The 71,333-nt window shown below is 48.1% G+C and overlaps 2 protein-coding genes, 2 long non-coding RNA genes and 1 other non-coding gene across 5 annotated transcripts; all 5 read left to right on the top strand.

The window, feature by feature from the left end:
* The first annotated feature begins 15,645 nt into the window (after positions 1-15,645).
* LOC138811448 (uncharacterized) lies at positions 15,646-18,413 on the top strand. Its single transcript, XR_011367400.1, has 4 exons — positions 15,646-15,769; positions 16,006-16,065; positions 16,778-16,942; positions 18,357-18,413. It is a non-coding gene; the product is annotated as an uncharacterized lncRNA (long non-coding RNA).
* A 20-nt stretch (positions 18,414-18,433) lies between these two features.
* LOC138811449 (uncharacterized) lies at positions 18,434-19,801 on the top strand. Its single transcript, XR_011367401.1, has 3 exons — positions 18,434-18,478; positions 19,101-19,235; positions 19,469-19,801. It is a non-coding gene; the product is annotated as an uncharacterized lncRNA (long non-coding RNA).
* A 160-nt stretch (positions 19,802-19,961) lies between these two features.
* Positions 19,962-24,044, top strand: LOC138811461 (arylsulfatase L-like). The gene is made up of 4 exons (XM_069999181.1): positions 19,962-20,383; positions 21,566-21,702; positions 23,676-23,888; positions 24,025-24,044. The coding sequence occupies exons 1-4, from the start codon at positions 20,058-20,060 to the stop codon at positions 24,042-24,044; spliced, it is 696 nt and encodes a 231-aa protein (XP_069855282.1). The 5' UTR covers positions 19,962-20,057.
* Position 24,045: 1 nt separating this feature from the next.
* LOC138811460 (arylsulfatase D-like) lies at positions 24,046-42,140 on the top strand. The gene is made up of 7 exons (XM_069999180.1): positions 24,046-24,103; positions 24,537-24,982; positions 27,618-27,662; positions 38,436-38,505; positions 39,671-39,805; positions 40,547-40,679; positions 41,958-42,140. Exons 1-2 carry the CDS (start codon positions 24,046-24,048, stop codon positions 24,866-24,868), a joined length of 390 nt encoding a protein of 129 aa, XP_069855281.1. The 3' UTR covers positions 24,869-24,982; positions 27,618-27,662; positions 38,436-38,505; positions 39,671-39,805; positions 40,547-40,679; positions 41,958-42,140.
* Positions 42,141-47,604: 5,464 nt separating this feature from the next.
* LOC138811465 (U6 spliceosomal RNA) lies at positions 47,605-47,711 on the top strand. Its single transcript, XR_011367406.1, has one exon. It is a non-coding gene; the product is annotated as a U6 spliceosomal RNA (small nuclear RNA).
* The last annotated feature ends 23,622 nt before the right edge of the window (positions 47,712-71,333 follow it).

Genomic DNA, 71,333 nt, shown 5'->3' with positions numbered 1-71,333 from the left:
GCCTCCAACTTCCAGTCTCCATCCCCAGCCTCCACCCCATTAGGCCTCCATCCCTGGGCCTCCATCCCCAGCCTCCAATACCTCTGGGCCTCCTTCTCTGGCCTCCAACTTCCAGTCTCCATCCTCAGCATCTACCTCTGGCCTCCACCTTCCTGGACCTCCATCCCCAGTCTCCATACCTGGCCTCTAACCCTGAGGCCCCCATCCCTGGACCTCCACTTTCCTTAGGCCTCCATCCCTGGGCCTCCAGCCCCTGGGCCTCCAACTTCCAGTCTCCTTCCTCAGCCTCCACCCCATCCTCCACCCTGTTGGACCTCCATCCCCAGTCTCCACCCTGGCCTCTAATCCCTAGGCCTCCTTCCCTGGGCCTCCAACTTCCAGCCTCCATTTCCCTGGGCCTCCACCCCTGGGCCTCCATCCCCAGCCTCCCCCCCTCCATCCCAGCCCCAGGATGGGGGGCCCCCGCCCCTGGGCCTCGCTGCTGCTGCTGCTCCTGTGTGGCCCCCACCCAGCCCCTGCCACCCGCTGCCCCAGGACCTGCGCCTGCTACGTCCCCACCGAGCTCCACTGCACCTTCCGCAGCCTCAGGGCCGTGCCCCACGTGCTGGACCCCAAGATAGAGAGCGTGAACCTGGGGTGAGGCCTGGGGGGGGAAGGGGGGAAGGAAGGGAAGGAAGAGGAAGGAAGGAAGGAAGGAAGGAAGGAAGGAAGGAAGGAAGGAAGGAAAGAAGGAGGGAAGGAGGGAAGGAGGGAAAGAAGGAAGGAGAGAAGGAGGGAAGGAAGGAAGATGGAGGGAAGGAAGGGAGGATAGAAGGAAGGAAGGAAGGAGGAAAGGAAAGAAGGAAGGAGGGAAGGAAGGAGGGAGGGAAGGAAGGAGGGAGGGAGGGAAGGAAGGAAGGAAGGAGGGAAGGATGGAAGGAAGGTAGGAGGGAGAGAAGGAAGGAAGGAAGGAAGGAAGGAAGGAAGGAAGGAAGGAAGGAAGGAAGGAAGGAGGGAAGGAGGGAAGGAAAGAAGGAAGGAAGGAAGGAAGGAGGGAAGGAGGGAGGGAAGGAAGGAAGGAGGGAGGGAAGGAAGGAAGGAAGCGAGGGAGGAAAGGAAGGAAAGAAGGAAGGAAGGAAGATGATGATGAGTAATGATTCATTATTCTTGACCCTGACCCGGAAACAAAAGTCCTGCCCTCCCAGCGCTGGTTTTCAGGCTGGTTTCCTGATTTCCTCTTCCTGTCCTCTCATCTGTTGAATTAGGTTCAACCACATCCGGGTCCTGACGCACGCTTCCTTCTCCGGTCTCGCGAGACTTCAGCTGCTGCTGCTGCACGGAAACGAGATCGCGGACATCACCGAGGGCGCCCTGAGCGACCTGGGTGCACTGCAGGTGCGCAGGGAGCGGGCGGAATTGGAAGGAAGTGGAAGGAAGTTTGGCAGGAAGTGGGGCAGAAATACGCAGTGAAGTGGGACAAAGTAGGGGAGGAAGTGGGGTGGAAGTTTGGGGAAATAGATACGGAAGTGGGAGGAAGTAGGGCTGGAAGTGGGAAGGAAGTTGGAGGAAGAAGGAAGTGGGAAAAGAGTAGGGAGGAAGGAGGGGGGAAATGCGGAGGAAGACAGGCAGAAATGGGGATCAAATAGCAAAGGAAGTGGGGAGGAAGGAGGGAATCAATGGAGGAAGTAGAGACGGACATGGAAGGAAGTCGAGGCAGAAGGGAGGCGGAAGTGGGGCAGAAGTGAGACGGAAATGGATAAGGACCTGGGAAGAAGTAGGGCCGGAAGTGTAGCCGGATGTTGAGTGGAAATAGGGAAGGAAGTGGAGCAGAAGTGGGTCGGAAGTAGTGAGGATATGGATCTGGAAGTGGAAGTAGGGCCGGAAGTGGGGTGGAAATCGGGAAGTAGGGAGGAAGTGTGAGGAAGTAGGGACGAAAATAAGCCGGAAGTGGGGAGGAAGTGGGAGGAACTAGGGGTGGAAGTGGGTCGGAAGTGGTTAGGATAGGGTTCCGGAAGTGAGAAGTGGGTTGGAAATAGGGAAGGAAGTGGGGAGGAAGCAGGACGAAGTAGGGGCGGAAGTAAGGCGGAAGTGGGACGGAAGTGGTGAGGATATGGATCCGGAAGTGGAGTGAAAATAGGGAAGGAAGTGGGGAGGAAGTGGGGGCGGAAGTGACCCAGAAGTGGGGAATGATATATAGCCGGAAGAGTGGAAGAAAGTGGAAATAGGACCATGGGTAGGATCGGAAGTGGGGCAGAAATAAGGAAGGAAATGGATAGGAAGTGGGAGGAAGTCGGGGCTGAAGTGAGGCGGAAGTGAGCCAGAAGTGGGGCAGAAGTGGTGAGGATATGGATCCAGAAGTGACAGGAAGTAGGGCCATAACTTGGAGGAAGTAGAGGCGGAAGTCAGCCGGCAGTGGGGAGGAAGTGACCCGGAACTGGGGCGGAAGTAAGGAGGAAGTGAGACTGGGGCAGAAGTGGGAATGGAAGAAGTGAGGAAATGTACTCGGAAGTGGGAGGAAGTAGAGGCAGAATTCGGCAGAAGCCGGATGTGGAGCAGAAGTGTGACAGGAAGTGGTACGGAAATAGGGCAGAAGTGAGACCGGAAGGGGGTGAAAGAGACCGGAAGTGGGGCGGAAGTGACCCCGAAGTGGCCCTTCGGATCCCAGAAATGCCCTCTTTGACCCACGCAGGTGCTGAAGCTGAGCTACAACCAGCTTCGAGCACTGCACACGGGCTCCCTGCGGGGCCTGCGGCGCCTGCCCGGCTGTACCTGGACCACAACCGGCTGGGGTCGGTGCACCCATGGGCACTGCTGGGGCTGGCATCGTTGCGGCTGCTGCGTCTGGATGGGAACCGGCTGGCGGCGCTGGCGCCTGAGGGGCTGGCCACGCTGCATGTGCGCGGGGTCCCGGCCTGCACGCTGGGCATGCTGCACCTGGCTGGGAACCGCCTGGCAGCGCTGCCTGCCGGCACCCTGGCCCGCGCACCCGCGCTGCGCGCGCTGCATCTGCAGGATAACCCCTGGGCCTGCAGCTGCCGCGCGCGCTGGATGGAGGGCCTGCAGGGGCGGGGCCGAGGTGAGCAGAGGGGGCGTGGTCATGTGCAGGCCAATGAGAGGGCGGGGCGGGGCTGAGGCGATGCAGAGAGGGAGCGTGACCAAGATACAGCCAGTGAAAAAGGACGGGGTCGTGGCTGGGCGTAAGTGAGTAGCCGAGCTCCCCGAGTCACGTGGGGCAGAGGCGTGGCTGAGGTGCCCAGGGGGGCGTGGCCGAGCTCCAGCCAGTAAAAAACTGCAGCAGTGTGGCTGGGCGTGGCTGGGCATTAGTGAGGAGCTGCAGGGGGCATGGCCAAGGTCTAGCCACTAAGGCGGGGCGGGGACGTTGCTGAGGCTCCACAGGGAGGGTGTAGCCCAGCTTCAGCCACTCAGGCAGGGGGAGGGTGTGGCTAAGACTCCACGGGGGCGTGGCCGAGGTCCAGCCAGTCAGGTGAGATGAGGACGTGGCTGAGGTGACACTGGGGCATGGCTGAGCTCCAGCCAGTCAGGCAGGGCAGGGGTGTGGCTGAGGCTCGGCAGGGGGTGTGGCCAATCTCCAGCCAGTCAGGCATGGCGGGGGCGTGGCTGAGAACCCCTAGGAAGGGCGTGGCTGAGCTCCAGCCAGTCAGGCGCGGCGGGAGCGTGGCCGAGGCTCCCCAGTGAGGCGTGTCCCATGTCAGCCGGCCCCTCTCCCGTCCCCCCCTGCAGGCATGCTGCGCTGTGGGAAGGAACAGGCGTGCGCGGCCTACGCCAGCCCCACTGACCGCCGCGGCCTGGACCTGCGTCGCCTGCCGCCACGCATGCGCTGTCGGTCGCCGCGCATCCTCACTGACCCGGCGGATGGCGAGGAGCCGCCAGAAGCGGAAGTGGAGGCAGAGGAAGAGGAAGTGGAGGACGGGGAGGATGTGGGCGAGGTGCGGCTGAGGCTGACAGACGCCCGTGGCCGCACTGCCCACCTTGCCTGCCGCCTGCGGCGCGCGCCCGTCGTGCGCGACCTCGACGTGCGGCCCGGCCTCGTCCCCGACACCCCTGCGCAAGTGCACCTGATGCTCAGTGCCGCCCTCGTCTGCTATGCCGACCCTGCCCACCTCGCACATGCCCGCCGCCTGGTGGGAGGCGATGACACTGATGACGTCGTGCTGATGCTGCGCTTGGACCCGGAGGCACCGCGCCATGCCCACCTGGATGGGGACCTGGGAGATGGATCCGGGGAAGGCCACGCCCAACCCTCGGGCGGAGACCCTGATGGGGATGAGCTGTATCAGGACAGGCACCCGGATGTAGGCCACGCCCACCGTCAGGGCGGAGACCCGGATGTGGACCATATGTATCAGGCCACAGACTCAGATGTAGGCCAGGCCCACCATCGAACCAGGAACCCTGATATAGGCCACGTCCACCAGGGAGCCAGAGACCCTGATGTAGGCCCTGCCCATGCTCAGGACAGAGACCCGGTTGTAGGCCACACCCATCTGCAGGACAAATACCCGGATGTAGGCTATATGTATCAAGCCCGAGACCTGGATGTAGGGCCCTCCCGCCAGCAGGACAGACACCCGGATGTAGGCCATGAATATGATCAGGACATAGGCCCCGCCCACCCTCAGGACAGAGACCCTGATGTCAATGACCCGGATGAGGGCCCCGCCCACTCTGAGGACAGAGACCCGGATGTAGGCCCCGGGTATGACCAGGATGGAGGCCACGCCCAGCCTGAGGCCAGTTTCCTGGATGTCCATGACCCGGATGTGGGCAAGGCCTACCGCCTGGTTCGTGGCCTTGGTGCATCGTCATCGTCGCCGATGTCACTTCCGGGCGTGGTGGCCTTCTGCAGCCCGAGCTGACGCTGCGCTGGGCCGGGCTGCGCGGGCCACACATACATCTGACGTGGACGGTGTGCGTGCGTGGCCCCGAGGACCCAGAGGACGCGCCCTGGGTGACCCTCGACCCCCGTGATGACCCCGATGACGTGCATGTGGTGACCCCGGGGCAGACTCTGCGGCTGCACTGTGCAGCGCAGGGCTCGGAAACGCCATGCGTGGCCTGGACGCGGCCCGACGGTTCCGTCCTGCTGGGCGATGAGGACGGCGGCCATGACGGGGGGACAACGCTGGAGATCCGCGGGGTGCACCAGGATGATGCTGGATGGTACCGCTGCGAGGCCCGAGTGGGGCGCCGCGGGGAAACCGAGGCACGGCACGTGGCCTACGGCGGGGACGGAGCCACGGGGTCCGGGGGCCTACATGGAGGAGGAAGCCATGGAATCTGAGGCCTATGGTGTGAATGAAGCCATAGGATCCAAGGCCTACGCTGAGGAGAAAGCCACGAGATCTGAGGCCTACGCTGAGGAAAAAGCCACAAGATCCGAGGTCTACCCTGAGGAGAAAGCCACAAGATCCGAGGCCTACCCTGAGGAGAAAGCCATAGGATCCCAGGCCTATGCTGAGGAGATAGCCATCAAATCTGAGGCCTATGACATGAATGAAGCCATAGGATCTGAGGCCTACACTGAGGAGAAAGCCAAAGGATCCAGTGCCTATGGCTCAGATGAAGCCATGAGATCCGAGGCCTACACTGAGGAAAAAGCCACAAAATCTCAGACCTATGGTGAAGAAAAAGCCATAGAGTCCAAGGCTTACGCTGTGAATGAAGCCATAGAATCCGAGGCCTATGGTGCAAATGAAGCCATAGAATTCGAGGCTTTCACTGAGGAAAAAGCCATAGGATCTGAGGCCTACACAGAGGAGAAAGCCATAGGCCCCGCAGCCTACACCGTGTCTGAAGCCACAGGCCATGCAGCCTTTGACACCTCTGAAGCCACAGGCCCCGCAGCCCCGTCTGCAGCCCCAGGCCCCGCCACCTTTGATGCCTCTGAAGCCACAGCCCCCTCGGCCTACGCTCTGTCTGCAGCCCCAGGCCCCGCAGCCTTTGATGCCTCTGAAGCCACAGCCCCCACGGCCTATGCCCCAGCTTCAGCCCCGGGCCCTGTGGCCTACGGTGGCTTTGAGGCCGCCATGGCAGGCCGGGCGCAGCGTGTGTTCGTGGTGGCGTCGGGGGCGCCAGCGGCCACGGCTCTGGCGCTGCCTGTGGGCGCCGCGCTGCAGCTGGGCTGCCGGGCAGAGGCGGAGCCGGCGGCGCGCGTTGGCTGGCTGCTGCCCGGTGGGCGCTGGGCCTGGGCGGGGACGGAGCTGGGGATGGACGGCGTCGGGGACGGGGCGGACGGGACACTGACGCTGCCCGCGCTGGGTCCGCAGCACAGTGGACGCTATGTGTGCGTGGCCGCCAACGCGCTGGGGATGGCGCGCTGGGATGCGGACGTCAGCGTGGGCGGGGCAGCGGGGGACAAGATGGCGGAAGCCAAGATGGCGGAATCAAAGATGGAAGAATCCAAGATGACGGAAAGCAAGATGGCCAAAAACAAGATGGCGGAAACAAAAATGAAAGGCAACAAGATGGCGGAAAACAAGATGGAGGGAATTAAGATGGCGGATTCCAAGATGGTGGACACCAAGATGGCGGAATCCAAAATGGAGGGGAGCAAGATGACCGAAAACATGACAGAATCTAACATGCCCGACGCCAACATGGCGGATTCCAAGATGGCCAAAAACAAGATGGTGGACACCAAGATGGCGGAATCAAACATGGAGAGAAACAAGATGGAGGAATCCAAGATGGAGGGAACCAAGATGGCCGAATACAACATGGCCGACACCAAGATGGCGGATTCCAAGATGGTGGACGCCAAGATGGCTAAATCCAAAATGGATGGAAACAAGATCGTGGAAAGCAACATGGCGGAATCCAAGATGGAAGGAATCAAGATGGCAGAAAACAAGATGGAAGGAATAAAGATGGCCGAAAACAAGGTGGTGGAATCAAAGATGGAGGGAACCAGCATGGCGGAATCCCAGATGGAGGAATCCAAGATGGAGGGAATTAAGATGGCGGATTCCAAGATGGTGGAGGCCAAGATGGCGGATTCAAAAATGGCGGATTCCAAGATGGTGGGCGCCGCTGTGGAAGCGGCCGCGGGGGCGTTGCGCGGCGCTGACGTCGTTGTTGATGCACCAAGCTCGGGCCTGGGCACCGGGGAAGCACGGCTGTGGCGTCGGCGTCTTGCGGGCGCCCCTGGGCGTGGGCGGCAGCGGCGTCCGCCGCCTCCGCCTCCCCCTCCCGCCCCACGCGCCGCCCCCGCCAGCCGCAGGTTCCAGCCCGCCTTACCGCGCCGCCCGCGCCCACCAGTGGCTGCCGAGCACATCCGGGCCCCGCCCACCCTGCTTCCGGTCTCCATGGAGACCTCCCCGCTTCCGGCGTCCACACTTCCGGTTTCCACACTTCCGGTTTCGACGCAAATATCCCCACTTCCGGTCTCTGTGTCTTCTGTCGACCCACTTCCAGTCTCTACTCGGACCTCACCACTTCCGGTCTCCACTCAGACCACCCCACTTCCGGTCTCCACACTGCCGGTTTCCACTCGAACATCACGACTTCCTGTCTTCACTACTTCCGCCTACCCACTTCCGCTCTCCCCACGGACCTCCCCACTTCCAGTCTCCACTCGGACCCCTGCACTTCCTGCTTCCACACTTCCAGTTTCCACTTGAAAATTCCTACTTCCGGTCTCCTCTCGGACCACCCCACTTCCGGCTTCCACACTTCCGGTTTTGTCTCGAACATCCCCACTTTTGGGCTCCACTCGCAAATCTACACTTCCGTTCTCCACGCGGAGATCCCCACTTCCGATCTCCATTCGGACCACCCCACTTCCTGTTTCCCCACTTCCGGTTTCCACTCGGAAATCCCCACTTCCGGCCTCCACTACTTCGGCCTACCCACTTCCGTTTTCGACTGAGAGATCCCCACTTCCGGCTTCCACACCTCCGGTTTCCCCACGGACCTCCCCACTTCCGGTCTCCAGTCGGACCACCCGTCTTCCGGTTACCACTCGGAGATCCCCACTTCCGACTTCCACACTTCCGGTCTCCCCACGGACCTCTCCACTTCTGGTTTTGACACTGACATCCCCACTTCCGTCCTCCACCCCTAGAGCATCCGCTGCTCCGACCTCTGCACTCCCGTCCTCCTCACTTCTGTCCTCCTCACTTCCGGCCTCCTTACTTCCGGCCCCCAGGAGGCCTGGTGGCGGCCGCAGGCGGGGACGACAGCACAAAGCCCACCGCGCCTGGCTGGGCCCCACGGCGAACCCCCGTGACCCCGTGGTTATAACCCTGCACGGCCGTGGCCCGGATGCCCTCCCTTCCTGTCCTGCGACTTCCCCTGACAGTGATCCTGGGACCTTTGACCTGCGACCCCCGGCCCCGCCCGCTGTGACCCCGCCTTGTGGCACCTGGAACGAGCTGGACACGGGTGAGCCTCAGTTTACCCATCTGTTTCCTGCAGGCTCTTGGCGTGGGGGCAGGGGACTGAGGGGAGCCAGATAGGAGGTGGAGGTTAGCGGTCACAGGGAGGATACAAGACAGTCAGAGGTCACGGGGAGGTTAGGGGTCATGGGGGGTCAGAGGTCACAGGGAAGTCAGGGGTCACAGTCGGGTCAGTGGTTGCAGAGAGGTCAGAGGTCATGAAGAGGTCACGGGGAGGTGAGAGGCCTTGGGCAGGTGAGAAGTGGATGGGAGGTCAAAGGTCATGGGGAACTCAGGGGTCATGGAGAGGTCACGGGGAGGTCTCGGGAGGGTCACTGGGAGGTCAGAGGTCATGGGCAAGCCAGGAGTCACAGGAGGTCAGAGGTCACAGAGTAGTCAGAGGTCATGGAGAGGTCACAGGGAGGTCAGGGGTCACTGGGAGGGCAGAGGGCATGGACAGGTCAGAGGGCATGGGGCGAAGTCCTTCACTCTGTCTGTCTGTTGTCTGTGTTCCTGGCCGTGTGGGGCACAGGATGACTGGGGAGACAAACACACACGCACGGACAGACAGGCAGACAGACATAGAGCAGACAGATAGAGGGACGCATGGAATGGATGCGATCAGGTCTCTTCTGCATAGCCCTGATACTCTTGGACCGCACATGCATGGATCTGACACGCGTGTAAATGTCACGCATGAATCTGACACTCACACAATGGTCACACGTGGAAATATCACTCGTGAAAGGGACACAATCACATCCCTTCCACACTCACCTGATACACATGAAGCGCGCATGCGTGGCTCTGACACACGTGGAAATGTCATGCACGCCTCCCCCGCTCCCCCCGTGCTGCATGAGGCGCCCACGGAGTTGGTGTCGGCCCACGCGGGCCTCACCCTGCACCTGCCCTGCACAGCCCAGGCCTGGCCCCCTGCGGCCCTACACTGGCGTCTGCCTGAAGGGACCCACGCGAGACCCGTGCATGTGCACACGCACCCTCGACTCAGCGACATCTACGTCCTCCCCAATGGCACGCTGGTGCTGCGCTGCCTGCAGGCCCCGCGCCATGCTGGTGAGTAAGAGTGCGTGGCCGTCAACACGCTGAGCATCGCGAAACGCACTGTGCACGTCGAAGTCACGCCGGCGCACGCGCGTCTCCCTCCCAGCGTCCGACCCCGAGGCCCGCTCGCCACGCGCATGCCCCACGGCGCTGACCTCACGCTGCACTGCCATGCACACGGGGACCCCGCCCCACGCGTGTTCTGGAGGCTGCCAGATGGGCGACTGGTGGATGCTGGGAGCAGGTGAGTGTGGGAAGTGGGGGGCATCCATCCATCCACCCGTGCATCTACCCATCCACACATCCATCCATCCACTCATCCATCCACCCATCCATCCACCCATCGATCCATTCATCCACCCACCCATCCATCCATCCACCCATCCATCCACCCATCCATCTACCCATCTATCCACCCATCCATCCATCCACCCATCCATCCACTCATCCATCCACCCACCCATCCACCCACCCATCCATCCACCCATCCATCCATCCATCTACCCATCCATCCACCCATCCATCTACCCATCCATCCACCCATCCATCTACCCATCCATCCACCCATCCATCCACCCATCCATCCATCCACCTATCCATCCACTCATCCATCCACCCATCCATCTATCCACCCATAGTTGGGATAAAGATGATACCCCTTGATAGATAGTTAATTGATAGAGGATGGATTAGACAGATGACATAGACACAGTAGACCATAGATAACAAATCGCTTATCGATTAAATATTGATAGAGATGAGGTGGGGATGGTAGATCCATTAGCAGTGAATAGGTAATTGATAGGTCCTGGCTTGCCAGATCGCAAGGTAGAACCCTAGTGATCGATCATAGATGATCGATCAGGGATCGATACAAGATGAGTATTGGATGCATATGTCACATGTGCGAATAACTAACATTGGCTTCAAATTTGTCTTCCCTTCCTTATGGTCTTTCCTCCTATTACTTTCTTCCCTCCTTCCTTCCCTCCTTCCCTCCTTCCTTCCCTCCTTCCCTCCTTCCTTCCCTCCTTCCCTCCCTCCTTTCTTCCTTCCCTTCTTCCTTCCTTCCCTCCTTCCCTTCTTCCTTCCTTCCCTCCGATCCTTCCTTCCTTCCCTCCAATCCTTCCTTCCTTCCCTCCAATCCTTCCTTCCTTCCCTCCAATCCTTCCTTCCTTCCATCCTTCCTTCCCTACATTCCTTCCTTCCTTCCCTCCAATCCTTCTATACTTCCTTCCCTCCAATCCTTCCTTCCTTCCCTCCAATCCTTCCATCCTTCCTTCCCTCCAATCCTTCCTTCCCTCCAATCCTTCCTTCCTTCCTTTCTTCCTTCCCTCCAATCCTTCCTTCCTTCCCTCCAATCCTTCCATCCTTCCTTCCCTCCAATCCTTCCTTACTTCCCTCCAATCCTTCCATCTTTCCTTCCGTCCAATCCTTCCTTCCTTCCGTCCAATCCTTCCTTCCCTCCGATCCTTCCATCCTTCCATCCTTCCTACCCTCCAATCCTTCCTTCCAATCCTTCCCTCCAATCCTTCCTTCCCTCCTTCCTTCCCTAAATTCTCTCCTTCCTTCCCTCCAATCCTTCCTTCACCCTTCCCTCCTTCCTTCCTTCCTGCCCTCCCTCCCTCTCCCCTCCCCAGCTCTGACATCCGGGTCCGCGCCTTTCCCAACGGCACGCTCTCCGTGCGTCCGGTGACGTCACGCGACGTGGGGGAGTATGTGTGCGTGGCGCGCAACGCGGCAGGCGATGCGCCTGCACGGCTGCGCGTGGAGTTGGCGGCTGGGTCAGGCGCCTCCTATCTGCAACCCCAGCTTCCCGTGACCACCGTGACCCCCGTGACCCAGGACGCCGACCCCAGGGAGGACTGCACTGCCCACCACTTCCTCCATGTCCCATCCGGTGTCCTGGGAGACCTGGATGTTCGGGTCGCGAGGCCTGATGGGAGTGTGGGGATCTGGGACCTGGGGCCTGGGTTAGACCTTGGATGTGTGACCACGGATGGGGGGGCGGAGCCTGGGGCGGGTTCTTCCTCTTCCTCTCAGTCACTTCCTTCTTCCTCTTCCTCTTCATTTCCTGTTTCCTCTTCCTTTCCTTCCTCTTCCTCTCAATCACTTCCTTCTTCTTCCTCTTCCTCTCAACATCATTCAACTTCTTCCTCTTCCTTTCCCTCTTCCACTTCCTTTCCTGTTTCCTCTTCCTTTCCATCTCTTCCTTCCTCTTCCTCTCACCATCCTTCCTCTTCTTCCTCTTCCTCTGCTTCCTCCTCTGCTTCTTTTCCTTCTTCCTCTTCCTTTCCTTCTTCCTCTTCCTCTCATCCCTTCCTGTTCTCTTCCTCTCAATCTCTTCCTTCTTCCTCTTCTTCCTTTCCTTCCTCTTCCTCTTCTCAGTCTCTTCCTTCTCCCTCTTCTTCCTTTCCTTCCTCTTCCTCTTCTCAGTCTCTTCCTTCTTCCTCTTCTTCCTTTCCTTCCTCTTCCTCTTCTCAGTCTCTTCCTTCTTCTTCACATTCTTTTCCTGCTTCCTCTTCTTTTCCTTCTTCTTCCTCTTCTCCATCTCTTCCTGCTTCCTCTTCTTCCTCTTCCTTTCCTCCTTCTTCTTCTTCCTCTTCCTCTCAGACTCTTCCTTCTTTCTCTTCATTTCCTGTTTCCTCTTCCTCTTCACTTCCTGGTTTCTCTTCACTTCCTGCTTCCCCTTCGCTTCCTGCTTCACTTCAGACTTCCCCTTCACTTCCTGCTTCCTCTTCGTCTCCCACTTCCGCCCCGCTACCCCCCGAACTCTCTGTCCCCTACGGCGCCCCCGTGACCCTCACGTGCCCCGTGACCCAGGGGTCGCGCGCAGTGACCTGGCTGACGCCGGCCTCGCAGCCCGTGGCCTTCACTTCCGGCCTGGAGGACGCCCACTTCCGGGTGCTGCCAGATGGGCGTCTGCGCCTGCGGGGAGCACGGCGGGCCGACGCAGGCACGTACACGTGCGTGGCGGGGCAGGGCCGGCGCGCCACCGTGCGCCTACACGTGCAGCTGCGGGCGCCGCGCATCCGGGTCACGCCTGACGTCCATGACGACGTGAACGACGACATCCGGGTCTCCCCCGTGGTGCGTCTGCGCATGCGCTGCCAGGCGGATGGCATCCCCGAGCCCCACCTGCTGTGGGAACTTACGGGCGGGCTGGTACTTCCAGTCCCGTATCGCAGTCGCATGGGGGGGAGGGATCAGCGTGGATGCGCGCGGGACATTGGAAATCCCGGATGTGCATGTGCTGCGCAGCGGTGGCAGCAACGCCGTGGCGTGTGTGGCGCGCAACCCGGCGGGCGAAGCCCGGATGTGGGTGCGGCTGCCGCCATGGTGGGCGCGGGCTCTGCCCACTGTGGCGTCGGCTCCACCCTCTGAGGCATTTACTCCGCCCCCTGGCGCGCCAGCTCCACCCCATCACACGCCTGCCCTGTCATCTTGGGCGCTGGCTCCGCCCCCTGGTGTGCTGGCTCCGCCCTCTGAGGCAGCTCCGCCCCCTGGCCCGCCTGCCCCGCCAACTTGGGCGCTGACTGCGCCCCCTGATGCGCCGACTCCGCCCTCTGAGGCACTGACTCCGCCCCCTGGGGAAGTGTCGGGAGCGGCGCTGCGTGTGGCGCTGGGCGGCAGCTTCCGGCTGCGCTGCCCCACCTCCACGCTTCCGGTGTCCTGGCGCCTGCCCGGCGGGCTGGTGCTGTATGGGCTGCAGAGGCGAGGCCGCTTCACGCTGGGCGCCGACTGCAGCCTGGAGGTGCGCGCCGCCTCAGAGCGCGACCGCGGCGCCTACGTCTGCCACTCCCACCCCGGGGCGCCGCCCGGACACGCCCCCCGCGTGCTGGAAACCCGGATGTTCAGCTTCATTCCCGCCACTAGGCCGCTGGGTGCCATGGCAGGGCAACGGACTGAGGAGACCCGGATGTGGGGCTTCATTCCCGCCGCTAGGCCGCGGCGTTCGGTTGCCAGGAAAGCGCGTGAGAACCAGATGTCCAGCTCCAGCAAGACTCCTGGGCCCCAGCCGGAAGATGCCTGGATGTGGGGTTCCGAACCTGCGCGCGCTGTACAGAAGCTGCGGTCCGACCAGAGGCCATGGAGAGGCTAGGACCCAGATGTGGACTGGGAGGGACCCAGATGTGGACTGGGAAAGACCCGGATGTCACCTATCTCTGGGTCCACTGAGGGGCCAGGATCCGGATGTGGGGACTAGAAGGGACCCGGATGTCACTTTCTTCCATGTCCACTGACCCGGATGTGGCATGGAGGAACCGGATGTCACTTTCCTCCAGATGCACTGATGGGTCAGGACCCGGATGTGGACTAGGAGGGACCCGGATGTCACCTTCCTTCATGTCCACTGAGGGGCCAGTACACGGATGTGGACTGGGAGGGGCCCGGATGTCACCCTCATTTGTGTCTACTGACCCAGATGTGGCCTGGGGAACCCAGATGTCACTTATCTCCAGGTCCACTGAAGGGCCAGGACCCGGATGTGGACTGGGGGACCCGGATGTCACCCTCCTCCATGTCCACTCACCTGAAGGTGGCGTCAGGGACCCAGATGTCACTTATGTCCAGGTCCACTGAGGGGCCAGGACCCGGATGTGGACTGGGGGACCCGGATATAACCTATCTGCAGGTCCACTCAGGGGCCAGGACCCGGATGTTGCGTGGGGAACCCGGATGTTATGTAAGTCCACGTCCATTAACCCGGATGTGGACTGTGGCACGGACCCGGATATATGCTGGATGGGACCCGGATATCACATCCATGGGCATAGCTGTGGCGTGTTGAGTCCCAGATGTCACGCTCCTCTCCTTCTACTGACAGGGTCTAGGACCCGGATGTGGTGTGGGGATCCCGGATGTCAGGTCCCACCACATCCACTGATGGTCCAGGAACGAGATGTGGAATGGGAACTACCCAGATGTTAGGGACCTCCAGGTCCATGAACCCGGATGTGGGCTGGGTACCCGGATGTTAGGGACCTCCAGGTCCGTGAACCCAGATATGGGGTGGGTACCCGGATGTTAGGGATCTTCAGGTCCGGGAACCCAGACGTGGAGGTGAGTACCAGGATGTCACTTATCTCCAGGCCCACTGGGAGGCGCCAGGACCTGGATGTGAGGGGTTTGGACCCGGATGTGAGGGTTGGGACCCACATGTGAGGGGTTGAGACCCAGATGTGAGAGGTGGAACCCAGATGTGGGCGGAGCAGGCGCTCCACACCTTGGCTCCGGGCTCCAGCTGCGCTTTGGGCCGTTGGGGTCCTTTCCCAGAATCGGAGGCAATAAAGCAGCCGTGCTGCTTCTGGATGGAATTCTTCCTCACTTCCGCCCCAGCGCAGGCCACGCCCTCCTGAAACCCTCACTTCTGCCCCAGCACAGGCCACACCCTCCTGAGACCCCTCATTTCTGCCCAGCACAGGCCACACTCTCATTTCCGCTCCTAGCACAGGCCACGCCCTCCTGGGGCCCTCATACATTCCCAGCACAGGCCACGCCCTCCTGAGACCCTCACTTCCTTCCCAGCACAGGCCACGCCCTCCTGAGACCCTCACTTCCGCCCCAGCGCAGGCCACGCCCACATAGGTCCCTCACTTCCGCCTCATTGCAGGCCACACCCTCCTGAGACCCTCACTTCTGCCTCATTGCAGGCCACGCCCTCCTGAGACCCTCAGTTTAGCTCCAGCACAGGCCACGCCCTCCTGAGTCCCTCACTTCCTCCCCAGCACAGGCCACGCCCTCCTGAGCACAGGCCACGCCCTCCTGAGACCCTCATTTTCTCCCCAGCATAGGCCACGCCCTCCTGACCACAGGCCACGCCCCCTGAGACCCTCACTACATTCCCAGCACAGGCCAAGCCCTCCTGAGTCCCTCACTTCCTCCCCAGCCTAGGCCACGCCCTCCTGAGCTCTGGCCACGGCCTACTGAGCGCAGGCCATGCCCCCTGGGCACAGGCCACCCTCCCTGACGGTCCTGACTATTTTTGCAGCCTTCCATGTAGTTATCGAGGTTTCCCGCCTCCCCTTCCTCCTGCCTCTGCCAGGCCTGGATATTTCTTGGCGCCCAGCCCAGCAACTCCGGGCTTTTCCCTTCCTTCCCCGCCTTCCCCTTCAGCACCACATCCTGTTCCTTTCTAAGGAACAAAGGGGACTTTTATTTTGGAGGGGGGGGAATGTTGTGCTTTCCAAGGAACAAGGGGACTTTTATTTTGGAGGGATGTTGTGGAGTTCTGGCTGCTGGAGTGACATGGACATTTGAGCCCTGCGAGCTTCCTGGCTGGCAGGGAGAGCAGCAGGCCCAGGCGCTGATGGCAGAGAACTGTGGATGTGAGTTCGTCCTCTGGGGAACACGGGGAGAGGTGTGGGGACCGGGGGTGGGAGGGCTTCGATTGTTCTATGAAGCCCCCCCCCGATGTTCCACCATGCCCCGGGGTGGGGGTTGCAGGGCCCCGCCACAGGCCTGGAAAGACGAGGTGAGGGGCTGATGTACTGGTGGGGGCAACAGCAGCCTGGCCCTGGGGTGGCCGGATGTTACTCAGCTCTTCCCCACTTCCTGCTTCCAGCATTCTCTTCCATGAAACGGGGAGCATCATGGGAAGGACGGGATCCTGGATGCCAAGTTGGTCAGGAGAGGGCCTGGAGGGAGGGGGAGTCCTTCCATCCCTCTTCCCATTCACCCATCCATCTATCCACCCATCCATCCATCCACCCAACCATCCATCCACTCACCCACCCATCCATTCATCCATCCATCCATCCATCCATCCACCCATCCATCCATCAATCCATATCCCCATCCATCCATCCACCCACCCACCTATTCATCTACCCATCCACCTATTCATCCATCCACCTATTCATCCATCCATCCACCCACCCATCCATCCACCCACCCATCCATCCATCCATCCATCCATCCAACCATTCATCCATCCACCCACCCATCCATCCACCCATCCATCCATACACCCAACCACCCATCCATCCACCCATCCACCCACCCATCCATCCATCCACCCATCCATCCATCCACTGTGCATCCATCCATCCACCCATCCATCCATCCACCCATCCACCTATCCATCCATCCATCCATCCATCCATCCATACATACATACATACATCCACCCATCCACCCATCCATCCACCCATCCATCCATCCATCCACCCATCCATTCATCCACCCATTCCCCATCCATTCATCCATCCAACCATCCATCCATCCACCCATCCATTCACCCATCCATCCATCCATCCACCCATCCACCTATCCATCCATCCATCCACCCATCCATCCACCCATCCACCCCTCCTCCTCCTCTCTCTCCTCCTCAGGTTGCACAGCGGCTGCGCAGCCCCACCCCTCGCCTTCCTCCTCCTCCTCCTCCTCCCCCCTGGCCCTTGCGCAGGCCCCACCCCCTCGCGCCCCAACTTCCTGCTGCTCTTGGCCGATGACCTGGGCCTGGGCGACCTGGACAGCTTCGGGAACCGCAGCCTGCGGTGAGCAGAGGGGGAGGCCCGGATGTGGGGCCTTAGTTACCCGGATGTGGGAGCTCAGATCCCTGGATGTTCCACCAGGAGAACTGTATAGACATCTAGTAACTCAGTTCCCCAGATGTTGGATGTTAGTGCCCCGGATGTTGGATATCATGTCCCGGGATGTTAAATCTTAGTACCCCGGATGTGGGAGATCATGTCCTCAGATATTGGACTTAAGTGCCCCGGATGTAGGAGCTCAGGTCCCCAGATGTTGGAGGTTAGTGCCCCGAATGTGGGAGCTCAGGTCCCCGGATGTGGGATGTTAGTGCCCCGGATGTTGGAGGACAGGTCCAAGGATGTTAGATCTTAATGCCCCAGATGTGGGAAATCAGGTTCTCGGATGTTAGGTTAGTGCTCCGGATGTTGGAGATCAGGTCCCTAGATGTTAGATGTTAGTACCCCGGATGTTAGATGTCAGGTGCTCGGATGTTGAAGATCAGGTCCCCGGATGTTGGAGATCAGGTCCCCGGATGTTGAATCTTACTGCCCCGGATGTTGGATATCAGGTCCCCGGATGTTACATGTTAGTATCCCGGATGTTCGAGCTCAGTTCCCCGGATGTTCCACCAGGAGATCTGTATAGACATCTAGTGGACCTCACATCCCCGGATGTTGGATGGTAGGTCTCCGGATGTTGGAGTTCAATTCCCAGGATGTTGGATCTCAGTTCCCTGGATGTTGAAGATCAGGTCCCCGGATGTTGGATATCAGATCCCTGGATGTGGGATGTTAGTGCCCCGGATGTTGGAGATCAGGTCCTCGGATGTTAAATCTTAGTATACCCCAGATGTGGGAAATCAGGTTCCCGGATGTTACATGTTAGTACCCCAGATGTTGGAGATCAGGCCCCCGGATGTTGGACCTCAGATCCCTGGATGTTGGATGTTAGGTCCCCGGATGTTGGAATTCAATTCCCCGGATCTTGGATCTTAGTACCTCGGATGTTGGATGTCAGGTCCCTGGATGTTTGAGATCAGATACCCAGATGTTTGGCCCTCAGGTCCCCGGATGTTGGGCCTTAGACCCCGGATGTAGGAGCCCAGTCCACAGATATAGATCTTAGTACCCTGGATGTGGGATCTCAGGGCCCCAGATGTTGGATCTTAGATCTCCAGATGTTGGCCCTCAGGTTCCCAGATGTTGGATGCCAGGTCCCCAAATGTTGGACCTCAGGTCCCCAGATGTTGGATCTTAGTACCCCGGATGTGGGATCTCAGGTCCCCGGATGTTGGATCTTAGATCCCCGGATGTGGGATCTCAGGGCCCCAGATGTTGGAGTTTAGCTCCTGGGATTTTGGGCATTAGATCCCCGGATGTTAGACCCCAGGTCCCCGTATGTTCTTGGCTGTGACTCAGTTTCCCTCTCCCCACACAGCATCCCGCACCTGGACGGCCTGGCCCGCGATGGCGTGCGGCTGACCCAGCACCTGGCAGCAGCGTCCATCTGCAGCCCAAGCCACGCAACCTTCCTGACGGGACGCTACCCTGTGCGCCTGGGTCAGTATGGGGGGGTGGGACATCCGGGGAATGGAAGGAGCGGTGGGGGGGGAGGCGGGGTCGGGACATCCGGGGATCTGAGAGCCAACATCCAGGGTACTAAGATCCAACATCCGTGGACCTGATATCCAACATCTGGGGATCTGAGACCCAACATCCGGGGATCTAAAGCCCAACATCCGGGGAACTGAGCACCAACATCGGGGTACTGAGCTCTAACATCCAGGGACTTCATCTCTAACATCCGGGTTACTAAGATCCAACATCCGGGGATCTGAGCACCAACATCCAGGGCACTGAACTCTAACATCCGGGGACCTTATCTCTAACATCCATTGTACTAAGATCCAACATCCGGGGATCTGAGGCCTAACATTCTGGGAATTGAACTCCAACATCCGAGGATCTGACATCCACCATCCGGGATACTAAGATCCAACAACCGGGAACCTGAGCCCCAACATCCGGGGAACTGAGCTCCAACATCTGGGGATCTGAGGGCCAACATACCCGAATCTGGGCTCCAATATACGGGGTAGTAAGATCCAACATCCAGGGAACTGAGCTACAACATTCGGGTAACTGAAGTCCAACATCTGGGGTCCTGATATCCACCATACAGGGCACTGAACTCCATCATCCGGGGATGAGGGCCAACATCCGGGATACTAACATCCAACATCCGGGGAACTGAGGCCCAACATCTAGGGCACGGAGGTCAACCAGAGGGAGGGGAGGACTTCTCTGAGGATCTCAGGTTCAAATCCCTGAGACTCTGGGACTTCCCCCCTGAACCACCAGGAAACCGGAAGTGATGCCATATTGGTTTCCCCCGAGGGCTCCCAGGGCTGGGGTCCTTTCCACCCCGGGTGGGCAGGTCCCAGGCTATCCCAGACACAGCAGGCCTTCCCCCTGAAGGTGCTAGATGCCCCCTCCATACCCAGGACGCCATCATCACTGACCTAGGGTCCTTCTCCTCTCTCTTGGAAGGCATGGTGACCACCAACGGGGCGCGCGTGCTGCAGTGGGCAGCCGTGTCTGGCGGGCTGCCCACTTCCGAGATCACCTTCGCCAAGATCCTGCAGCAGCAGGGATATGCCACTGGCCTCATAGGAAAGAGAGAAGTCATCCATCCACCCATCCATCTATCCACCCATCCCCCATCCATCCATCCATCCACTCATCCATCCATCCATCCACCCATCCATCCATCCATCCACCCCTCCATCCATCCATCCATCCACCCATCCACCCATCCATCCATCCATCCACTCATCCATCCATCCATCCACCCATCCACCTATTCATCCATCCATCCATCCACCCACCCATCCATCCATCCATCCATACATCCATCCATCCACCCATCCATCCACCCACCCATCCATCCACCCATCCATCCACCCATCCACCCATCCACCCATCCATCCACCCATCCACCCATCCATTCACTCATCCATCCATCTCTTCCCCTCCAGGCAAATGGCACCTGGGCCTCAACTGTGAGTCCCCCACTCACCACTGCCACCACCCCCTGAACCATAGGTTCGACTCCTTCTTCGGGGTCCCCTTCACCCTGATGGGGGACAGCCTGCAAGCGGAGCCCTCGGAGAAGCGAGTGCGTCTGCAAGGGCCCCTGGACCTGGGGGCGCAGCTGCTGCTGCTTTCCCTGCTCTGCCTGGCCGCTGGGAAGCTCACGGGCCTGCTGGGCCTGCGCTGGGTGCCCAGGGTGCTGGGCCCCGGATGTGGGGCCTTGCTCCTGGCCTGCACCTCCTGCCTCCTAGGTGTCTTCATCGTCCACGCCGACTGCTTCCTGATGAGGGATCACCAGGTCGTCCAGCAGCCTCTGAGGTTCGAGGCCAGCGCGGGGCTGTTCTTGCGGGAGGCTGAGGCCTTCATCCACAGGTCAGCCTGGGGCCGGGGAGGGGGACAGATGCCATCTACTAGTTCTCTATAGTCAACTGGTAGACCTTAGATCCCCGGATGTACATCCAGTAGATCTCTATAGTCAACTGTCAACCTCAAATCTCCGAATGTTCCACTAGGAGATCTCTATAGGCATCTGGTAGACCTCAGATCCCCGGATGTACATCCAGTAGATCTCTGTAGTCAACTGGTCAATCTCAAATCCCTGGATGTTCCATCAATAGATCTCTATAGACATCTGGTAGACCTCAGATCCCCTGATGTACATCTACTAGATCTCTATGGTCAACTGGTAGACCTCAGGTGCCCAGATGTATATCCAGTAGATCTCTATAGTCAACTGTCAACCTCAAATCCCCGGATGTTCCATCAATGGATCTCTATAGACATCTGGTAGTCCTCAAATCCCTGAATGTTACATCTAGTACATCTCTATAGACATCTGGTAGACCTCAGGTTCCCGGATGTTCCATCAGTAGATCTGCAGAGACATCTGGTAGACGTCAAATCCCAGGATGTTACATCCAGTAGATCTCTATAGACATCTGGTAGACCTCAGGTCCTTGGATGTTCCATCTAGTAGATCTGTAGAGACATCTGGTAGACCTCAGATCAGACCACAATCAATCATTGGTAGTATTGATCAGATCATGATCGATTATTGGTAATAACTGTTCAGATGATGTTCGATTATTGGTAATAACTGATCAGCTCATGTTCAATTATTGGTATTATCGATCAGATGATGTTCGATTATTGGTATTATCGATCACATCACGATCGAATATTGGTATTATTGATCAGATCCTGTTCGATTATTAGTAATATCTGATCAGCTCATGTTCTATTATTGGTCATATCGATCAGATGATGTTTGATTATTGGTAATAACTGATCAGATCACGATCGATTATTGGTATTTTCAATCAGATCACTATTGATTATTGGTATTATTGATCAGATCATGATCGATTATTGGTATTATCGATCACATCACGATTGATTATTGGTATTTTCGATCAGATCAGGATCGATTATTGGTATTTTCGATTAGATCAGGATCGATTATCAATCATCTGATCGATTATTGGCAATACCTGATCAGGTCGGTTATTGGTGAGGTTATTGATGATGGGGGCGGGGTCTGACGTGGGTCCGCAGGCACCAGGCCCGCCCCTTCTTCCTCCTTGTCTCCTTCCTCCACGTCCACGTCCCGCTGGTCACCTCACCCGCCTTCTGGGGCTGCAGCTCGCACAGCGCCTACGGCGACAACGTGGAGGAGCTTGACTGGATGGTGGGTGAGTGCAGGGGGGGAACTGAGGCACGGTGCGTGGGATGGGGGAAACTGAGCACGGGGGTGGGGTGAGCGGGATGGGGAAACTGAGGCACAGGGTCGGGGTGAGCGGGATGGGGAAACTGAGGCGCGGGGGTGGGGTGAGTGGGTTGGGGGAAACTGAGGCACGGAGATGGGGTGAGTGGGATGGGGGAAACTGAGGCATGGGAACGGGGTCAATGGGTTGGGGTAAATGGAGGCACGGTGCACTTGGATAAACTGAGTCACTGGGCATGTTGGGGGTCAACTGAGGCATGGTGCACTTGGGTAAACTGAGGCATGGTGCATGTTGGGTAAACTGAAGCACGGTGCATGTTCAGGGTGAACTGATGCACGGTGCATTTGGGTAAAGTGAGTCACTGGGTATTGGGGTAAACTGAGGCACGGTGTATTTGGGTAAACTGAGTCACTGGGCATGTTGGGTAAACTGAGGCATGGTGCATGTTGGGTAAACTGAGGCACTGGGCATATTGTGTAAACTGAGGCATGGTGCATGTTGGGTAAACTGAGGCACGGGGACGAGGTGAGTGGGTTGAGTAAACTGAGGCACTGGGATGGGGGTAAACTGAGGCCCAGTGAGCATTGGGTGTAAACTGAGGCACGGTGCCTGTTGGGTAAACTGAGTCACTGGGCATTGGGGATAAACTGAAGCACGATGGAAATTTGTAAACTGAGTCACGATGCATGTTGGGTAAACTGAGGCATGGTGCATGTTGGGGGTAAACCGAGGCACGGTGGACGCTGGGGGTAAACTGAGGCACGGATCCATTGCCCCCCCCCACAGGGCGACTGCTGGCGGCGCTGGACAGTGCAGGGCTGGGGCGCCACACCCTTGTCTACTTCACGTTGGATCACGGTGCCTCGCTGGAGGCCCGGGCCTGGGGCGCCCGCCTTGGGGGTTCCAACGGCGTGCACCAGGGCGAGGGGGAAACTGAGGCAGGATGGGCGGGGCCTCCCACGCGGCCCGACCCCGCCATTGACCTTTGCCCTTCGCTCCCCCCTTGCAGGTGGCAAAGGCATGGGTGGCTGGGAGGGTGGCATCCGGGTTCCCGGGCTGGCGTGCTGGCCTGGGACGCTGCCTGCAGGGCGCCTGGTGCCTGAGCCCACCAGCCTCATGGACCTGTTCCCCACCGTGGTGCGCCTGGCCGGGGCTGGGTTCCGGCGGACAGGTAGTCGTTCGCCGGCCTGGGTCCCCACGGGGTGGGGGGGAAGGGAGGTCATCCGGGGCCTCAGGGATCCTGAGGGGGGGAGGCTGAGGCCTGCACATCCGGGTCTCTGGGGGCTCAGAAGCCTACACATCCGGGTCTCTGAGGGCTCAGACCTGCACATCCGGGTCTCTGGGGTCTCTGGAGCCTGCACATCCGGGTCTCTAAGACCCAAGACCCGGGGCTCAGGCATGGACATCCGGGTCTCTGAGGTCTCAGAAGCCTTTACATCCGGGTAACTAAGGGCTCAGGCCTGCAAATCCGGGCCTCTGAGCACTCAGAAGCCTGGATATCTGGGTCTCTGAGGACTCAGGCCTTCATATCGGGGTCTCTAAGGCATCAGGGCTGCACATCCAGGTCTCTGAGTACCTAGGCCCAGGTCTCAGTCCTGGACATCCGGGTCTCTGAGGGCTCAGGACTGCACATCTGGGTCTCTGAGGGCTCAGAAGCCTGCACATCCAGGTCTCTGGGATCTCAGGCCTGCACATCCGGGTCTCTGGGGGCTCAGAAGCATGGACATCCGGGTCTCTGAGCGCTCAGAAGCTTGGATATTCGGCTTTCTGAGGCCTCAGGCCTACACATCCAGGTCTCTAAGACCAGAGGCCTGGGTCTTAGACCTGCACATCCGGGTCTCTGAGGGCTCAGAAACCTGGACATCTGGGTCTCTGGGATCTCTGGCCTGCACATCCGGGCCTCTGAGCACTCAGAAGCCTGCACATCCGGGTCTCTACAGGCTCAAGCCTTGACATCCGGGTCTCTGGGGGCTCTGGCCTGCACATCCGAGTCTCTGAGCGCTCAGAAGCCTGCACATCCGGGTCCCGCAGGGAGGTGGACGGCGAGGACCTGATGCCCGCGCTGCTGAGGACAGCGCAGGCCGCAGGCCACAACTTCCTGCTGCACTACTGCGAGGCCCGGCTGCACGCCGTGCACTGGTTCAACCGCCCAAGTGAGTGCCTCAACCTCCGCCGGGCCCCAGGGCGGGGGAGGGAGCTGCATGCGAGCGCGCAGGGACCCGGATGCAAGGCCTGGGGTGGGAGACCTGGATGTGGGAATCCTCGGATGTGGGAATCCCGGGATGTGAGGACCTGGATGGAAGGCATGAGATGGGAATCCCCGGATGTAAGGTCCCGGATGTGAAGTCCCCGATGGGAATTCCCAGATGTGAGACTCCAGATGTGAGGTAGTGGATGAGAATCCCTGGATGTGAGGCCCCGGATGTGAGATCCCGGATGTGAGGCCTCGGATGGGAATCCCCAGATGTGAGGCCCCGGATGTGAGGTCCCAGATGGGAATCCCTGGCTGTGAGGTCCCGGATGTGAGGCCCTGCATGTGAATCCCCGGATGTGAAGTACCACATGTGAATCCCCGGATGTGAGGGCCTGGATGTGAATCCCTGGATGTGAGGTCCTAGATGGGAATCCCCGGATGTGAATACCCAGATGTGAGGTCCTGGATGGGAATCCCGGATGTAAGGTCTTGCGTGTGAATGCCCTGATGTGAATCCCCGGATGTGATGTCCTGGATGTGAATTCCCGGATGGGAATCCCCGGATGTGAGGCCCCGGATGTTACTCCTTTCTCCCCACCCCCCGCAGGCTGCACGGTGTGGAAGCTGCACTTCGCCACTCCCTGCTTCCACCCGCCGGGCTCGGGCGCCTGCCTCGGTTTCCCTGCCTGCGCCTGCTCCGGGCGGCGCATGACCCGCCACCGGCGGCCACTGCTCTTTGACCTGACGGCGGACCCGGGGGAGACCCGCCCGCTGCGGGGCCCGATGGCGACGCGCAGGCGCGTGGAGGCCGCAGTGGCCTGGATGCTGCGCACGCGCCACCCCCGCGCGGCCCCGCCCCTCGCCCTGCACACAACACCTGGAGCCTGCGCCTGCAGCCCTGCTGCGTGCCCGGACCGCTCTGCGCCTGCGACCACCTGATCCCCGACCTCTGACCCCGACCCGACCCCCAACCCCCAACTGCCCGGGGCTATGGCAGATCCTGGCCTGCGCCTCTCACATCCGGGGACTCACATCCGAGTATTAAACATCCAGGTATACTCAAATACAGAGATTCCCACATCCGGGGATTCCCACATACAGACTCTGCACATCCGGGGATTCCTACATCTGGGGATTCTCACATCCGGGGATTCTCACTTCTGGGGACTCACATCCGGGGATTCCCGGGGATGTATTCACACATCCGGAGAATCCTACATCCGGGGACTTTTACACCCGGAGAGTCTCACATCCAGAGACTCTCACATCCGGGGATTCCCACATACAGACTCTCACATACGGTGATTCTCACATCCGGAGATTCTCACATCCAGAGATTCTCACATCCAGAGATTTCCACATCCGGGGATTCTCATATCCGGGGATTCCCACTTCCAGGGATGCTCAGACCAGGGAATTCCCACATCTGGGGAAATCTCACATCCAGGGACTCTCACATCCGGGGATTCTCACATTTTTGGATTTTCACATCCGGGAATTCTCAGATCCAGGGATTCTCACATCCGGGGATTCCCACAGCCAGGGATTCTCACATCCAGGGATTCCCACATCTAGAGATTCCTACATCCCGGGATTGTCACATCCGGGGACTTTTACATCCAGAGACTCTCACATGTGGGGACTCTCACATCTGGGAACTCCTACATCTGGGGATTCCCACATCCGGGGATTTTCACATTCAGAGAGTCTCACATCATGGGATTCTCAGACCCAGGGCTTCACATATCCTGGGACTCTCACATCCTGAGCCTCTCATCCTTGAACTCCACCTCGGGCCTCCCATCCAGGGCCTTTCCCCAGCCTCCCATCCGGAGCCCTGTCACATCCGGGCCTCTCTCCTCTAGCTTCCCACACAATAAAACCTTGTGAGCACCGTACCGCACGGCAGGGTCAGCGGTCACGGGGGTCAGAGGCCGGGCACTGGTCCTGCCTTCCATTTCAGGTCATTTCCAGTTGTTGCTAGCATACAGGGCTGGTCCTGCCTTCCATTTGAGGCCATTTCCGGTCATTGCTATGGTATAGGACTGGTCCCGCCTTCCATTTCAGGCCACTTCCAGTAGTTGCTAGGGTATAGGACTAGTCCCACCTTCCATTTCAGGTCATTTCCGGTCGTTGCTAGGGTATAGGACTGCTCCCACCTTCCATTTCAGGCCACTTCCGGTCATTGCTAGGGTATAGGACTAGACCCACCTTCCATTTCCGGTCACTTCCAGTCGTTGCTAGGGTATAGGACTAGTCCCACCTTCCATTTCAGATCATTTCTGGTGGTTGCTAGGGTATAGAACTAGTCCTGCCTTCCATTTCAGGCCATTTCCGGTGGGTTGCTAGGATACAAGCTTGGTCCCGCCCTCCTCCAGGACGTCCCACCACCTAGATTCACACCTGATTGGCTTATTCCATGAAAGGCCCTCCCTCACTTTCCTAATTCCCTTGTCATTGATCCAGCTGTAAGACACGCCCCTTAGCCCCCCCACAAATCCAACTCGCTGCTGATTGGACCTCACACCACAGTCCTGCTCCTAAATACGTGAACTCGGATTCAGATTGGCCCAGCGGGATTGGAGATGTGGGGTACCTGGATGTTGGACCACTCTGGGGGGGGTGGTTGGGTGGATGGATGGGTGGATGACCAGGCCTGCAAACTCTTCCCCTTCTGTGCCTGTCCCAGGGGACCCCAATGACCTCTCCAGGGATTGACCCAGGTGGGCCTATAGCTCCTTATTGCAGTAGGATAAGTCGAGGTCGGAGGTCTGTGTCTCCCTAGGCCTAGGATGCATTGCACCTGCATGATATCCAGGTCTTCTCTGGAGGGAGGGCCCCATTGGCTTCCCCGGGGACTCCTCCAGCCGCACCCCCTGCTCTGATTGGCTGACACGCCTGTCTCCCACCCAGGGAAGCTGCGGGTCCAGTTCGGCCTCTTCCTTGGGTGAGGTTAAAAGGCAGGGGGTGCTGTCCATCATCTCTGGGCCCCATCCCCTGCCAAGCCAATAGCTGGAGACTCGATCTGTGTGAAGCCACGCCCCTTCGTGGCTAGTTCTGTGGACTCTGTTTATGCCCATCACCCAGAGGTCCCGCCCACTAGTGAATGTATGGGCGTAGGGGCTGTCCTTCACTTCCAGGTCCCGCCTCCTGGCTGTTGGAAGGCCACAGGGGCTGTCTGTCTCTTCCAGGTCCTGCCCCTGGCTGTTGGAAGGCCATAGGGGCTGTCTGTCACCTCCAGGCCCCGCCCCCTGGCTGTTGAAAGACCACAGGGGCTGTTTGTCTCCTCCAGGTCCCACCCTCTGGTTGTTGTGTGGACATTTGTCCTGTCTGTAACCTTCAGGCCACGCCCCCTTGCAATTAGATGGCCACACGGGCTGTCATTCACCTCCAGGCCACGCCTCCTACGCCATCTTACGTCATGTCAAGCCGAGGCCCCGCCCACAAGTGACTGACGGGACGCTCTAGCTGTCCATCACAATCCTGTCCCACCCAGCGCCTGTCTCCACACTGCACAGACGCCAGAGGGGAAGGAAACGCTGCCTGGGCGTGCGCACCGCTCATGTGCAGGGAGTGGCTCCAAAGGGGTGGAGCCTACGCATGCACAATGGAAAGATGGGTTGGGCAGACAGGCCTGACAGCGCGCATGCACACTTTATGTTGATTTTATTCGTCCTTCCCCCTCCAGGCTCCTTCGTCCACTTCTGATTCCACCTGCTGCTTGAGGCCCCAGGTTCGAATCCAGCCTCACACCGGGGAGGGGCCTGGTGGGGGAGGGGAGGCACAAGCTGCTGCCACCCGCGGGGGATCATGTGAGGCCCCGCCCCGCGCCTCTCCTCATCCGAGCACCCTGGGAGGGGGCGGTTCCCACCTGCATCCTGGCCCGCGCCCCGGAAGCAGCGTCTGCGACCTCCAGACTAGAAGTAGGTGATGGCGGCACCCACCAGGGCCACGACCACCACGGACACGATGGGGGACACGACATGGGCCAGCGCGCTGCCTGGAGGGGGCGGGACTGGATCCGGAAGTGCGGGGGAGAACACACCCGGGAAGGGCAGTGGAGCGTCTCCCTGCAACTTCCGGTCGGGAAGTGCCCAGAAACAGGAAGCGAGCCAAGGTGAAGGGGGGGGACAAGGGTGCCTGACCGGAAGTGCTATCACAGCCTTTACTGGAAGTGTCCATGAACAGGGACCGGAAGTGCCCATAGTCAAGACCAGAAGTTGTTATATACTAGGGACCGGAATTCTCCACAGTCAAGACCGGAAGTTCCTACACACTAGGGACTGGAAGTGCCCTTCCAATCAGGACCGGAAGTGCCTTTCCCATCAGGACCGGAAGTTTCTATACACTAGGGACCAGAAATCACCAGTCAGGATGGAAAGTTCCTATGTACTAGGGACTGGAAATCTCCACAGTCTAAGCCGGAAGTTCCTATACACTAGGGACCAGAAGTTCCCATAGTCAATACCAGAAGTTCTTATACACTAGGGACCGGAAGTTCCTCTACACTAGGGACTGAAAGTGCCCTTTCAATCAGGACCAGAAGTTCCTATACACTAGGGACCGGAAGTGCCCTTCCAATCAGGACTGGAAGTTCCTGTACACTTGGACCAGAAGTCCCCATAATCAAGACCAGAAGTTGTTATATACTAGGGACCAGAAGTCTCCACAGTGAACACCGGAAGTTCTTATACACTAGGGACTGGAACTCCCCATCGTCAGGGCCGGAAGTGCCCATAGTCAGGACCGGAAGTTCCTATATACTAGGGACCAGAAGTGCCCAGTCAAGACCGGAAGTTCGTATATACTAGGGACCGGAAGTGCCTTTCCAATCAGGACCGCAAGTTCCTATACACTAGGGACTAGAAGTCCCTAGTCAGAACTGGAAGTTGTTATATACTAGGGACCGGAAGTTCCCAATCAGGACTGGAGGTTCCAATACTCTGGACCGGAAGTTCACATACTGTCAGGAGTGGAAGTTCTCATGCAGGCTGGAAGTCCCAAGACAATCTGTACTGGAAGTCCCCAGGAACTCAGAGACCGGAAGTTCCTTTTCTCTCCGGACCGGAAGTTCGCACTGAGACCGGAAGTGGAGGCGGCAGCGGTCCGGAAGGCTGTGGGTCACACCCGGGCCCAGATCACGAGGGAACGGAAGTGGGGCGGTCGAGGGGGCGGGACTTACCTTGGGGGGGGTCTCCGTGGATCACATGTTCATTGCCAGCACCTGGGGGAGAGGGGGAGGAGAGACGCGGCCCTGGGAGCTCGGCCTCCACATCTGGGTCCCTACATCCGGGTTCCCTACATCCAGGTTCCCTACATCCGGGTCCCCACATCTGAATTCCTACATCCGGGTCCTTCCATGCAGGTCCTTACATCTGGGTCCTTACATCCGGTCTCTACATCCAGGTCCCTACATCCGGGTTCCTTACATCCGGGTCCCTACTTCTGGGTCCCTACATCCGGGTCCTTACATCCAGGTTCCCTACATCCAAGTCCCTACATCCAGGTCCCTACATCCCTTCCTCCTCATTCGCATCTTCTACATCCGGGTCTCCTCCCCCTGCCTTGGTTTCCCCGTCTTACCGTGTGAGCCTCCATAGCCTCCACCGCCACCTGTGAACAGAGGGGGCGGGGTCAGCCCGGGTTCCCTACATCTGGGTCCTTACATCGGGGTACTCACATCCGGGTCCCTACATCCGTGATCCCATGTCTGGGTCCCTACATCTGGGCCTCTACATCCGGGTCTCCACACTGGGGTCTCCACATCCGGGTCTCTACATCCGGGTCTCCACACTGGGGTCTCCACATCCGGGTCTCCTCATCCAGGTCTCCACACTGGGGTCCCTACATCCGGGTCTCTACATCCAGGCTTCTACATCCGGGTCCCTACATCCGGATCTCTACATCTGGGCCTCCTCACTGGGGTCTCTACATCCGCGTCTCTACACTGGAGTCTGCACATCCGGGTCTCCATACTAGGGTCTCTACATCCGGGTCTCCACACTGGGGTCCCTACATCCGGGCCTCTACATCTGGGTCTCCACACTGGGGTCTCTACATCCAGGCTTTCATATCCAGGTCCCTACATCTGGGTTTCCATGTCTGGGTCCCTACATCCGGGTCCCTAAATCCGGGCCTCCACACTGGGGTCCCTAAATCTGGGCCTCTACATCCGGGCCGCTCCATCCCCAGCCTCCACATCCGGGCCTCCCCCCCTTCCATGTCCTCATCTCCTGCGCCTGGCGGGGGTCGGGGCTGGGGTGGAGGCCGGCATCGGGGCGGGAGGTGATGTCTGCGGGGAGAGAGCAAGGGAAGATGGAGGCCGGCCTCCCCCCCTTACCCCCTTCCTTCCCCTGATCCCTGACTCCCCTGACTCCTCCTGACCCGCCCACCTCCATCCCGACCCGGGGGTCGCGACCTGGGCGGGTTGAGCAGCTGCGGGTACAGCCCTGTGTGCCAGGAGTGGGCCATGCCTCAGCTTCCCCACCCTGAGTGGGCCTGGTGTGGGGAAGGGGGGAGGACCCCACTCACCTGAGCTGGGCTTCGGGGTGGGATCTGCGGGCAAAGAGAGAGAGGGTGGTGACCCGTGACCTCCCCTGACCCCTCCCTGACCCCCCCTGACCCCTGAACCCAAGGCCTCAGTGGGTGGCAAAGGGTCACATGGGATTCAGGCCCACACCTGGATCAAGGCCCCACATGAGGCCTAGCGGCCAGGGTGAAGCCATGGGGGGGAAAGGTGAGAGGTCAGGACTCACTGGGTCATCCAGGGCGTCGGCGAGGTCAAAGTCAGCCTGGCCTGAGGGGGGAAGAGGATGGGTGCTGGGGACGGACGGACGGATGGGGAGACAGACAGACACAGAGACGAACAGACAGACAGACCGAGAGGATGACACACGGACAGACAGACAAGGGATGGACAGATGATCAAGACAGGACAGACAGATGACAGACAGAAGAAGCAGATGGACAGCCAGGTGGACAGAACAAGAGGCAGACAGACAGAGAGGAAGACATGGACAGAGAGGAGACAGACAGACAGACACAGGACAGATAGACCCAGACAGAGAGACTGAGAGGCAGGCAGACAGACAGACAGACAGACACAGAGATGGACAGACAGACAGACCAAGAGGATGACACATGGACAGACAGACAGACAGAGCCAGAGGCAGATGGACAGACAGACAGACAATGAGACAGACAGAGAGGAGACGGACAGACACATGGACAGATAGGGGCCCAGACACAGATGGACCTGCAGACAGACAGAGACAGACAGATGCAGAGACCGAGGGACAGAAAGACAGACAGACAGACAGACAGACAGAGAAGGGATGGATGACCAAGACAGAACGAATAGATGGACGGACAGACAGACAGGAGAAGCAGATGGGCAGCCAGGTGGACAGAAAGACCAAGAGGCAGACAGACAGACTGCGAGGAGACAGACAGCCAGACAGACCGAGAGGAGATGGACAGACTGACAGAAGCAGATGGACAGAGACACAGACAGACAGACTGAGACACAGATGGACAGACAGACAGACAAACAGACACAGAGACAGACAGGCCAACAGGACCAGGCCCTGGCCTCCAACAACCTGGCCCGACCTGAAAATCCACTGCCACCTCCCCACCCCACAACCCCAGCCCAGCCCCACGCCCTGAGGGGGGGGACCCGAAACCACCAGGAGAGGGGGGGAAACTAGAAACCACCAAAGAGGGACAACTGGAAACCACCAAACTGGGGAGGGAACTAGAAACCACCAAGGTGGGGGAACTAGAAACCACCAAAAAGGAGAGAACTAGAAATCACCAAGGGAAGAAATAGAAACCACCAAGGGGGGAGAACAAGAAACCACCAAAGAGAGTGGGGGAACTAGAAACCACCAAGGCCTCACCCCGGCCTCCTGGGCCCAGGCCGCAGAGCAGGGCGGCCAGCAGCAGCAGCAGCAGCAGCACAGGTCCTCCTTGAAACTTACAAGGCTATGGTCAAAGTCACCCTAAGCAGGAAAGTCCTTGAAACCCCTGTCCAAATTCAGTGCCAACAAAGCCAGAAGTAGAGCCGTGTGGCTTCACTAGTTGAGGCTAGCCTTGAGAAAAGCAGTTCATGGACTGTGCCCAGATCCTGAGTTCAAGGTCTGGGACTGCCAACAAACAGACATACACAACAATCTGTGCAGCCATCCAGCTAAAGCACGTCACCCTCTTGTCCCCAACTGAATTGGACAGAGTTCCCTGGGAAAGGGGCTGGGGGAGCCACTGTCATCTTGACTCTGCCCATTCTGCATGCATCACAGGATTCCGGCCACACCCCCATTATTTCATGGTTCTTTTTGACCAATGGGATACAAGAATAGTGGTCATGCCCACATTCCATGCTGCCTGGTAGATGGACTAGGCTCTATTAGAACACTCGGAGGCTGAGATCCACAGGGGGAAAATCCTGCCACAGGAGCATGGGCCCGCTGCAGGCACCCGGGCCACCAGGCAGCTCAGTGACAGACTGAGCTGGAGCCACAGGCCCTCTGCCCCATGAGCTGCCACCACAGCATGCATGGGGATGGGAAGAGGGACACATGGGCATCTGAAAAGAAAATCTGCTTCCTCCATGACCTACCTGATGAGGTGGACTTCCAGAGTCCAACAGGTGAGCTCCACCATTGATGCAGCCAGCTTTCGGCACACATCCGAACCATCGAGGAGTCCCTCATGGTGTGTAAAGAGTAGAGGTTGGTCTTGAGTGAGCTGTGTTGGGAGAAAGTCCAGTGCATGCACTGGCTGTCCCAGGAGAACATGGAGAAGAGGACAGTGCTGTGGGAGCTGCTGTTGCTCCTCACAGGGGAAGGCACAGACAGCAGTCTCCAGATGCCAGCACAGGCTGAGCTCCCCACCACCAGCACTGCTTCAGATGCCTCAGGGCCTGTGGTAGGTGAAATGAGGGAGGAGCAGAAAGGTTTTGAAGAATTGCAACTTGAAGACAGCATGGAAACTGCCAGAGGAGAGGTCAGGGTTCCCGACCCCATAGTGGACTCCCCCAAGGAGTATGTCCTGCCCCAGATGCCCCACATCCAGATCTGCCCACAGCTCCCAGGCTCAGAGAAGGAGTGCTCCCCCACTTTCTCCTGTAATCTGATGTGGATGATGACTCTCTATGTGACATACTGACTCTCATAAGCCTTGGCAGCCACCAGAAGTAGGTGGCCAGGTGGCTTTCTCTCAGGCCTCCATCAGCCGGGTGATGGGAAGGTTAAACTGGGGGTCGGGTAGGGCAGAGGCTGCCAGGAGGTGGCCCAAACTCAAGGGTTATCTAATGGTCCATTGGTGGCCAGGAAAGAGGCCCATGTTATGCTTATCACAAAGAATAAATTGTTTTCAAAGCAAAATAAAAAGCCTCCAACAAAGATTTGTTCTTCCAGTCCTGGGGCTTGAACTCAGGGGTTGGCCATTGTCCTGAGCTCTTTTTGATCAAGACTGGCACTCTACCAGTTGAGCCCCACCTCCCTTTCCAGCCTTTTCTGTGTGGAATAGAACCCAGGGCTTCAGGCATGCTAGGTGACCACTCTACCACTGAGCCACATTCTCAGCTAGAATGATTCTCCCCCCTCCCAAACCCATATGGCCATTCCTCAGATAAATAGGAAGTAGGTGGTGGTGTATGCATCAAATACCTAGGCCAGCAGCCATCAGGCTTAGTGGGAAAAGATTGTAGTGTAGAAATCTCTGATTTTGCATGCACGTGGTGTCTGTGTGTGTGTGTGTGTGTGTGCGTGTGTGTGTGTGTGTGTGTGTGTGTGTGTGTGTGTGTGTGTGTGTGTGTGAACTCAGGGCATAGGCTCTATCCCAGAGTTTTCTTGCTCAAGGCTAGTGCTCTACCACTTGAACCACAGCCCCACTTGCTTTTGGATGGTTAATTGTAGGTAAGAGTCTCAAGGGCTTTCCTGTCCAGGGTGGCTTTGAATCATGATGGGGGCCCCAAGGAAGCAAGAGTAAACACAACTCTCAAGTACTATCCCTATGGTGGGCTACTCCTGCACCCTGGGGGCCAGATGTGAAACATGCGGCCCTGTGCCATCATCCTCTAGAGTTCAATTTGGGGAAGTGACCAGAGCCAAGCTGACTTTTGCTCACCCTGATTGCTGATGCCAGAGCAGGTCTGTTCCACCCTAGGCCAAGAGAGCTCCTGGAAGCCTGGCTTACCACGGGCACAAAAAAGGGAGAGGTCAGCTCCAGGCTGAGCTAAGAGCCTTTGCCCACGGATACCCCAACTTGGCCTTACTTATCACCATAAGACCTGCCAAAGAACAACCCAAAAAAAACAAAATTGGAGCTGTGCCTCCAAGTGGTAGAGCTCTAGCATTGAACCAAAGAGCTCAGGGACAGGGCCCCCAAGCTTTGAGTTCAAGACCCAAGCTGACCTTCCCCCATAAAACACAGGTTGTCTAAATGTGAATTAGTATGATTTGTGCAGTATTTCTGAAGAATGGTGATACTGAAGAAAGCACCCTAATTCTAATGACAGCTGAACTTGTGACATACAGCTATGTGCTGAGTCCTTCACAGGGCACTATTTGCTGGGTCCTTCCCACATGGGGGTTTTGTGCGGAGTCCTCAAAAAGGTGCTGTTTGGTGAGTCATCCCAAAGGGTGCTATGTGCTGAGTCCCTGAGAAGAGTGGGCCATCCTGGGTTTTTCAAAGGGTGCTGTGTGCTGAGTCCATTACACAACGTACTGTATGCTGAGTCCCTCAAAAGGTGTGGTGAGCTACTGCATCCCAAAGGGTCCTGCTATGTGCTGAGCCCTTGCGAAGAGAGGGATGAGGTGAGTTTTTTGAGTGCTGTGCGCCGAGTCCTTTACACAGGGGGCTGTGTACTGTACTTCAAATGGTGCTGTTTGCTGATTGCTTCCACAGTATGGTATGTGCTGAGCCCTTCAAAATTGTTCTATGTGCTGATTTTTTCGAAGGGTGCTGTGCACTGGATGTTTTACACAGGGTGCTTTATACTCAGCCCTTCAAAGGGTGCTGTTTGCCGAGTACTCTACCCAGCATACTACATGCTGAGTCCTCAAAGGGAGCTGTGTGCTGAGTCCTTTACACAGGGTGCTTTGTGCTGTTTTTGGAAGTGTGCTGTGTGTTGAGTCATCCCAAAGGGTGCTATTTTCTGAGTCCTTGAGAGGTAGTTATCCCCAACACTCACACACACACACACAAACACACATACACACACAAGTTTCACTATGCACCTGCTTGGTGTGTGGAGTGGAGGGGGATGGAGGAGAGTCTCCTCCAGGGGTGGGGCTGAGGGGAGATTCGATCTCCCGGACCAGTACTGGGGGTGGGGTGTAGTGCTGAGCTGAGGTAAGGCTGCAATTGCCATGGTCTGGAAGCCTCAGGGCCCAGTCAGGGCTGCACTTGTGGCCAGGGCTGGGGGGCTGGGCCCAGGGGAGGAGGGGCAGGGCCCAGGGGCACACTTTGGTGGCAGCAATGGCCAGGGGCCCAAGGGGGTAGGGGTGTGTGCGCAGCAGGGGCGGGTTGGCCCAGGAGAGGAGTGTGGGGCAGAAACAGAGCTGGGAGAAGAGCGAGCATGAGCACAAGCACCAGTGGAAACGGCTTCAGTGGCTGGCGGCTGCTCCGATCATAGCGTGGGTCCTGGCTGGTTGCATAGAGCATGCAGAGCCTGCATGGCAGGCTATGGCCGCGTGTAGCCCCTCGGAGACATAGCAGCCATGGCAGCCTTGAGTCTGAGGTCCCGGTTAGGGGAGCACGGGAGAGTGAGCAGCTGCTGAGGCAGAGACGGCGGCCACAGGGGAGGAGGCCATTGAGGGGGCGACAGCGGCTGAGGAGAAGGAGAAGAGGCTGAGCGCTGCCCGGCCATGCACCAGCGGACACCCCCGCTCCTTCCCAACAGCACTGCCTTTCAAACATGGTGCTGCAGGCTCAGACTGGTGGAGCCTCTTGCAGTCACCTGGCGGAGATGGCGCACCCCTGTGGGGCTTGTGGCCTTGACTTGGTCCCCGCCCCGGGTCCTCAGACTCAGGTCGCGCACCCAGAGTCGCAGCCTACAGCTTCTCCCAGCAGCTCACGTGAGTGGCCGCCCTGCAGGCCAGCACCTGGCGTGACCCCTGCACCTTGTGACTCCACCACTCTACCCCTTCCACCCCATCCCCGCGGACCCTGAACCTTACCTCTCGCCTCCCCTCTCCTGTCCTACCTGCATCTCCCCAGCACCCCACAGTCCGCCCTGGCTCTGCCACAAATGCACCCCAGGGGTGGGGGTTGGAGCTGGGTGTTGACCTGGGGATCCCAACCCCATCCCTAGCATCCAGTGTCCCAGGAAAATGGGAGCTGCAGGGATGGGTGAGGAGCACCCATCCAGGGGCACCACAGAGCCCCTGGTCTGGAGCAGTGGGAGCCACACAGCCATGCATCTGCACCCTTCCTCTCCCTGGTGGGAACCTGCTGCCTTTAGTCAGAGATGGGGAGTAGCACCTCCACACCTGCCTTCTTAGATCTTTTCCTTTTTGCTGGGGAGGGGGGTGTTGGATACAGAAGATAGGCCCCCTTGCTGTGTGAGCCCTTGTTTTCTGTGCTCAGTCACCCTTTCACCTGAGGACATTCCCAGAAGAGCCCACTAGAGAGGTGAGGGCACTGGGGTCAGATAGAAAGTGGATATTTGGGAGAAACACACACCCCCTCTGAGAGACATACACCAGCCTGTACCCCCAACCCCAGCTGTCAACAGTTCTGACTGGGTGATCACATTTCCCAGCTCTGCCAGCTTCTGGTAGTGCTCCCAGTCCATCTGGTCTCCTTGTCCTCCCCAAGAATCTGCCAAGTCGCCCCAAAGTATGTAGGCTGAAAGTAGGGACTCTATCCATGTATATAGACTTTAGGACCCCATCAAAGTCCCCAACAACGCCCCCACCCCAGGTCATACACCACTCTGGAGGCACCATGACCCCCTGCTTTGTATTCTGTCCAGGCTCTGAGGAGCCATGTGTCTCGGGACTCCTTCACCCAGCGTCCTGGCCTAGGGTTTTGGTGAATGAGGAGTCAAAGCTGGATGTTCCCAAGAGGAAGGGTCTGGCAATGGAGAAAGGGGGAGGCAGGATGGTTCTGCATAATTAGAGCATTGTTCCCCTTGGGTGGTTGCCCCTGGTTCTGACAAGGGAACCCCTCTGCTCAAGCTGGTACATTGCTCAGAAGAGAAAGTAACAAACTCCAGAAAGGCACTGCTCTGAGTCTGTGTTTATGTGTTTGTGTGTGTGTGTGTGTGTGTGTGTGTGTGTGTGTGTGTGTGTGTGTGTGTGTGTGTGTGTAAGAGAGAGAGATGAGTCTTCTGTCACTGATTTAGATTTGTGTTTGTGTTTCTGTGTGTGTGTGTGTGTGTGAGTGTGTGTGTGTGTGTGTGTGTGTGTGTGTGTGTGTGTGTGTGTGTGTTTGTTGGGAGAGCAGGGAGGATGAGAACAATGAAAATATATTTAAGTCACTGGGTCTAGAAAGAGCAAAAGCATTTTATTTGTTGTTCTTTTTTCATTAATGCCCATTAGGAGACCAGCCACAATTTTTGTTTTCTCTTTCACCGTTTCATGGCTCCTTTAGGGAAGGTTTCAGTAGATGTTCCTTTCCACCTCTTTCTTCCCCTTTCCTGCAGCCCACAGTAACTCCTGGGCCTGAATGGGTCTCCCCTAGGAGGCCTGTGTGAACCAGACCAGTGTGGACACCTGCTCTTCTGTCTTCAGCCAGAAGGCTCAGGAGGCTACTGTGACAACAGCCGCACTCTTCCAGCCAGACAGTCTGCTCTGGTGTGTATAGTTGGAGCTAATTCAAGGTTGGGAATGAGTCTGCCAAACATAAATAGGGAACGAGATGGGGATAGTAGGGCAGGGGCTGTGAATCTAGGAGGGTCTGGGAAGTGACGATCGGTGTGACATGGCAGATGGTTCACCACGACCAAGGATGAGAGGGGAATCTTACCCAGGGTATTGGCGGTGTACATCTTGGCAGGGGGCTCCAGGCCCCCAATGGTGGCATGGATTCCCTCCAGGGGCAGTGCACTGGTGGGCAGTCCTCCCTGGAGTTCTGCAGACTCCAATCTGTGTCCCTCCTGGGCTGTTTCCAGCTGCGCAATGGTAGGCAAGTGTGTTCCCTCTGCTGGAGCCTACTTGGGATCAGGACATGGCAGTTACCTGAGGCTCTCTGAATGCCATTTTCTATAACCTGCTGTAGGCTGTCTGGAAGGAAAAGGGGACCACTGACTTTGGAACCCTTTAAGTTTGATTGGGACATGTGAAATGCCAGGTTTTCCAGGGTTTTTCCTTGAAGCTGGCAATTTCTACTAATGCTTGGGATTCTGGGTCAAATTAGATGGACCATTTCAGCCACCAAACAATGACGTTCAAAGCAGCACAAGCAGAGTTCCCAAGCCAGATGGTCTCCTGCTATGAACGTCGTGCCTTGACTGCCTTTCTCTGACAGCTGCCGATACTTCTCAACCTCTCTCTAGGGTGATCACTACAGTCGAGGATGTCATGGGGAGCAGAGATTGTGACCTTGTTATCTGCAGCCTACTAGCTGTGAGTAGAGACAATTCCCAGGAACTGTACTGGACTCTGGGAGATTCAGAGACCTGGGATGCCTCAGGGGTCCTATCTCTGGAACATGAAACTTGGGGGCCAGATATGGTGGACCATCCTGTCTGGCCCCAGGGAGTGGAGAGGAGGCCCCTTGAGCCAGGCTTTCACCTCAGGGCAACCTTGTTCACAGCTGAGTGGGGAATTGAGTGCCACACAGCTGGTCAGTGGCCGGACAGAGATCTTTGAGAAGATAGGCATCCCAGAGGCCCCAAAATACAGTGAGTACATCATGGCTCACATCCTTGGAACCAAAACAGTTAAGTGCGGTGGCACCAGGAGGGTGGGAAGAGGGAGGAGGTAGAACTGTTGGAGAGCTACATCAGGCTTTGCCCTCACCCAGGATGCTTACCTGAATTGGATGGGACTTTTCTGTAGTATTGTCATAGACAGATGCTCATTCGTTTATCCAACAAACCGTTACAGTGTGTGCCAGGTCTTGGTGGGGGAAGAGGAGGGGGTCATACACGATGAAAGGTTCCAGTGCTGGTTCCACAGCACATGAAGAAATCGTGCAACAAGTGTAGGATTATGAAACAAAACAAGGCTTTCTTTCATCATTAACCTATCCCCATGAGGAAGGGGATCCTTCACTGTATTCAGTCTTGCAGCTGGGGAAAATGAGGCATTGAGAAGCCAAGTGACCTACTCTTGACTTCCAGCTGACAGGAAGCTCAGCCTGACTTCTCTGCCATACTTCCTAGGACAGTGGGTGTTATTCAGTCCACTTCTTGTGGTGGGACTTCCACTTTTTCATTTTTGAGGCTTGAATTTGAGGCCTGGATGCTGTGCCTGAGCTCCTTAGATCAAGGCTAGCGCTCTACCACATGAGCCACAGCATCACTTCCGGTTTTCTGTTGGTTCTTTGAGTATAAGAGTCTCACAGACATTCCGGTCTGGGATAGCTGTGAACCATGATCTTCATATCTCAGCCTCCTTTGTAGTTACGATTATAGGTCTGAGCCACCAGCACCTGGCTTAAGTGTAATTCTGGCCCTCTCTTCCTCTTTCTTTCTCTCTCACCCCCTCCTCCCCCTCTCCTCTCTCCCTCTCTTTTTCTCTCCCCACTCTTTCCTTCTCTCTCTATCCCTCTCTCTTTCTCTTTCAGGAACTGGTTGAATAGGTGCTGGAGGAGGTGGCCCAGCATCCCCATGTGGCTGGAACCCAAGGTGTCCCTCTCATTCTGGAGGTGGGCTGAGGGTCAGGAGCTGTTTTGCTCAGCCTGTTGAACTAGCTTCATGAGGTAAGCCCCTCTGTACCCCGGCTAGACTTTGATGGCTATTCATTGTCCATCCCTTGATTCCTTCCTCACATCCCTCTGCTACACCGTTGAAGGAAAGTGGATGAGGAGATGTTGCCTTGTCCCCCTGCCCAGCACGATCCCGGGACTCTGACCCATACCCCCACCTATCTGGTCAGGGCCTGGCTATAAGACAATGAAAACACTCCTTGTCTACTACCCTTTGCTGGCGAGTGTAGTTTTGGTTAGGGGAGTGGGGTGCAGAGGAAAGTGCCCAGACCTGACACCTCCCGGAGGACATTTGTTCTTGTGACAGAGCCAAGTCATTGCTATGGATAAGGAGGAAGCCGCATGGTGGTGGTCAGAAGCTCATGGCTCCCACCCATCATCCTGGCTGTTCGGGAGGCTGAGGTTTGATGGTCATGACTCAGAGCCAGGCCGGGCAGGAAAGTCCAGGAGATTCTTATCTCCCATAAACTACCTCCCTCCCCAAACCCACACACAAGCCAGATGTGCTGTGGCTCAAGTGGTAGAGCCACAGCCTTGAAAAAAGAATCTCAGGGATAACACCCAGACCCTGAATCCAAGTCCTAAGACTAACACAATCATAAAATAAATGAACAGTGTACAACTTTTATCTGACTACCAAGAAAGATGGATACAGTTTTCTTCTGTACTTGTAGCCAAAGGTAAGGGGCTCCCCTTGATGTTCCCCTAAACCTCTCTTCTCCTTTATATGTCCAGGCTTAGGTTGCAGGACAGAATTCGGATCATCCCCCTGGATGTGACCTTAGCTACCCTTCCCCAAACACCTTCCTTGGGGTCAGGATCCTGGATACACTCCCTGCTGGGAGGATGAGGCACTGCAGAGATGAGGGTAGGTATCCCCAACACACTCTCTCTCTCTCTCTCTCTCTCTCTCTCTCTCTCTCTCTCTCTCTCTCTCTCTCTCTCTCTCTCTCTCTCTCTCTCTCACACACACACACACACACACACACACACACACACAAACACAAATACCCCTAAGCCAACTCAGACTAGCCTTTTCCAAAGACACTTTATCTCCTTGGATTAACTGACCTAAGAGAGAATTTTGATCCCCTGTAATTGATTATTTTAACTTGGGCTTGCTAGATGACAGGAGATAAACAGGAGCAAAAAGAAAAAAACCAACATTTGGTGCCCATCACCTGGTGCTCAGGCTCATGCCTGTCATACTGGCTACTCCAGATGCTGAGATCTGAGGATCACAGTTTGAAGCCAGCTATAAGCTGGACAGCCCGTGAGGAGACTACTCTCCATGGAACCACCAAAAAGCTAGAAGTGGAGCTGTGGCTCAAGTGGTAGAGCACCAGCCTTGAGCAATAAAACTCAGAGAGCAGCTCCCAGATCCTCAGTTCAAGCCCACACAAAGAAATGGCCCCATCTTGTTGCCCACACATTGCCAGGGCCTCAAGCCCCCTCTCATGGGGTGTGATACAACACCTGTCCCTGGGTGGTGTATCAGGGCCTCCAGAGATCTGGTGGTGGAATCCAGGCCTTTCCCTTCATGCACTCTCAACCCACACTGGCTGGAATGCAGAGCCTGACAAGCCAGCAGCCTGCAGAGTGGAGAGGCTCCTGCTCTGCCAAGGTGATCGGAATGGTCTTCTTGGAGGCAGCACTTGAAAAGGGGGTCTTGCTTAACAAGGAGTATCTGACAGGAAGCACAGAGTACAAAGGTGCTGAATATGATGGGCAACACAGCAGAGTATGTTCATTTCTAGCCAGGGCTGCTGTTGAGAGACTCGGTATAGATGTGTGACTTGGTATAGATGTTGGAGACTGTCCTGAGACAGCCTGAGGGGTCATAGAAGAACAGCTATCCAGGGCTGAGATTGTGTCTTAGAGGTAGAGGGCTCACCTAGCATGCAAGAAAGCATGGGTTGGATTCCTAGGTCTTGCATACACAGAAAAAGGTGGACGTGGCACCATGGCTCAGGTGAAAGAGTGCTCCCCTAGAGACAAAGAAAGTCGGGGACAGCGCTGGGGCCCTGATGTCAGGCCCTAGGGCTGTCACCATAAAACAGTTCTCCCAGGGACCTTTGTGACAGTTGGATGGCTATGCCCTGAAGCTCTCAGTAGGTCCATCCATGCTTTGTGTCTCCTTTGACAGAGGGGAGCTGGATACTCCTTCTGCCATGGGCACCCCTGGGCCCGGTTATCAGCAACCCTCCCAACGTCTTCCACCGGGACATGGAGCAGCTGGCCCCAGCAAAAAGTATATGCCTATAGGGTAATATTTTGAAGAGTGCATTGGAAATATTCTAAATATAATAATTAAGTTGAGCAATTTCACATTGACAGTAATTAACTAGAATAATTTAATGCTAATTGGACAAGTTTGTCTTTCTAAATAAACAAAACCTATTTCTCCTTTTACTTTATCAGGGAAATATCTGAGCAAAAAATGGAAATAAACATATGACTCTATAACAACTGGAATGAATTTTTGCCTTTTTATTAGCAAACATTAACTTTACACAGTATTTTATTGTGTTATACACATATGTCCATATAATGTAGCTTGCTAAATTTCATTCCTTTTATTAATTTCATTAGCCTATTTTTATACTTATGTTTTATTATGTCATACCAACATATTGAATATTTGAACATATTTACTGCACAGTATTTCTCTTCATCTCCTCTCTTACTTTTTTCCAAATTAAATCAGCTCTATCTTTTACACCTGGGTTATTCATTTTATTTTCTGGGTTATTCATATTTTCATATGAGAAATCTAGTATTTGTTTTTTACAGTATGGATAATTTCTTTAATATGAATGTTTCCAGTTCTATTTTTTTATTTTGAAAATACTGTACAGAGGGGTTCAATTTACATGGACAAGATAATGAGTATATTTCTTATCAAGCATTGTACCCTCCTCCTTTGTTTCCCCTTCCCATCCCTTCCCATCCTTCCCCCACCCCCCCCACCCAATCCTCCCCGCCCCCCTTTCCCGCACGAAAGTTGTAAAGTTCGTTTTCGACATAACGACTTGTACATCTCATTGTTGCAATGGGTCCCCCTGTATCCCTATTTAAACGATTTGTTTTTCCCCTTCCCCTCCACAAATTATACCGACATCAGATACAGTGAAAGCAGGGGTTATACTGTGGGGGAGGGACATACAAAGCAACAAAGAAATAATCTTATAAATGTGTAAGAAACAATCGCATGAAAGAAAAAAAAAACATTTGAATACATATCTTAGGGTTCATTTCCCTAACATCACCTTATCTGACCTTTTCTGCTTGACTCAGACATATACTAGATATTGCATGGGACCTATGTTTCTTTGGGCCTGGCTTACTTCACTTAATATAATTTTTTCCAAGCCTTTCCATTTCCTAACAAATGGGGCAATGTCATTCTTTCTGATGGATGCATAGAATTTCATCGTGTATATATACCACATTTTCTTGATGCATTCATCTACTGAGGGGCACCTGGGTTAGTTCCATATCTTAGCTATAGTAATTAATGCTGCAATAAATATAATCGTGCTGGTAGCTTTAGTGTGGTCTTATTGGTAAACATTTGGGTAAATACCCAAAAGTGGGATTGCTGTGTCATAGGGGAGCTCTATGTGGAGTCTTTTGAGGAACTTCCATACTACTTTCCAAAGTTCTATCTATTTTCTTGAAGATGATATTATTTCATAATTATGTGTGGCTAAATAGTATATCATTGTGTATATGCATATATGTATTACAATTTCTTTCTTCAATGAGTGATTAGGGAAAATGTAGGTTGATTCTGTAGTTACTTATTTTTTTATGTGAGAGAAGGAAGGATGCATATAATGATGCTTGGAATGAGAAACATTCTCTTTAAGCAGGCACTCTCATATTTGAAACATCCTCTCAGCTACTCTTTCATCAGTATTTTAATAGTGAATTGAATTAAAAGAATAAAATTTATCTACTTTTGCAAAGATGTTTTTTTCAGTACCTATAATATTTTTATTATAATGTTATGTTTACTATGTCATGTGAGTATGGGGATGTATGTGAAGATGAAAATCTAGGAATGTTTGTATACGTAGCTGACTCAAAGGAAACAATGTATGTGAGATACAGGATTCAAATAAAAGTTTGAGACCTGTAAGTTGCTAAATTGATGTATATGTCCAGTTTGTGGTGTGTGATTTCAAGATCACATTTTGGTAGATTTCATACCAAGTAAGTAGATGTTTCTAACCCCAAATCTTAAGGAATAAAATAATCATTGTCTTAGTATTCCAGACATTGTCATAAGTGGAAAAAATGATTGAAAGTATGATGGGTCAATAGTAAGCCTTTAGACACTCTACATTTTCCCCCAAATCTTCAGATGTACTCTTTGGATATTAATTACAAATGTATTTATAAACATTGATATAATATGATCTTATACATAAATATATGTATATATTATAAATATATCATATATTGTTATATTTTAAATGTGTACCATAAATATTGACTTATATTTAAATGTAATTCATCTCATCATTTATACATATATATATATATATATATATATATATGCATACTTTTTTTTTGGTCAGTTGTGGGTCTTGAACTCTGGGCTTGAGTGCTGTCCCTGTGCTCTTCAGCTCAAGGCAAGAGCTCTACCACTTGAGACATTTTGCCAGTTACAGTTTTCTGGTGGTTTATTGGAGATAAGAATCTTTGGAATTTCCTGCCTGGGCTGGCATTGAACTGTGACCCTCAGATCTCAGCCTCCTGAGTAGCTAGGATTATAGGCATGAGCCAAGGGCTCCGGGCTATATTTACATCCGAGATTTGTTAGTGGAATAAAGGGTACAGAAACTATTATTCTTATCACAAAATGACTTCACACTTACAGGTATAATTATAAGAAGAAAAACGATAAATATTCACAGTGGCACAAAAATCCCTTAGGTGCCTAACAAGACAGTACGTTTTTCCAGACACTGCATGTGGTGTGAGCTCTTTGCAACCCAAGCGACTGTAGAAGATATTGCACCCTAAACAAAACTGACAATTGCATGAACCCAGTCCTCTATGACAGATTTAGCCAGTTCTATCTTAGAGATTCTTGTTAGGGACATGATGAAAAATTTATAGTTTAATTGTGATTATAGAACTCTTTTATACATGTCACTCAGCCATTAACTATATTTAACATAGTTCCTTTTGCTCTAACTTATATTTTCATGGCTTAGGAAACTGTTTTTTGTTTGTGAAAACATAGCTGTTCACTATATAGACATGAGTTTTTAATCCTTGAAATTACTGTCTGCATAGTGTTCTATGAGATGAGCTTCTCTTTACCATATCATAGGAATAAACTTACTCTGATTCAAACTTGGACAACAGCTACCTTGTTCTCTCTCCTAGAAAACCATCTGCATAGACTTCTTTACATGTAAACAGACCCTCATTTACTTGCAAAAGTCTGTCAGTGAGTCAAACCTAACTCACCCAAGTGAGGTGAATTCCTCTGTCATGCTTCCTTTACTTTAAAAATGGTAAGAACTGTACAGCAATGTGCATACTTTTTAATGTGAAGTGTGACTCCTATTTTCCATAATGTGAATCAAGCAGAGGAATCAATTTAAGATGTGAAAGAACCTTACAAAGAGTCTTGGACCTTGAAAATTGCCCTGGGTATGAATTTTTGGAGAAATATCCCTTCTAAGACAAAGGACTCAGTTTTTTTTTATATTGTGCTGGTACTGGGGTTTGAACTCCTGGCCTTGAGCTCTATCTGGGCTTTAATTCTCAATGTTTGCTCTATACCACCTGAGCCACACCTTCACTTCTTCCTTTTACCACAAGTGCAGAAAAGAATCTCTTAGGTTTTCTACTTAAAATAGCTTGGAGTTGCAATTGTCAAATTTGAACCTACTGAGTATCTAGGTGTAAGCCACTGGTGCTGTGCTAGAACTCACTTCTTAAGAATAAATAATCACAAAAAGAGGTGCAATAAATATTTGTTCAATTATGTATGTGTTGACTGATAAGCCAAATCACTTGCTACTGGAAAAGAAAAAGAGAGAAGATAGAGATTAATATGGAGGAGAGAGACACAAAGAAAGAAGGGATGGGAGGGTAAATGAGTGGAGGGGAGTGAAAGGGAGGATATGAGAGGAGAGGGTAGCTGGGTAGAATTGTCTACTGCTCACTAAGGTATTGTTGGACAATCAATGCCGTTGCATTTATGTAGCCAAAGCTTTATATTTTTGGTAGTAAGTTGATATATAAAATACCAATTTACAGGTAGTAACCTGTTAGTGTGCTTCCTCCTGCACCAAGGAAGCCACAGTTAGGTTACTGTTACAGATAAGGCAAGAGTAAGCAGTTTAAGTTATTCTGAGAAACAATAATTGACATACTAAGAATGTTCCCTTGTATGGTGAAGTCAAGCATCACTCTTTTCCCTGCTACAGTCTTCCTCTCAACAAGAATAGCAAAACCAGAAGAGGAAGGAGATATCTGAGTAATGATCATCTCTCTGTTTAACCTCATCCCTTGGCCTCTCAAACAATAAAGCCAATGGAGACTTAACCTGAACTAATGGGGAAAATGGGGGGAAATGTTCAGTCTAACTTATTGTGAAACTTTTAAAATAATTGGGGCAGTATTTCAAATACTGAAATAAAACTTTTTAAATTATTAATAAAAAGTTACTCGAAACTTATTGAAAATTTAAGACTACAGGGCTCACTACATAGTGGAATCTGCATAGGTAAAACTGACTCGTGCTCCTATCATCAGAAATTGAAGATTGTCCCTAAACATAGACTGCTGAAGTGATAAGCGATGGAAATTCATGATGGATAGCATAATGCTGAGAGCATGGAAATTATTTCCTTTCCATCTTCAGTGTGTAGAGAAGAAAAAAGCTCTATAGGATGGTCCTGAAGGTGCAATTCTAAATTTAGGACAGAAGGTGAATAGTAAAATAGACCTATCTCAGCCATTCAGAGATTAGAAATGTGGAGAAATATATTCATTTATGTGGTCAAACATGGAAGAGAGGATGTGGCAAGCCCATAGCCAAATGCCAAAGGTAGAGATATTTAACAAAACACCATGAATTTGAAACAAGTCTTAAAAGGGGAGCTAGGCTTAGAGGAAATAGGGCAGAAGGATGGAGAGGGAAATGGTGGACTAATACAGTCATAACACTCAATGTACATATGTGAGAATATAAGTAGGAAACTTGAAGGGATAGGTGGGGTTGGGGTAAGGGAAGGAAGAAAAAAGGAAAATTTGACAATGATCCAGATGCACTGAACATTGAAATGCACATACACTCTATTCAACACTGACATGATGAAGCAAAACCCCTTTGCACAACTTGCTAAAGATAATTTTTTTGAAGTTTTAATATTAAAAGACCAGAAGCATAAACCTTTAGAGATAAATAAGAGGATAGTATTGACATATTGTTGAGGCTTGTGTTCCCAAAATTGAAACAATTCCCAAAATTGAATATATTTAAAACATTAAAACTTTGAACGAACCTTAACACTTGCTGCAGTGTTCATTATGACAGGTGCCTTGTATAGAATAATTGAATTCCTCCTCCTACACATTTCTTGAACAACAAATATCTGGAATTATTTTGTTTTTGACATGTCAATCTTGACTTTATTCTTAAATGTGTGCTTATGTAAGAAATATATGGTTGTAAAATTTCATGACAATTCTTTTGAACTTCCTTTTTGTTGAATCGTCTAGTTTAATAAAATCCAATTGCACTTTTGATATAAAAATATTTTGTGCTCAATTCAGAATCACATACACTAACATTGGAACGATACAGAGAAGATTAGCATGGCACCTGTGCAAGGACGACATGCAAATTCGTGGAGCGTTCCATATTTTTACAACAACAGATGCTGGAGGGGATGTGGCCACAAGGGAACCATACAGCATTCTTGGTGGGAGTGTAAACTTGTTCAACCACTTTGGAAAGCATTATGGAGGTTCCTCAAACGATTCCACATAAAGCTCCCCTTTGACCCAGCAACCCCACTTTTGGGGATTTACTAAATGATCACAAAAAGACCATACTAAAACTACCAGCTCAACTATGTTTATTGCAGCATTATTTACCATAGCTAAGATATGGAACCAACCCAGCTATCCCCACTACATGAATGGATCAAGAAAATGTGGTGTATATACACAAGGGAATTCTATGCCTCCATCAGAAAGAATGACATCACCCAATTTGTTAGGAAATGGAAAGACTTGGGAAAAAATTTATTATGTGAAGTAAGCCAAGTCCAAAGAAACAGGTCCCATGGTTTCCCTTATTTTCAATAACGAATATATGTCTAGGGCAAGCAGACAATGTCAAAAACTATGTTCATATGAACAGATATGATGATGTTAAGGGAATTGAACTCCAAGATAGGGAAACAAGTATTTTTTTGTTTGTTTCTTGCTATTGTTTCTAACGTACTTATAATGTGTGATGTGAATTTTTGTTTCTTTGTATGTTCCTCCCCCATGCTATAACCCTTGTTTTCACTGTATTTGAAGTTGGTGCATGTGCCTCTTGTATGTACGCTTCTCTAATTTGGGGAGGGGAAGGGAAAAGATGCATGCATGCAAACGCATGTGCATGCATGTGTGTTGGCGTGCTCAGAGTTTGAAATCAGGGCTTAAAGGCCATGCTAGGTCTTTCCTCTCTAGGTTGGTGAGGTACTATATGAACTACATTTTCTTTCCTGGGTCTTTGCTAGTTCATTAAAAATTTTGAAAAATAATTTCATGAATTTTTTTGTTTGTTTTGGAAGCCCTGATTGGGTTCCAATGGTTATCCACAGATCTCAGGCTCCTGAGTAGATATCCCAAGTAGATAGGATTATAAGTGTGACTAACCAATACAAGGCTTTCAGAATAATTTTAAAAGTAGAAGAAAATTTACTTCATGGGGGCCTGTTTTATTGTCTCCTACTTTTAAAATATTTTGCATTGATTAAATGTGAATTTATTTCATTTTTGGATTCTTAAAAGAGAGTAAGTGATATTTAAAAGTTTTGGTACTTTTTACAAAAACTGGAACTGTGGGACAGAAGAAATTTGCCTCTCTTTGGACCTCAATTTAGAAGCTCAGCTCTGTGCATGATAACCCAATGTCACCAACACAGTCTGTGTTGAAGACAAAATGTGACAGAAAACAATCACCATGGGCAATATTTGCTATGCTATTATTTCTTGGAAAATATGAATATTGAATTGAGAGTGTAAGAGAATGGAGAGAATTTACCTACCTTTTGTGTATTGCGGAAAGACTTTTGGAAACTTTGACTCATTTCCTTCCTCACTGTGTGTCTTTGGGCCATGCACTTAGTGCCTTTAATTACAATTTTTCCCAACACTAAAATGGTAATAACATTAGCATTATTGCAAATGTTATCTTAAGAATTAAGAGAAATAAAACTTGTAAAATACTTAACATAAACTTCCATGAATGAGCTTTGAGTTTAGCCAGAAGTTTTTTTTAAAATACTAAATAGAATGTCATAAGTATTACGGAAACCATTACATGTAGTGAGCAACCAGAAGTAATGTTATCTATTGATCATGCTCTGCTTCCAGGGAAGCCAGGTGGATAACTTCTCATGCTGTAAATCAAACTGGTTATCTTCAGTCTTGTTAGTGTAAAAATATCAGGGACATAATAATGAAGGAATGTTGTAGACTGAGATGAAGTCCAAAAGAAAATGTACAGGGCTGGGAAGGTAGCTCAGTGGTAGACCACTTGCCTTGCATGTCTGAGGCCCTGGGTTCTATTCCCCAGTACCACATAAGCAAAAAGAAAAAAAAGCCGGAAGTGGTGCTGTGGCTCAAGTGGTAGAGCACTAGCCTTGAGCTGAAGAGCTGAGGGACAGCGCCCAGGCCCAGAGTTCAGGCCCCTTGACCGGATCCCCCCCCAAAAAAAAAGAAAATGTACAAAACTGAGAAAACATAAAAGTATCTGAGCAGTATAGTGTGTTTTACATCATTTAAGTTAAATAACAAAGATAAGGAAAACCCAGAAGAATAAATTGTCTTTTTGATATTTTATCATAGGTCTTTCCTCATTCTTGTAGAGGCATCATCAGATGAGAGGAAATGTATTTTTTTTTTGTTCGCTTCCTTCCATTTATTCTTTTGTTTGAAATCTGAACTACATGAGACAGAAAGAAACGAAGGGAAATTAGTCACACAGGCTTTGGAAAGAAAAATCAACGTAAAATAAAATACATATAGTCTTGTATAAGGTCTAACTAAATTGAGTTATATAGTCTCAAGCATTAACAGAAAATGATTTAATCAATATCATGTTATTGAAAACTAAAAAATGTTAGGAGTTGCTTAATTTTTTCCTTTCTACTACCTTGAATAAATTATTGCTTTTGTATAGAGAGATTAAAGATGAGATTAACAAGAAACTTGATTAAAAATGGACAAAATTTCTGAATAGACATGTTTTCCAAAAAGCCCTGAAAATTGCCAGTGGGTTTACAAAGTTGTGTTTAATACAACTTCTATACTGGTTTAATGTTTTGTAAGAAAAAGTCATTAGAGAAATGCAATTCAAAATTACTATGATACTACTTCATAACTACTATAACTCTTATCAAAAAAATCAAAGGAACCAGGTGTGATGGTAAAGGCTTGTAATTCGAAGCTTTTAGGAGGTTGGAGTAAAAGGATTTGGGTCTGAGGTCATCTTGGGTATTGCACACAGTAAAAAACTGCCCTTTAAAAAAACTTTAAAAAAAAGTAATAATGTTGGCTGGTGAGAGTGTGGAGAAAAGGAAAATTTCTTCACTCTTGGTCAAAATAAAGGTTAGTACTCTCATTGTAGAAAGTAGTATGCAGTTTTCTAAAGAAATTCAAAGATGAAATATCAACTGACCCACCAATCATGTGATTATTTCTCTCTGAGTAACTCATAAATATATCTGTAGTTCATTGTTATTCACATTATTCACAACAACAGCCAAGATATAAATCGAAGTTCAGTGTTCAACTACAGACTATTAAACAACTGTGGTGCATGCACAAATATATTTTTCTGTTTCATCCTTAAAATAGCAAGAGATTTCTCCCATTAGCCACAACTTACAATCACCTGAAAGATGTATTCTAAATGAGGAAAAATGTTTACTTCTGATATTTGTAAACACACACACACACACACACACACACCAACCTCAAACATTAAGAGTGAAATTTTTTGAAAAGTAAAGCAAAGTGGAATTGCTGGGGCATTTAGGTCACAATGTAGAAGATAGTAGATATACAGGATGAACTGGTATAGAGTTACAATGTACAACATGAGGATACAGGGGACAACACTGGCCTTACATAGGAATGAAGCTAAATAAGTAGGAGTTGTTCTTCCTAGTAAATGTTGCTCTTTTGGATGCTCTTCCTCCAGTAATGGATAAGATGAACATAATTCTTTAAATATATCTGCCTGTTAGCAGAAATAATAACAAACAATATAGCAATAATATTGTATGCTCAACATAGGACAAAATATCAAATTAAAATACATGAGATTATCCTTGGTGTGAACTAATTATTACAAATAAGGGAAACCATGGGAGCTATGTTTCTTTAAGTCCCACCAACAGTGTAATAGAGTTCCCAATTGGCTACATCCATGTCAGCATTTGCTATTGTTAGTCTTCTTGATAATGACCATTCTAACGGATGAGGTAGAATCAGTCTTGTTTACTTGTAGATTTGTGGGCACCTTCTAGCTACCATAAATGAATGAATCCATGAAACTTATATTGCTCTGAGTCTGCATTCTGTTCTCTTTGCTCTTAGTATAATTTTACCAAGCCTTTCATTTTCATTAATACTGGTGAAAAGTCATCCTCTCTGATGGGTGAATAGAATTCCACTGTGTTTGTTTGTGTGTGTGTGTGTGTGTAAGATCATGATAGGCCCATAAGCCTTCTGTTTCATCTGTAATTTTGTAATTCCATATTAAATTTGGATTGCTTTCTCTACTGCATTGAAAAATATAGTTGGGATTTTGATGAGTATTGCATTGTCAATTTTTTGTCGGCCATATTGCAGTTTCATCATGTAAATTCTTCCAACCAGGAGCATTAAAATATTTTCCATTTTCTTGAGTCTCCTTCAATTTCCCTTTTTAGATTTTTAAAGTTTTCACAGTAGAGGTCCTTCACATTTTTAGTTACATTAATTCCTAGTTTTGTTGTTGTTGTTTAGTTTAGATTTGATTTGGTTTAGAGGCTAATCCATATGAAGTTGTTTTCTGAATTTCAGCCTGGATATTTCCATTCTTGGTAACACAAAAACTACTGATTCTTGTGGTTTTTATACCCTGCTACATTGCTGAAGGTTAGCATCACCTTTAGTAACTTGAAGGAGGAAACTATAGGGTCCTTTAAATACAGGATCATTTCATCTGTAAAAAGGGATAGTTTTATGTCTTCCCTATTTGGATCCCCTTTATGTTTTTCTCTTGCTTATTGCTCTTGCTAGAAAGTCCACTACCTTATTGAAGAGTAGTAGAGAGAGTGAACATCATTGTCTCATTCCTGATTTTAATGTCTTCATGCTTCCACTGGGTAAATGCTAATTATCTGTCATATATATACTCTGAATTATATTGAGGTATGTTCCATGCATTTCTAGCTTCTCAGACAATCATAAAGGGGTATTGGAGCTTGTTAAAAGCTATTATTACATCCCTATAGACAATCATGTTTTTCTTTTACCTGCTTCTGCTGATGTTTTGTATTATGATTATTGACAAGAATATTGAATCCAATTGTATCCTAAGATGAATCCTATTTGATCATACAATATTATTTTTTGTTGCTGAAATTAGTTGGTGAGAATTTTATTAAGAAGTTCTGCATCATTGCTTATCAAAGAATTGGGTTCATAGTTCTCTTTCTTTGGTGAGTCCCTATATAATTTGGGGAAGAGTCTAATTCTGCATCATACAATGTGTTCGATAATTCCATTTCCCTTTCTATTCCATTGAAGAGTTACATCTATATATTGTAAGTTCTTTGCAGGCCTTAATTTCATGGTAAATTTATTGAGTCATAGATTTTTCTGAAATGGGAAGTGGTTTATTGACATTTCATTTTCATTTCTTCTTATGTGTTACTTCTTGCTTCAGATCCAGTATAGGAACGCATCAATTTCTCCAGGATTCTTCAGGTGATTGGCATCAGATTTTCAAAGTGCTGTCTTATAACATTCTCAATTTTGCTTATATCTGTTGTGGTCTCATTTTTGTCTCTAATTTTCTGTATTTGCATGAGTTCTCTTATTGTTTTGTCTTTTTTATTATGAGGTGATATACAGAGAGGTGGGTTACAGTTACATAAATAATGAGTACATTTTTTTCTTCTTCCCCCAACACTGACATCCCACTCCCACAAAGTTGTAAAGTTTATTTCTAATATAGTGTCTAGTGAATATCACTCTTGCTTTGGTTAATCTTTGTCCCACCATTTCTGTGATTTCCCTTCCTTTCCCCAAGTCAGATTAACTTATGAATAAGACAAAGGGTACAGAAATCAAAAACAGTGAGTACAGGGAATAAACCAAAGGGGAAAAACTAAATAGAAATAACTAAAAACAATTCACTATACAATAATCTTCTATCCATTTCTTGGAGCTCATTTTGATAAGCATCATTTTATGGTGATATGTGTATTGCTATTGAGCTACTGTGAATATCCTAGAAATATTCTAGTTTTTCCAAATGAGTGAAAACATGTAGCCTCTGATTCTTTGGGTCTGGCTTGTTTGAATTATTATGTTCCCAAATGATTCCATTTTCTTACAAATGGGACAATGTCAATCATTCTGATGGAAGCATAGAATTTTGTTGTGAATATATACAACATTTTCTTGATCCATCATTGCTGGGTCATAGGGGAGCTCTAGTGAGGAACCTCTATACTTCTTTACAGAGTATTTGAACAAGTTTACATTTCCACCAGTAGTGTAGTAATGTTCCTTTTTGGCCACATCCCCACCAGCCCAGCATCTGTTATTATTAGTTTTCTGCATTCAAACTGGGGTTAGGTGGAATCTCAATTTTGCTTTGATTTGCATTTCTTTTATGGCCAGAAATGTTGCATATTTCTTCATGTGTCTATTGGCCATTCATATTTCTTCTTCAGAGAGGTCTGTCCTTAAATCTTAAGTTCAATTATATTATGAGGGTTGTTGTTTCTATGAGGATTTGTTTTTTGGGGGGGCGTTAATTTTGGGGCTCTAAGAATATTTGCGATATGAGGACATTGTATGTTGCAGAGCAAATAAAGACCTTCTCCCACTCTGTTAGTTTTCTACTTGTCTTTCTATCTATATAAGTTCTCTTTTTAGTCAGATTTGGTAAGGGTCTGTCAAGTCTGTTAATTTATTGAAAGAACCAGCTCTGTTTTGTTGATCTTTCTATGTTTTATTTTGTCTTTATTTAGTTATTTCTGATTTAATGTTTTATATGTTTCAGCCTACTTACATTTGGACTTGTTCCTCTCTTCAAGGAGCTTTAGGTACATGATAAAAATACTGATTTGAGATTTCCCCAATTGCTTGATGTAGGCATTCAAAGCTATAAATTTTCCTGTAAGTACTGCATTTAATGTGTCCCAGAGGAGCTGGTATTTTGTGTGTTCATTTTTGTTGAATACCAGAAACTTTCAGATTTCCATTCTAATCTCTTCAGTGCCCCACTGGTCATTCAGCAATGTGTTGTTCAGTCTTCATAGGTTTGACAATTTTTTTTGCTTTAGCTGTTTAATTGTAAGTTTATTCTGCTGTGGTCTGACAAGCTATGGGAATTCAATTAATTTTTCTTTTGATTTGGACAGAATTTCTGTATGACATAGGATGGGTTCTGTTTTGGAGAATTTTCCATGACCTGCTGCAAAGAATGTATATACTGACACTGAATGTATATTCTGTAGATGTCTGTTAGGGCAAGATGGTCAATGCAGTTATTTATTTAGGTCTTCAGTTTCTTGGTTGAGTTTTTCCTGGATAACCAATCCATGCGTGACAATTATGGGTTGAGATGTATTTTTAGGTTATGTAGTATTTGGTTGATGATGTGGGGTGGTCCAAGATTCACGGCATTGATATTTACACTTGTTGTATCCTCCTAATGGAGAACTGCCTTTATCAATATATAATATCCCTTCCTACTAATTTTAATTTTAATTCTCTAATATTTTATGTTAGTAATTCTACTGTGGCCTGTTTATGGTATCCATTTACTTGAAAAATTTCCTTCCAGCCTTTCAGTTCGAGTATGTGTTTGTTTTGGTCAATGAAATGTATCTCTAGTGGACACTGGATGGATGTGTCTTGTTTTTTCATAATACTATCTAACCTGTGTTTTCTAATTGGAAATTTAAGTCCATTGATATTGAGAGTTACGGCTGGGAAATATTTAATAATTCCTGCTGTTATACACCTGCTGTTAGGAGCTGTGCCTCATCTATTCTTTTTTTTTGGGGGGGGGTCCAGTCGTGGGGCCTGAACTCTGGGCCTGGGTGCTGTCCCTCAGCTCTTCAGCTCAAGGCTAGCACTCTACCACTTGAGCCACAGTGCCACTTCTGGCTTTTTTCTTTTTGCTTATGTGGTGCTGAGGAATCGAACCCAGAGCCTCATGCATGCAAGGCAAGTGCTCTACCACTGAGCCACCTTCCCAGCCCCTCATCTATTCTTAATATATTTACATTGTTCTCTGGTAGGGAGCATTTTATATAACCATTTCCTGTTCTTTTTGACCTTCTCTATGTAGGATATATTTGATTAATTTCTATCTTGTTGATTTGGTGGAGATAAAATTTTCAAGTTCTCTTTGTCATGAAATATTTTTATATATCCTTTAAATATAAAGGAGAGTTTGGCTTGGGAGAGTATTCACAGTTGGTAGTTGTTTGTCTTTAATGTTTGCCATATATCATGCCAGGCTCTCCTTTTTACCATATCAGCTAAGAAATCATTATTTTTTCTGACTGTATATCCTTTATAAATAATCGGTCTTTTCTCCTGACAGCTTAAGAATCCTTTCCTTGATCTCTAATGATCCTCTAATGGATTATGATGTGGTGGTGGGTTGTTCTGTTCTGGTATTCTCCGTTTGGTGTTCTAAAGGCTTCTCTTCTCTGAATGAGCCTATGTGTTTGGATGTTTGGCATGTTCTCTGCTAGAATTTTGTAATATGTTTCCCATCCATTTTGTTTCTTGCTCTTCTCCTTCTTGATACCTATCTCCCCCAAGTTTGATCTTCTAACTGAATCTTGAACTTCCAGCGAGATCGTTTCTTATTTCTTGGAATTGTTCTACATGATTAACTCCTCTTTTCTATTAGACCTAGTCTGTCTTTGATGCCTAACATTATCTTCTATGTCATCTATTAGCTGTGGAGACTTTCTACTTTGGTTTTGATTTCTCTGTCTTCTAATTGGTCATTTTTTTTAGGGCTTCTATCTTAACTAAAGCTTTATTTTAGGTCTTGTGTGGACTTTCTTTACATCTTTTCTTTGGGTAAGGGAGTTGGAGGGGCTGTTTTTTTAGCTGTGTCTTCTCATACCTTTTAACTATTTAATTACTTAACTATTTTTTCCTTGGACTCCTTTGCCTTCTCAGACTTTATTTATCTTTCTGTTTGTAGTCTTCATGAATTATTTTGCTAATCTTTGATTGGTTTCATCTTTTTTGACAAATTTCCTTGTAAAGATTTTGTATCTTTTCGTTAATCACATTTTTCAGCAGTATTTGTGATGTATTTTGAATTCTCTCTTCTAGCTCCTTAATTGTCTGTTCTAATGTCTGGTCAGTTCCTGTGTGAATTATACTACCTTGGCATCAGTTTTCTTGTATTTTTCTTATTTGTTCTGTCCATTTGGTGGATTTCTTGGCTTTCATTTGGGGAATCTATGATCTTAATAGGTGACTCTCTATGTTCTTGGTTGATTTTTCAGGTCTTCTGTTGTTATTTGTTTTTCTGGAATTTGGTTTTTGTCTAGACGATTAAGTGTAGGATTAGAGATCATTTGTGGTGAGATGTTGTCATGTTAGTACTGATGGTTCCAATGACAATTCGAACTGTCCAGTGGTAAGGTGAATAGTGTCTGTGTTTGGATGTGGCTTTCTCTGTTCCTGCTTTTTTCCCATGTAGCCCTTTTGTTTCCACAGTGCAGCTGTGCTTTTGAGTATGTTGTCCAACACAGTCACAACAGTCACCTGCCAGGCTGGGTAACTTTTCATAGATTTTTGTTTTCTTGTAAAGACAGAATAAAATGTTCTTTTGAATTATATATTTATATATAATTATAACTGACTTGTTTGACCTGCTAGAAGTGGAATACCTGCTAGGACTCTAAATCTCTGTTTCATTAGCTAGAGCTAGGGTAATTTTCTGTTCTTATTCTGCCATTGTCTTTCTACTTCCTCAGGTTTATTTTTGATATTGTGGATTTTTTCACATAATTTAGCATTTGTGATGGTTGTATCTGGTTATTTTTGTTTTTCTGTTTGTGTTACTTTGAAATAGTGATTTCAGGCTTCTCTGAAGAGACAGTAATAATATGAAATATATGTTATTACATTGAAAGAAAGAGAGCAGACATTTTAACCTTTTGCTACAAGTAAATAAATATTAAGCAAAACTAATGAAAATAATTACTTATTTACTCTTTAGAGAATGAGCATAGTACTCTTGGATATCTTGGAGGAAACATATTAGACTCATTACATTTACATTGAAATTACAGGCTAAACATTCTTTTTCAGAAGATAAAAGCTTCAGTTCTTTCATATAATATTATAAAATCATAATACCTGCATGTTGATTTGTTTTCATCTGAAATTTTCAATTCCATTCTTCATCCATTAGGTATCTAGTGCTTTGAATGACCAATTCCTTAAAATACCTATATTTCTTATATTGTGATGTAAATCTCAGTAATATAAGTATGAATTTATCTCTCAGTCTCATCTTGAGCTACATTCATATGAAATTTATGCAGTCTCAAGCAAGAATCCTATTTTACTCTTTTCTATGTTTTAATCAATATATCCATTCTCTTTAGAAATACGTTCTCATCTTTTTCTAGAAATATTTTTCTCATCTTTCTCATGTTTCTCATCATATTGCTCCAGTGAACATCGTGTACTTTCAGTACTTTAATTGAAATAAATATAAAGTTTTGAACATGAAGACACTTCCTCCCATTATCACTTTAAAGTAAAACTTTGGGGACTATTTTATATATAAAAATAAAAAAGTTCAATGCAAATGTTTATACATGAATGGTCTAATGATTAAGTCAATTAGACCCAAGAACTACCATACCACATCAAGTCTCAATTTACTTAAAGGCACCAAAATATTAGTGTTCATGAATATCACTCATTGTTAGAAAATGACTAGTCAAAACCAAGTTTATTTTTGAAATTTAAAAAATGAAAATTACACCCAGATTTTCTGTCAATATCCTGTTTCCAGGGATACATTTTTTTTCAGCAAACAGGGAAACAAAAAATAAGGATTTGTCACATAGAATGAAAGATATAAAATCAGACTGTCTTTCCTTAAGGTGATAAGTACATGCAAATCGTGATTTATTCAAAGATATGATAAACATTCATAAGAAGATATGTGATCAGAAGTGATAGGTAAGCAAAATAACTGGAAAACTGTATATGTAAATTTTGCTTTCAATATAGGATTACAGGTTTTCAATTCGTGAGCGTATTGAACAAGATTTTGTATCTGTAATACAGATCCTATATTCTACATTTTAGACATACTCCAATTCTCTTACCTCAGTTTCTGATCATTATTCTTCTACTTTCATGATGTCAATTGCTACTAAAGTAACAAGGTGGGAGTTTTATTTTCATTTCTAGATCAAATAAATTTTAGTATTTTGGAATAGTAGTATAAATTCATGTAGTTTATTTTGAATGTCAAGTTTGAGTATACTGCTTTCAGGGTATTGTGAATTGGCCTGAAGCAGCCAGGAACATATTTTGAATACAGAGACACACAGTATACTAAGATCTAGGGACTTGATCTCAGAGAAAGATAAAGGTCCAGGCAAGATCTTGAAGCCGAGATAAAACAATGGAGCAAACATCAATCAACTATTATCACAAATGGAACTGATCTCTGATGTGTCTGCTGGCAGCTCTTTGTGTGTGTGTGTGTGTGTGTGTGTGTGTGTGTGTGTGTGTGTGTGTGTGTGTGTGTGTGTGTGTGTGTGTGTGTGGAGAGAGAGAGAATTTTAGTGTATCTTCCATATTTACAGTCTATAGAGCATTACTTGTTATGAAGAAGGTGCTCATATCAGAGCTCTGATACCACTGTCATCACTTTTAACTGCTAAAAGCACTTGCTTAATCTCTAATTAAAAAGGGAAAAATAAACTAACATCTTACATGATTGTTTTGACAAATAATTGGTATATTAAAGGCCAAAAGGAGGAATTGGAGATTAATATAATCTTCTTCCTCTCTTCTGATTATTACACAGCAAAAGCTGTGATTTTCAGAAGTCTCTTGCAATGTGCTCATGGCTGAATTACTAATATGCTTAATAGTATGAAACATACGATACAGAAGTAGATCAGCCTGCAAGCACAAAGAACTAGTTATAAGATCAAACTTTTGAGCAGAGTTGCCACATCATTTAGGAATGCAATTCCTTCATATAAACTTCAAATTTTGTGGCTTTCCTTGTGTGATTAAATGGTAAGAAAGTAGAAGCAAGAATTCCTGTTCAGCCAAGTAGAAATGCTCATTATCCCATCCTCATGTTGCAAATTTCCATTCCATAAAGACTCTTCATTAGAGTACTTTCATTTAATATACTTCAGCTCATCATCCTTCCCTGTTGGAGACAGGAAAAAGATAATTTTGTTTGAATATTATCTTACATAAATTAGTGTGTATAGGCTTGATTTGTATAATTACAGATGTTTGTAATAAAAGTATGTAGGGATCATGTCACAACTAAAAAATAAAAATAAAATCACATAACAACTAGAAGTCACAGCATTTTGTGCATAAATACATACATTAGATTAGTTGCAGAATTTCTATTTTGAGAAAAACTTTATATTAAAGTATAATGTACTTTACTAAGGATTGAAACATTTTATTGAAAAAATATATATATTTTGGGGGGTGGGTCCGGTCGTAGGGCCTAAACTCTGGGCCTGGGCGCTGTCCTTCAGCTCTTCAGCTCAAGGCTATTACTCTACCACTTGAGCCACAGTGCCACTTCCAGCTTATTTTTTTCTGCTTATGTGGTGCTGAGGAATCGATCCCCGGGCCTCATGCATGCAAGGCAAGCACTCTACCACATAGTCACCTTCCCAGCCCCTGAAAAATATATTTCTTAGAGACATTTTTGCTTCATAATTTTAAGAAGAAAAATGATCCCAAAGTAATTTTTTATTGTTTTCCAGTTTCCATGTGATTAACTTTCAAATTAGAAATCCAGATATATGATTTAATTTAACCAAAAATATTTATTGAGTGTAAAGTCCTTCTACTCTCTACATTCTTCACACTAAGACCACCAAATATGAGTCTGAAATGATTAGTGTCTTTTTAACCTATGTTAATATTATTTACAATGTGAGTGAAATGTTTAAAAAGTAGTATTTATTTTAGCTTAATTGCTCTGAAGAGACAATAAATGATATAATCAAAGGCTAAAAATGATTAGATTTAAAATTTACAATTCAGGAAATGGTTTTGACCACTCTGGTAACTGGAGCCTTCACTACAACCTCATAAGACAATTTATATTGATGAAGCAAAAATCCGAGGTTAGACATTTATAAATAAAAAATCATGTCATTCTGAATATGTAGAGCTACATTTCAAACAGAAAATTTAGCTTTTAAATACCTGAATATGCTAGTACATTTATTTGCAGGGTAAGTACTTGTTCTGAAAGGAGATAAAATTACATATATTTTGAAATGTAAACCTAAGTATTCATTTGAATAAAAGATAATGTTTAAAATATCACTCATTCAAGAAAGAAGATGTACAGTTACTTGTTTTTCATGCCAATTGTGTTCTCTAAACTTACTACAAATACTAGATTAGTAAACCTAATTCATTGCTTTCTGGGAAATAGAAATTCAGTTTCCTAAAACTCATGACTATAACTTTTTCTCAAACAATTGCTAAATAATTGTTTTATATTTTTTGTCATGGAATCTTATTTGACTTTTTTATTCATTAAGTTAAGTAATTGGCCAATAACAATATAAATTATGCATGAACAAAGTTTATCTAACACAAGTATTTCTTTCACAAGACATATCATGGCTCTCTTAAAGAACACTAGAATGCAGTGTGTTCTTTATTAACTTTTAGTTATTTTCTTAATGGTTATTAATTATCAGAAGTGGCAATTCTATAACATATTTAAAGCATTTGATTATACTCCCTCTATTTCTTTTTCATTACTCCTTTCTCCAAAGATCTTCTGTTTTTCACATAAAATTACATCTTTGTATGTGTGCATATAAACTAATTTGGAAGATTTAAGCTACACTGCAACTTAATTCAAGATGTACAGTGGATTAATAAGATGAATAAAAACTTGAATATTTTTTGTTAACTTCTGAATTGAGTTATCATTATTATTATGGCTAGGGTTGGGACCCCAGGCAGAATTAGAATTAGAATTAGAGAAATAGAAATTTTAGCTTCAACACAGGGTGACCCATTGCAACAATGATACTCAAAAGACACTATGTTGTAAATGAAGTTTACACCATGGGGAGGGAGGAGTAAGGGAAGTGGGGAGGGATGGGATAGTAGGAGAACAAGACAGAAGGGGGTAACAATGCTCAACAAGAAATGTACTCTTTATATTACAGATATAGTTATTCACTCTTTAAAGCATCCTTACAACAAAATAAAATTTTCAAAAAATAATGAAAAATAAAACCTGTTAGGAAATATGAAAACACTTAGAAATTTAGGTTCAAAATGCAAGTAATAATTAGACATACACGCTGAGCAAGAGTTAGGATAAATGTGAAAAAAGAGGCTTGCTATTAACATGATGATTCAGTTATATGTAGGCTTAGGCTTAGGCAAGGTGTTCCAGTTAGAGCTGGGGTTAGGATGAGAAAAAGATGTAAGATATTGTGTAAAACTGCCACATATTTTAAGAAGAATGAATGGTATCAAAGTTAGAATGAATGTAAACCAGTGTTTATGTTACTTTAAACATTCAGATAAAGTGTGAGATACTTTTTTGTTCTAATTAGGGTTAGGGAAGGATAAGCTTTAAGGTAACTTTTAGTTTTCCACTAAGAAGTAGAAGCAAAAAAAATGTGTGATTGAATAGAATCTAGACAATTTTCCTTACATTAACCATTTGGTGTTAAATCAGACTGTGATTAGGATTAGGTTTCTGGTTAACCGGGGTAGAGGATAGAGTACAGAAATGGGTTAAATTAGAGGCTTGTGCCTATTTTCCTAGCTATTCAGGAAGCTGATTTCTGAGGATCCCAGTTCAAAGCTAACCCGGGCAGGAAAGTCTGTGAGACTTTTATCTCCAATTAACCACCAGAAAACCCAAAAGTGGTGCTGTGGCTCAAGTGGTAAAGCACCCACCTTGAGCTAAAGAACTCAGGGATCGTGCCCAGGCCCAGAGTTTTCAAGTCCCACGACTGACAAAAAGAAAAAAAAAGAAATGTGTTAAATGATAAGTAAAGCTGAACTTATTTTAGGTTCTAGGAATTCAGGAAATGCTGGGATAATGGAAGTACAATGTATTTCATAATATCAGAATTTGCGATCAATGAGTATAATGATTCCTCTTATGGAACAAGATACATTCAGAATTAAGAGTGAGAAAATCTGTAGGGTTTACAGAAAACCTGCAATTTATTTCAAGAATTACAAGTGGAATTTCAGTTAGGATTGCAGAAAATGAGCATTTTTCATAAATTTTAGAATTGGGATACTGTTAGTGTCAAGGTTATGGTTAGGATGCCAGCCATGGTTAGGGTTAGAGTGAAGGAGAAAAAAATGAGGCTCAAATTGAAGGTAAATTTAGACTAAGCCTAGTAAGAATTAGAATGAATGTGAACTAGAGTATTGCTATTAATATTAGAATCTACTTAGAGTTAGGCTTATGGTTATTGTCAATGTTCCAGTTAAGATTAATTTAGGATTAGAAAATGACTAAGATATTCAAAAATAAATAAAACTTAATTTTGGAAGTCTTATTTGAATCAAGTTAGGATGAGTGAAAACTAGTGTACTTGTGTTAGTGTTAGTATTGTCATATAATTAGGATTAAGATTAAGGTCAGTATTTTGTTCTGATTATGATTACTGTTATGAATAAGAAAGTTTTTAGTATAAACTTGAGTTTTTAGTTACAAGTAGAAGCAAAAATGTGAGATTGAATAGTAACTAGAGCATTATCATTATATTTATTTCTCAGTGATCATTCTCATAATGATTAATGAGAGTTTTCCAGATAGATTTAGGCTGAGAGTTAGCATTAAGTAATGGAGTAGATGGTAAGTAAATCTGAAACTGTTTTAGGGTACAGGGTTTCTGGAAAAGGTAGGATGAATGGAAACTACAGTATTTTTTCCTGATAAAGAGAATTTGAGGACAAGAAATATAATGGTTCATGTTAGGGAACAAGATAACTTCAGAAATAGAGTCAGAAAATTTGTGGGAATGAGGGCAAACTGAAACTAATTTCAGAGTGCAAACTGGAGTGTTCATTAGAATGATTTAAAACTAGAGTCTTTTTCTTAAACATTAGAATTGGACTATCAGGGTGAAAGGTTTCAGTTCCAGTTGGGGTTAGTGTAAGCATTAGGGAAATGGAAAGTTAAGGGTCCAACTGAAAGTAAATCTTCGAATAACAAGTCGAGTTAGAATTAGGATGAATGTGAAATAAGAAACTACTAACAATATTAAGATTAGGTTATGATTAGTGTGAGGGTTAACCTCAATATTTCAGTTAGGGTTTGGGGTACAATAATGGCAAGATAATGAGTAAAACTACAAACTATTTTGAGAAAGATGAGTTGAATCAAAGGATGAATAAAAACTAATGTATTTGTGTGGCTTTTAGAATCCAAAGCCCATTAGTTCCAGGGTTAGGGTTACTTTTCTAATTCAGGTTAGGCTTAGGATTAGGGAAGGTTAAGCTTTAAGGTAAAACTGAATTTTCTGCTAACACTTTCAAGTAAAATAAGTTTGAAACTTACCAAAAACTACAGAGTTTCTCTAAGTTTCCTATGCAAGGTTCAATGGGGTTAAATTTAGAGTTAGGTTTCTAGTAAGGTTTAGCTATATAGTAAGGGTTAGGAACTAGAGTAGATTTTAAGTAAACCTGCAAATTCTTTTTGGAGATACAGGAGTTCTGTAAAAGTTAAAATCATTGGAAACTATGGTATTTTTCATGATATGAGGATTTGAGGTTAATGATGCATAATAGAGAACAATATAGATTTCAGATTCCAAGTCAGGGAATCTGTAGGATTTGGAGCAAACTGCAAATCATTTCAAAGACAATGAGTATCTGTAAGGATGTTTCTAAACTTCAGTATTTTCCATTAATTTTAGGATTGGGTTATTATTATGATCAAGGTTACTCTTAGGGTTGTGACCAGGAATAGAGTTAGGCTTAGGGAAATTAAAGGTTGAGAAGTTGAGTTAATTACTTCCCTTGTGTATGTATTGCACTGTTCTAAGGCTTGAACTCAAGGCTTGGGTTCTGTTCCTGACCTTTTGCTGTAGGCTCCTAGCCACGAATCCAATTCCAGCTTTCTTTGGCAGTAAATTGGAGATGAGAATCTCACAGACTTTCTTATCTGAGCTGACATTGAACTGAGATCCCCAGATCCCTGCCTTCTGATTAAAGTTAGGATTAAAGGCATGAGCTACCAGTGCCCAGGAAAGTGATTGACTTTTATTGACTGTTTTTACTTATGTTCGAGATCAAGAGTTGAATTCACTCACTCTTCAAGGAAATAGAAGAGGCAATCCAAAAATTCATATGGAACAATAAAAGACCCAGAATAGCAAAAACGATCCTCAACAGAAAGAACACTGCTGGAGGAATATCAATACCAAATTTCAAACTCTACTATAAAGCCATAGTAATCAAAACAGCTTGGTAATGGCACAAGAACATACCTCAGGACCAATGCAATAGAATTGAAAACCCAGAAATGAACCTACAGACGTATAGCCATCTAATATTCGATAAGGGAGCTAAAAAAATAGAATGGAAGAAAGACAGCCTCTTCAGTAAATGGTGCTGGCAAAATTGGTTAACTACTTGTAGAAAACTAAAGCTAGATCCTTATATATCACCCTGCACCAGAATCAACTCCAAATGATTAAAGACCTCGGAATCAAAGCTGACACTCTCAAAACATTACAGGATGGAATAGGAGAAACCCTAGATCTCCTTGGCACAGGCTGAAATTGTCTTAATAGAAACCTGGAAACACAACAAATCAAAGAAAGGTTGGACAAATGGGATTGCATGAAGTTGCAGAGCTTCTGCATGGCAAAGGACATAGCTAGCAAGATCAATATAAAGCCTACGGATTGGGAGAAGATCTGCACTAACCATACAACGGACAAGGGTCTCATATCTAAAATATACTTGGAACTCACAAAATTAAATCCCCCAATAACAAATCCTCAAAGAAACAACTGCCCAATAAACAAGTGGGCTAAAGACTTAAAGAGAAACTTCTCTGAAGAGGGAAGAAGGATGGCCAGTAGACAAATGAAGAAATGCTCAACCTCCCTAGCCATAAAAGAAATGCAAATCAAAACAACATTAAGATACCACCTCACACCAGTTAGAATGACTAAAATCAAGAACTCTAATAACAGCAGATGCTGGAGGGGATGTGGACAGAAGGGAACCTTACTGCATTGTTGGTGGGAGTGTAAACTTGTTCAACCACTTTGGAAAGTAGTATGGAGGTTCCTCAAAAGACTTTACATAGAGCTCCCGTATGACCAAACAATCCCACTTTTGGGCATTTACCCAAATGTTTACAAATAAGACCACACTAATGCTACCAGCACAACTATGTTTATTGCAGCACTATTTACTATAGTTAAGATATGGAGCCAACCCAGATGCCCGTCAGTAGATGAATGTATCAAAAATAAATGTGGTATATATACACAATGGAATTCTATGCCTCCATCAGAAAGAATGACATTTCCCATTTGTTAGGAAATGGAAAGTCTTGGAAAAAATTATATTAAGTGAAGTAAGCCAGGTCCAAAGAAACATAGGTCCCATGGGTTTCCTTATTTACAATATCTACTATATGTCTGAGTCAAGCAGAAAAGGTCAGATAAGGTGATGTTAGGGAAATGTACCCTAAGATATGTATTCAAATGTTTTTTTTCTTTCCTGCGATTGTTTCTAACACATTTATAAGGTATTTCTTTGTTGCTTTGTATGTCTCTCCCCTCACAGTATAACCCCTGCTTTCACTGTATTTGATGTCGGTATAATTTGTGGAGGGGAAGGGGAAAAACAAATCGTTTAAATAGGAATACAGGTGGACCCATTGCAACCATGAGATATACAAGTCGTTATGTCGAAAACGAACTTTACAATTTTCATGGGGGGGGAGTGGGGAGGATTAGGGGGGTAAGGGGAGGATGGGAAGGAATGGGAATGGGAAACAAAGGAGGAGGCTACAATGGATGATAAGAAATGTAATCATTATCTTGTCCTTTGTACAGTATTTTCACTATAAAAAATAAAGACTTGAATTCAATATCTGACAGCCTTGCGCATTAGGTAGCACTCTGCCACTTGAGCCATATCTCCAAAACTGATTATTTTAAATAGGTGGAAATCATTAAATTTTCTTCAGATGATATGCTTCATTAGTGTTGTTCTAAAACTCATCCTAATGAAAAAAGATTTATAGACCCTAGAGATGATCTGAACAGATTCTCATGCTTTGCTCCTAATGGCATAACATTTTAGGGACATGATTTTTAATTATTATTTTAAGTAACAAAGGAGTTATCATTTAACAAAGCAGTTTATGCATACAATATAGCTTGATCAATGACAACCCTTTCAACATTCTCATCCATCACTCCTCTATGAACCTCTTCCTTAACTCTTCTTAATTTTGTAGGATATTTACTGGATTCCTCTCTGCACTTCACCCCTTTTCTCCTTTTCATTCTTCTCATTTTCCCCCTTCACCCCTCTTTTGACTACCCATTTCCATATTATCCAGCAACTCTACTCCTAGGCATTTACCTGAATGTTTACAAACTAGGATGTAGTAAAAGTTTCAGCACAACCATGCTTACTGAATCACCCCACCTACCCCTCAAGAGAGATATGAATTAAGAAAATGTAATACACACACACACACACACACACACACACACACACACACACACACACACACACACACACACACATTGGAAATTCTACTTACCCATCAGAAAGAATATTTTACAATTTGTATCTCATTTCTCATTTCTTCTGCCTGGTATCACATTGTTGCCGTACTGTCCCTGTACTGCAGTAACTGACACATGCAAACTGATGTAAAATATTGTCAGGGTTATTGGCTAGGAATAGATTCCTGAATGAGTTCTTCGCTCATTCTCTTCGTCTATTCATGCCTTTGAGTAGTGATTGTACAGATTCATTTGTACCATTTGCTACACACAAAAGAGATGAACCACTTGTACGTATATATACATACATGTATATACATACATGGATATATGCATTTTATGATTTCAAGAATTATGGAGCTAACAAAAATCATATGCATTTTCCTTCCTTTTTAATTCTTTCAAAGCCTAAATAACTTTGTCTCTTTTGAATACCTAATTTTAAAGAGAATGTCATCATCTCTGATCTGTCAGCGCCCTTGAAATTAGATGTTCCAATAAAACAAAATTACTTAGGCTTTTTGGTGGAAGAGAAGAGTATTCTAGGGTTTTATTCAGGGGTTCTCTGCTTGCTAGACAGGACTTTGGTTGTATAGCACCAAGCAGCTCAACTCCTGTTGCCATAGTTCTAGTCCCTTTTATTTGCTTGAGGTCTTGAAGTTTTTGCCCAGGTCTGATCTTAGATTGACTGAGACTTTGCTACCTATGCATCCCACAAAATTAGGTAGGATTACAGATGTGAACCAAGATGGCCAGATCATTTGTTGAGATGGCTGTCTTGGCATTTATTTCTCTGGCCTGCCCTCAGACATTTCTGCTTCCCAATCAGCTAGGATTACAGATGTGGGCTACTATACTTGGTGTACATGACACCTTCCTTTTTTTGAGAGGTTTTTATTGTAAAAATACTGTATAGAGGGGTTATAGTTACATGAGCAAGGTAATGAGTGCATTTTTTATCAAGCATTGTTACCTCCTCCTTTGTTTTTCCCCTACCCTCCCTTCCCTCCCACCTTCACAACTACACTCGCCCCTGCCCCCTTCCCCACCTCCCTGCCTAAATTGTAAACTTCCTTTCTCAACATAGTGTCTTGTGCATCTCATTGTTACAATGGGTCAGCCTTTATCCCTGTTTAAACATTTTGTTTTCTCCCTTCCCCTCCCCAAGCTAGAGAAGTGTGTATACAAGATGCAGGGCACCGACATCAAATACAGTGAAAACAGGGGTTATACTCTGTGGGAGGAACACATAAAGAAACAAAAAAAATCACAATTTAGATGATAAACCACTATCTTGAGGTTTATTTCGCTTCACATCATCTTATCTGATCATATATACATAGCTTTTGAACTTTTATACTTGTCCCAGACATATACTAGCTATTGCAAATAAGGGAAACCATAGGATCTATGTTTCTTTGGGTCTGGCTTACTTTACTTAATATAATTTTTTCGAAGACTCCACTTAGAGTTCTCCTATGACCCAACAATCCCACTTTTAGGCATTTACCAAATCATCACAAACAAGACCATACTAAGCTACTAGCACAACGATGTTTATTGCAGCATTATTTACCATAGCTAAGATATGGAACCAACTCAGAGGCCCCTCAGTAGATGAATGGATCAAGAAAATGTGGTATATATACACAATGGAATCCTATACCTCAACAGAAAGAATGCCATGGCTCCATTTGTTAGGAAATGGAAATAGTTGGAAAAATTATATTAAGTGAAGTAAGCCAGGCCAAAGAAACATAAGTCTCATGGTTTCCTATATTTGCAATAAGTAGTATATGTCTGAGACTGGTAGAAACGGTCAGATAAGTAGATGTTAGGCAAAATTAACCCCAAGATAAGGGTTCAAATGATTTTTCTTTCTTGTGATTATTTCTAACATATTTATAAGATGATTTTTTTGTTGCTTTTCATGTCCCTCCCCCACGGTACAATCCCTGTTTTCACTGTATTTGATGTTGGTATAATTTGTGGAAGGGAAGGGAAAAAAACAAATTGTTTAAATAGGGATACAGGTGGACTCATTGCAACAATGAAATGTACAAGACGTTATGACGAAAAAGGAACTTTACAATTTTGGCTTGGGGTGCGTAGGTGCTGGGAAGGGATGGGAAGGGGAAACAAAGGAGGAGGCAACAACTCTTGATAAGAAATATAATCATTACATTGTCCATGTAATTGCAAACCCTCTGTACGGTATTTTCCCAATAAAAAGAGAAAATGTCATGTGTGTGTGTGTGTGTGTGTGTGTGTGTATCACATTGTATATATTTATATATGTATATATGTATATGTATATGTATATCTATATATATGATATATATGTATATATATATATATAACTATACCCATAGTTTCCCTTACTTGCAGTAATGAGTATATTAGTACATGATATCATATGATCATATAAGATGATGTTAAGTGAAATGAACCCCAAGAGAGGGACACAAATGGTTCCATGATATTCTTATCTCTATATAATCCCCCAGAGAAAATTGGAAGGGGAGCTATGGTTCAATTATTGAGCACCACCTTTTAGGGAAAAAGCTTAAGTGAGAAGGTAATGTATTGAATTTAAACCACAATATCAGCACTCAAAAAAGTTGATTTCTTTTTCTTGAGGTTTTTATTAAGTTGCTCAGAAAATAATCAACATTGAATTTATGTTTAGAATTACTATCAAAATCATGTTATATTTATTGATGTTATTCTTTATTTTCCTAAATTTTACTTACACATTAATATCCAGTAATGGAAAGAGATGATTAGTGTTTCACAAGTTTTTATGGCAGTTGAATATATGGATGAGAGATGCTTACAAGGAGTTTGGACTGAATACATATGTGCAAGCTCTTCAATAAATAAATGATAGTTGAAGAACCTGTGGCCATGTATGAAATAAAATAAAGAAATCAGCAAGGAAAGATAAGGTATGATTCTGGAAAGCACATAATTTTGGAAGATAAAAAAAACAAGGAATATATGAAACTTTTGTTAAGAACTTTGTAATCCACAGACACATTTTATTTCTTATTTCTACTATAAGGCATTTCAGTTAACTTTATTTTACAAAGTTAAACATGATTGGCATTTAATACTAACTGGCTTCTGTCTCAGGTGAGCAATTATTCTAGCCAGGTGCCAGGGGTTCATACCTATAATCCTAGATACTCCGAGGGCTAAGGTCTCTAGATCCTAGTTCAAAGCCAGGTTGGAGAGGAAAGTTGGTGAGACTTTTCTATTCAATTAAACATGAGAAAACTGGAAGTGGCATTGTGGCTCAAAGTGGCAGCACTAGCCTCAAGTAATAAATTTCAGATACAGAACCCAAGTTGTGAGTTTAAGTTCTCTGAAATTATTGTTAAAATACTTGTTCTTAGGATCTCATTAACTTGTCTAGAAGAATGTTTTAAACTTAAGGATGTTTTATTTCATATTGTCAGCATTGATTTTTAAGATGTGCAGAGAAAAATTAAAGTCAGAACTGGTTTGTATTGCGTTGTATTAGGCATTGCCTCTACACACAGAGATCAGCTGGAAAGCAGATGGCCAAATCCTGGCTGTTGGCAATGAAGATGGATATGTGTTTCTTTGAGCAAATAAACAAAATTTGTAACGGCAGCCTTTATAATACCTTAATTGTAACAAAATTAATATTATTGCTATTATTATTTTTTGTCAGCTGTGGGGCTTGAATTCTGGGTCTGGGCGTTGTCCCTCAGCATTTCAGCTCAAGGCTAGCACTCTACTACTTGAGAAACAGTGCCACTTCACATTTTGTGAAGAACCTTTAGTTGGAGATAAGGGTCTCACAGACTTTCTTGCCCAGGCTGGCTTTGAATAGAGACCCTCAGTTCTCAGCCTCATTAGTAGCTAGGATTACAAGTTTGAGCCACTGGGGCCCGGCAGTAAAACTATTTTGAAAAGAAAAAACCCACGATTCTATACTTAAACAATTACAATCTGGCAAGTGTATTTGTAACGTTAGTTGT

Source organism: Dipodomys merriami, unplaced genomic scaffold (assembly GCF_024711535.1).
Source record: "Dipodomys merriami isolate MVZ:Mamm:240054 unplaced genomic scaffold, mDipMer1.0.p SCAF_53, whole genome shotgun sequence".
Classification (NCBI taxonomy): domain Eukaryota; kingdom Metazoa; phylum Chordata; class Mammalia; order Rodentia; family Heteromyidae; genus Dipodomys; species Dipodomys merriami.
Note: the sequence above shows the minus strand (reverse complement) of the source record. Positions and strands in the feature narration are given on the sequence as shown.

What these genes read in the sequence shown, in the direction of transcription:
- LOC138811461 (XM_069999181.1), top strand. Translation starts at nt 20,058, where the DNA reads ATGGGGGACAGCCTGCAAGCGGAGCCCTCGGAGAAGCGAGTGCGTCTG. An exon ending in GGAGCTTGACTGGATGGTGG is followed by an intron (nt 21,703 to 23,675) that starts GTGAGTGCAGGG and finishes GGGTCTCTACAG; the next exon opens with GCTCAAGCCTTGACATCCGG. An exon ending in GCACTGGTTCAACCGCCCAA is followed by an intron (nt 23,889 to 24,024) that starts GTGAGTGCCTCA and finishes CCGGGATGTGAG; the next exon opens with GACCTGGATGGAAGGCATGA.
- LOC138811460 (XM_069999180.1), top strand. Translation starts at nt 24,046, where the DNA reads ATGGGAATCCCCGGATGTAAGGTCCCGGATGTGAAGTCCCCGATGGGA. An exon ending in CCCGATGGGAATTCCCAGAT is followed by an intron (nt 24,104 to 24,536) that starts GTGAGACTCCAG and finishes CACCCCCCGCAG; the next exon opens with GCTGCACGGTGTGGAAGCTG.